Source organism: Urtica dioica, chromosome 10 (genome assembly GCF_054948205.1).
Source record: "Urtica dioica subsp. dioica isolate 48M chromosome 10, U.dioica_male_clone48M_v1_H2, whole genome shotgun sequence".
In the NCBI taxonomy this organism is placed as follows: Eukaryota; Viridiplantae; Streptophyta; class Magnoliopsida; order Rosales; family Urticaceae; genus Urtica; species Urtica dioica.
This window is the reverse complement of record NC_142765.1, coordinates 5405219-5477307: the sequence shown is the minus strand read 5'-3', so window position 1 is coordinate 5477307 and position 72089 is coordinate 5405219. Positions and strand designations below refer to the sequence as shown.

The 72089-nt window shown below is 37.2% G+C and overlaps 4 protein-coding genes and 1 long non-coding RNA gene across 6 annotated transcripts in view; 2 read left to right on the top strand and 3 right to left on the bottom strand.

Moving 5' to 3' along the window:
- Window positions 1-864, bottom strand: part of LOC149383231 (F-box/LRR protein) — a 2764-nt gene extending 1900 nt beyond the window's left edge. For both annotated transcript variants that reach the window (XM_089627633.1, XM_089627634.1), the window contains exons 1-4: window positions 607-864; window positions 343-450; window positions 162-254; window positions 1-60 (exon numbers count right to left, since the gene is read on the bottom strand). The exon at window positions 1-60 is cut by the window's left edge and continues 87 nt beyond it. In XM_089627633.1, the coding sequence (XP_089483759.1) occupies window positions 1-60; window positions 162-254; window positions 343-450; window positions 607-834 (489 nt within the window). In that variant the 5' untranslated portion in view covers window positions 835-864. The remainder of the gene's footprint in view (window positions 61-161; window positions 255-342; window positions 451-606) is intronic.
- Window positions 865-30410: 29546 nt separating this feature from the next.
- Window positions 30411-30815, top strand: LOC149383230 (uncharacterized). Its single transcript, XR_016301804.1, has 3 exons — window positions 30411-30492; window positions 30567-30659; window positions 30732-30815. It is a non-coding gene; the product is annotated as an uncharacterized LOC149383230 (long non-coding RNA).
- Window positions 30816-36942: 6127 nt separating this feature from the next.
- On the bottom strand, window positions 36943-41577 carry LOC149383229 (squamosa promoter-binding-like protein 13A). The gene is made up of 4 exons (XM_089629205.1): window positions 41338-41577; window positions 39642-40153; window positions 37888-38021; window positions 36943-37786 (listed from the first exon to the last, which is right to left on the bottom strand). The coding sequence occupies exons 2-4, from the start codon at window positions 40055-40057 to the stop codon at window positions 37281-37283; spliced, it is 1056 nt and encodes a 351-aa protein (XP_089485331.1). The 5' UTR covers window positions 40058-40153; window positions 41338-41577; the 3' UTR covers window positions 36943-37280.
- A 20575-nt stretch (window positions 41578-62152) lies between these two features.
- Window positions 62153-64618, top strand: LOC149383228 (SUMO-activating enzyme subunit 1B-1-like). Its single transcript, XM_089628133.1, has 11 exons — window positions 62153-62223; window positions 62335-62433; window positions 62516-62567; window positions 62669-62864; window positions 62941-63020; window positions 63108-63224; window positions 63538-63588; window positions 63698-63764; window positions 63858-63961; window positions 64048-64152; window positions 64244-64618. Exons 2-11 carry the CDS (start codon window positions 62351-62353, stop codon window positions 64343-64345), a joined length of 957 nt encoding a protein of 318 aa, XP_089484259.1. The 5' UTR covers window positions 62153-62223; window positions 62335-62350; the 3' UTR covers window positions 64346-64618.
- Window positions 64619-65221: 603 nt separating this feature from the next.
- Window positions 65222-66481, bottom strand: LOC149383227 (putative WRKY transcription factor 75). The gene is made up of 2 exons (XM_089628939.1): window positions 66052-66481; window positions 65222-65693 (listed from the first exon to the last, which is right to left on the bottom strand). The coding sequence occupies exons 1-2, from the start codon at window positions 66381-66383 to the stop codon at window positions 65510-65512; spliced, it is 516 nt and encodes a 171-aa protein (XP_089485065.1). The 5' UTR covers window positions 66384-66481; the 3' UTR covers window positions 65222-65509.
- Between the last annotated feature and the right edge of the window lie 5608 nt (window positions 66482-72089).

The following is a 72089-nucleotide window of genomic DNA, read 5'->3' as shown; positions in this document are numbered from 1 at the left end:
CTCGGCATTCATCGATCCATTGTCGTCGCTCAAATCTCCCCAGAGATTATTCCACATGACCTTTTATTTTGAAAATAAAAGCAATAAAAATAAGTAGTGTTCTTTTTTAGCTTAATTCATCAACTCATTTAAATAATTAAAAAATTTATAAAAAAAATAACCTCAACACGTTCATCAGTAAGAGCGTCTAATCCAATAATTCCTTTCGAAGTCGAAACAATTATCGGAGTCTTCGTCCCTAATTTCCTTAACAACTGCAATTTTTTTCAACACTCAAAAACTCATTCAGAGTTCCAATTAATCAAAACCTAAATTAAAAATCAATGCTTTACAATCACATACAAGCGTCAGAACGGCGTTCGATCGAAATCCACTTCCGACGCTGACGATAGCGAAATCAGGACGAATCGGCTCCGAAAGAACCTTCTCAACGACCTCTCTCACTGCGACCTAATTCGAATTTCCCAATCACTCATATCATATCCCCAAACGAAGTTCTCATTTCCTCTGGAAAGTGGAAACAAACACAGAACAGCTAACGCGCATATATATATATATATATATATATATATATATATATATATATATATATATATATATATATACCTGTGGAGAAGGATCGAGAGAGAGAGCAGAGGCCAGCTTGGGACGAGAAAGGACGTGGTTGCAGAGTCGGTTCCAAGGCCAGCTCACGCACGCCGCCGCGGCGAACGCCGTAGCCGGGAGCCGGGAAAAGATGTTGTGGAGGAGGTCGTCAGTGAGAAGAGAGATTCCTGTCGTTTTTGCATGTTTACTGTCGTTTCTCGAGGAAGACGACGATGAAGCGCCGTCCATTGGTCAGAAACAGGAAATGGTTTACGCCTTTGCTATAGAGAGAGTATTTCAAAGGAGAAATATTGACATAATATAATGAGAAAACTCTAAATCATTAGTCGAATAAAAATATATTATTAATTAATTAATCATTACTACAATATAAACAAATAAAATAAAAACAATAAATAAAAAAAATACTTAAAATAAAACAAGGTCTACTCTTCGAATTTTCAATTGCAAAAATTGAGAAAAAAAAAAAATGGATGTCTCTTTTCTCTCTTGTAAAATAGAATCGAATCAAGAACACACTATTTGAGTCTCCAACATTTATTTCAATAATTACATACATAATTTGATAACTCCTACAACCCACGATCTCTCCATCTCAATCAAAGACTTGAACATCTTTCTGTCATCAAAACCCAAAAATCCAATTAAGTTCAACAGACATGATCCCACAAGATAAAGCCACAAAAACTACAAAGTTGAATCGTGCCACCTTACTTACAAAGATCTCGTATTCGATATCGAATTCTTCTTCTTCGGTAGTTGAAACCACCCTCAAGTAAATAATGATGGCGGTGTGATGCTTAAATAAAACAATGGAGATAAATTTGGTGGAAAGGGGGTTGGTCTTTCGTAGTATGTGGGACAGACAACACAATCGCGATCCAAACTGTTGTTACGTTATGTGTTGGCTCATTTTTTTACTGCAAGTTGGTAAGGAAAGATGTCGGACAACATGCTTCAGGATTTGTAGAGATATCTTTTCTTTTGTGCGCAGACTGTAATTCTGGCGAGTTTCTTGTTTTGCCATATCTTATCGCTGGAGACTTTCCTTGATGATCTTCACGCGTTTATGGGTAAAGAAACCCTAGATTGACTTCCAGAACGTGTATGACTACTATAAAAGCCGAGTGCTACCCTCTTAGCAATTCTTGACGCTTTGGATCAAATAATCGGGGTTCCTAGACGTGATCGACTGGAGGATTAGGAATCTGGTTGTATTGATCTTCAGCGGTGTATATCTCTAAACACATCTTTGGATCTGAGTGTTTGAGAGATTGTGGGTTCTTTTGCATTCGTGATTAAAGGTTTCACGGAAATTGACATTGAAGGCTACCAAGCATTGGAGAGTGTTTGAAGAGTGGAATTGAGAGGGGTTTCATATTCAAGGGGAGTCCATGTTTAGGTAATCACTAGTAGTAATAGACCTAGAGCATTGATATTTGTATTGTTCATATATGTCATTATTTGTACTATTGACTACATTATAGTGAAATCATTTCTACTGGCTGTGTGCCCCCAGATGTAGGTGACGTTGCACCGAACTGGGTAACCGTATTGTGTGTCTTTACTTTACGCAATGTTTTATTGATTATCCATTATCTGTGTTGAAGCAAGCTGTCGAACATATTGTTGCTACATTGTGTTCGACATCTTGCCTTTCATTCTTTACAGAATTTCACAAACCACGGTCTAAATCAGCGTCCTCTGACTACACAACAAAATGTTGATGTTAAGCCGGTTGCATAAGAGTCTCGTCATGAATCTCGTTGGTCTCATGTGCGTGCGCATGTCTGTGTGTTTGTATATGTGGAAGTTTGGATGTCGATGAATTAAGCGTTTATGTAGAGTTTCAACTCATTGATGTCGATCAAAGTAGTTTGTGACGTAGAAATTGGGAAACAAGATGCTTCGGCTCGGTATGATATGAAGTCGGACCAACTCTTCCCCACCGCTTGAAGTTGAGAAGTTGGACGTGTCCTGTGTATGTTATTCTCCATAGTTGTTCTCATAATAATCGTAACAAAGATTTACACTTTCTCGAACGGCATCATAGCTAGAAGTATAATCAAAACGCGTATTATTTTTAAGCATTTAAAACCATAAATTTAGGCCATTGAACATAATGCGTGGATGAATGCATAACTATAAAATCTAGGCATGTGCACAATTTTATTTTTCTATACCTCTTCATTTTAGGAAGACGAGGCCTAAGAGTGCATGGCGAGATGCAATATCGGTATTTCGTAAGTGCAAAGAAAGTTTATAGCGTCGTAAAATTTCTTTAAAAATTCACAAAATGGTCTTGGTCACATCCCGATTGTCGTTTGTGATTATTTGATGCATGGTCAAGTAAGGTGAAAACAATTCCTTATTTGCTTGCAATGACTTCGTCGATTTTCATCAGACAAGCATGTCTTGCGCAATGACGTGGGCTTCGATGTCGCAAGCTTTGCATTACGCCTTCATTGGTCACATCATTAGTTTGGGTTGTTCACCTGTGCTTCGGCTTCTCGAATATGCGTGCAATGTATGGCTCTAGACGAGTGAGACCGGTTAGTGCAAGTCAATGAACCAAAGGTAAAGAGGAGGATTTGGCGCCCCGGAAAATGTAGTGGTTAATGAATCATAATGAGGAGAAGGTTTTTTTTTGTGTCTGGCGAGCGATAAAATTGACGCAGTCTTTATATTTGCCGTGTATGTGGCACTGTAATGTACATACATATATATATATATACATATATATATACATATATATATATACATATATATATATACATATATATATACATATATATATATACATATATATATATACATATATATATATACATATATATATATATATATTACATTATTAGCAAATTAGCCAGTTAAAACTAAAGGAATTTCTAACTAGACAACGTTTTGTAAATTTTAGGTAAATAGAAAAAAATTTGATGACGTGGCATCTTGTGGATGATTTGTGCTTTCCAATATTGCCCTTTTTGTTTTTTCGCATTTCATTGAATTAATTTAGGCAATTTTTATTTTGAATTCTGAATAGGCATTAAAATCCAATATTTTCATCTCTCTCTCTCTCTCTCTCTCTCTCTCTCTCTCTCCTAGCTTCAAGGATGGCGAGGGATCCTTGCAGACCTCGACGCCCAGAGGCCGTCACATCGGATCACCACTGAAAGAAGGCGTCGGCAGCACGGGACCACATGAGGAGGATGACACAAAAGAGGGTATCGTCGAACCAGAGGAGGAGTGCCCATTGTCGCGCGGATATGAAAAACTCAGAAACTCGGTGGTCGTCCGGCGAACGTGGCTTGAAGAATGAATGGGAGCGTGGCGGTCAGACCTGAACATGAAGAACGACCCAGAAGCAGATCTCGTTGGCGGCATAAAATCTGGAAGGAATCGAGCTTCGTGACGCGCGACGCCATCAAAGGAGGACTACACCAGACCCACCATCCACTACTACAAAATTGATTTTCTGATGCGCAAGACTATCAGATGCGACTAGTCGCATCGGGTAGTCAATCAGAAGCCGAAAAAATTCGCTCAAATTGTCTTTTGATTTTGACAACCAGATGCGACTAGTCGCACCTGAAAATATGTTGAAACTTTCAGATGCGACTATGTCGCATCAGATAGTTTTAAATTTTTGAGCGGGCCTCGTCTCCCCCTCTTTTATTTCATTAGTCTGACATGGCGAATGAAATTTTAATTTTTTTTTTAATTACAATCCGGTGCGACTAGTCGCACCTGAAGAGTTATCAGGTGCGACTAAGTCGCACCTGATTGTTAGGGTTTGTTTATAAACCCATGTCGCGAACCTTTCTTCTCCAGCCGCTCAAAACAAATTTTTTCACTCTCTGCAAATCCTTTCCTCTCTGCAAATCCATTCTCCGACCACCCTCTCCTCCGTCCACCCAGCTCTCCTCCGTCCCTCTCTTCTCGGCCTCTTCCTTCGCCGACCACCACGCCACGTACCCGTACCCGGCCACCGGTCCTCCGTGCGTCTCTGGTCCTCCGCCTCGTACCCGGCCACCGGACCTCCGCCTCATCCGGCCACCGGACCTCGCCAGTCACCACTGCCTCTCTCTCTCACTCGGTATTTCTCCCTCTCACTCCCTCTCTGCCTCGCTCCCTCTCTACCTCGCTCTCTCTCACTCTGTTTAAACTCACAGCCGTCGTCCTGCGCTCAGCCCCTGCCCCGCTGTCGAGTTCCTGTCCTCCGACCACAGCTCCGGCTCAGCACCGGTATTTCTCTATCTCTCTCTCTTGGCCTCGAGCCCCTCTGACCACTCTCACTCTCACTCTCACTCTCCAGCTCTCTCTCTGCCTCACTCTCGGTGTCTCCGGCTCACTCTCACACCTCGGCGTCTCCGGCTCACTCTCACTCTCCAGCTCTCTCTCTGCCTCACTCTCACTCTCTCCGTCAGGTCATCGTTAGCTCTTCCGGCCGAGCTTCCGACCGCCGCGCGCTCAGCCTCGACACCTCGGCGTCTCTGCCTCGACAGCGTGCTCAGCCTTGGCGTCGCTGCAATCCCGGTAAGCTCTCTCTCACCGCCTATCTCTCTCTCTCTCTCTATCTCTCTCTCTCTCTCTCTCTCTCTGACTGAACCGAGAACCGAGAGCAGGGCTGCTGTCGTCCCCTGTCCTCGACGAGTCCCTGCCTCGTCCCCTGTCCTCGACGAGTCTCTCTCCCCGCTGCACCGAACCGTTGCTGCCTCGATCCCTCCTCTGCCGTTTCACCGAGCCGTCCCCTGTTGTCCCGAGCTGTCCAAGTAAGTCTAGCTTTTTTTTAAAAAAAAAAAAATTTGTTTGTTATATAAGATGGCTGTTAGTTTAGTTAGTTTAGTTAATTAGATTAGTTGATATAAAATGTTAGTTAGTTAATTAGTATGTAAATGTTAATTAATTAAATAGATATGTTAGTAACTAATTATTTAGAATGTTAAGTGTTAGTATGTAAATGTAAATGTTAGTTAATATAATTGTAGTTAATCATTGTAAATTTTAATTACATAGTTAGTAATATGTTTAGGTTCTTTAATTTAATTTTGATTAGTATGTTAATTGTAATTGTAAAGAAATTGTAATTAATTACAATGTTTAGTAATGTGTTTAGCTAGGTTAGTGTTTAGTTTTAATTAGTTTTGATTTATTGTAATTTATCAATTAGGAATTGTAATTAGTCGAATAATTACATGAATAGGTTGTTTAGTTTAAAATTATTTAATGAAATTAAAAGTTTAATTGTAACATGCTACTTTGAAGTTGATTAGTAATTGTAATTGATAATGTCACATGTTTAGTTTTAATTATAAGTTAATGAATTTGTGATTAGTTTCATTTGATTTAACATGAAATGAAATTGTAAGTTTAAATAAGAAAAATAGTTTGTGACATGTTTTGATAGTTTGTGATATTTTGATTATTTCGATTTTTCATTTATAAATGTTGTGATCGAACCACGGAGGTTCGGTTTAGGGCAGAGATAATTTATAGGATAGTTCTGGATGGTTTGTGTATGTTTTTAAATAATTTTGCAGGTTTTTAGTTTGTCTGTATAATAGGGGAAACTCTGCCGAAATTTCGGTAGAGTTTCGAATTAATTAGTTTAAAAACTCCCAACTTATTCAATCCGAGCTCAAAATAACATAGAATTCATAATCTCTCTTTCATTTTGTTCTCCGTCGTCCTTTATCAATAACTCTTCCAAACTTTCATTTCTCGCTCTCATTCAGTGAAATGTCCAATCCAAGTAGAGATTGGATCACAGAGAATAATCAGGTGACATTGCAGTACAAAACCGGTGTTAACGAGTTTATTCGCGCTGCAAGAAGATTCCCTAACGAAAATGGCAAATATCGGTGTCCTTGCAAACCTTGCAACAACGTGAGATGGCACAACATCGGGGTTGTCAGGAATCATTTGCTGAATAAGGGGTTTACCCCAGGCTACACAAAATGGTATCATCACGGCGAGCTCGAGCGGGTCGTCCTTCCTCATGAAGAAGATTCCATCGGAGGAACAGATCAGAGAGGAATATGAGGATTGCACGGTGCTGTGGAGGATATCAGGGATCACGAGGATTTCGACGATGCTACGGAGCCGACCCAGAGCGAGGTGCGTGCAGAGGAGCAAGTGGAAGACCTCTTCGCCGAGTTGGAAGCAGAATTGTACCCTGGATGCAAAGAGTTTTCTTCTTTGTCGTTCTTGGTTTCGTTGATGCACCTCAAAGTCACGAACCATTGGACGAACAAGTCGTTTACAGAACTCTTGCAGCTCTTGAATAAGTCTCATCCAGCTGGTAATCGAATTCCGGAGAAGCATTACAAGGCAAAGGCGAAGCTGAAGCGTTTTGGCATGGGATACGAGATGATCGATGCGTGTATTAACGATTGTGTCCTATTTCGAAAAGATCTCGCGGAAGTCGACGTGTGCCCAGTATGCAACGAGAGCAGATGGAAGCCAACTGGGAAAATGATACCGCAAAATATTTTGCGATATTTTCCCCTGAAAGATCGATTGAAGCGGTTGTACGCGTCTCGACACACGTCGCTTCTGATGCAGTGGCACGAAAGAGATCGCGTCAGGGAAGTTGGTGTTCTACGACATCCTGCGGATGGTACGACGTGGAAAAACCTGGACGAGAGATACCCAGGCTTTGCTGCAGAGCCTCGAAACGTGCGGCTTGGACTAGCTACGGATGGATTCAATTTTTTGATAAACGCACAAGTGCTAATCAATGCTTTCTTTCGTAATCAGATTTTTTATATGAAAGCTAGTGGTTCTGACGTGTCTGACGAGCTCTATTCGCTTTCTATCAGTTCCCTTCAAGTCGCCTATCAATATCCGAGCTGCTTTGTAAATGGCGTGAAGTTCATCACTCGTCGTCGCGATAATCAATGAGTCACTCAAAATAGCGGTGTATGTGTACTTGTGGATGATTTCACTTACTATGGTCGAATGGAAGACGTCATCATCGTGAACTATAGGCATAACTGTAGTGTTGTATTGTTCAAATGCATTTGGTACGGTGACAAGTATCATGCAAACCGACTAGTGCACACCGATAAGACTACTGGAGAAACGAGTGCTTATACTACGAAACAGTGGTTTAAAGAGGAGCCGTACGTACTCGCGACTCAAGTCAAACAAGTTTTTTACATCGAAGATCTTGTTAAAGGCGGCGACTGGGAAATCGTCCAGGAATGCAATCATCGAGGGATTTGGGACATTCCTGAAGTTGACCCCTCCAACTCAGCCTCGATCCCATTGACTATAGAGTTGTCAAACATCGAGCGTTTGAATCATCGACACGAAATCGATGAAGCTGAGTTAGTGACTGTCGTTGACGATGATGAAGAAGACGATGATGAAAATGAGAGACAAGTCGTTTTTGAGGGAGAAGATGTTGATGTCGATATAGAAGATGATATTAACATTATAGGCATAGATGATGATGAATGAGTAATATCTTTTTTGTATGTTTATTTACTATATAATGTAACCACGGTTTTCCTCCGCCATATGTGAGGTTTGTTAATAATAAAATCCGTGGTGCCGTCCACGTTTTTTTTAAACAGAAAACTAATATTTATTTACTAATATTGTTCACATCTTACAGGATGTCAGATGCAGGTGGAGATGAGTCTCCGCTACACCGTTCAGGAGCAGGTGGAGATGAGTCTTCGCTAGAGACACCGGGTTCCCAAGGTCATAAGAAAACAAGGGGACCAACAACCGGCTCTACTTCGGCAAAAGCAGCGCTTGGGGTACCCGGTGCGAAAGTTGTTAGGTATGACCCAATCAACCAAACTTTCTACCAGGACGTAAGAAAAACAATAAAAAAAAAGGTAGGAGTATTCAACAACCGCGTCGGCGCTTTGGTGAAAGTCCATATCCCGGTCACACTTCGTGATTGGAACGAAGTGACGCCCCAGATGTTGGGCAATATTCTGAGCGCACTTCATTCCGAGTACACTTTCGTGTACAAGGATTATGAGACCGAGGAGCTGCTTCCGACGGATTGCTATCGTCATCAGATTGACCAGACTATCATTCGCGATGCAAAGCGAATGAGGCGCAACCAAAAGTCTAGATTATCAGGGACTTTCTTAGGAAAATGTTGTGGGCAAATGAATGTCGCCAAGAAAGAAATCCCAAAAGGATATCAAAAAGACGATTGGGAGAAGGTGATAGAGGAGTTCGCAACTGACGATTGGAAGGTAATGTATAATTCAAAAAAATTATGTTATCTTCTATGAAATCGAATTATAACGCAATTTAATATGTGCAGAAAAAGTCTACTCGCAACAGAGACAATTCAAAGAACAAGAAAACGAAGTCCACACAAGGGTCGATTTCTTTTTTGGCTCATCGACATTTGAACGTAAGTTTATTCTAATTTTGTAATTTTTTTTTTGCAATAAATACATTACTCATATTTTCATAAGAACTACAGAGTAGGGAAGATGGGACTTTGGCCTCGGCGTTAAACACGTGGGAGAAAAAACATCAAGATGATCAAGGCAATTGGACGACAGCTTGGTCGCAACAAGCATTTGTAAGTTACTTGTGTTAATTACTTAATAATCAAGTTTCGATAATCTTAATAATTTTTTTAACATATGTTTGAAGGCGCGAATTATGACTCAAGTCGAGGATATGCAGCGACAAGCAGCGGAGTCAGGCCAAACGTTTGACATAGACCAGACGGAGCAGTACGCGATGGATACTGTTCTCGAGCAACGTCGAGATTGGTATGTCGGGATAGGTCCCTCGATCCCGAGATCCTCGTATCTCTTGGCTCAGGCACAGGACGACAGCTCGTCCTCAGGTTCTTCATCGACGCGCGTTCCAGATCCAGTTATTAGCGAGCTACAAGCAGCGTTGGCCGCACAACAAGCTCAGATGGAGGCGTTTCAGCGACAGTTCTTTGCCTATACACAGCAGCATCCGTCTCCCATGCAGACATCCCCCGCGATGATGCACCCTGGGACGACGTCGCCATCAGCTTCAATGCCGAATGTTCAGACGACGCCATCCGCTTCAATGCCGAATGTTCAGACGCCGCCATCCGCTTCAATGCCAAATGCTGATCAGACGCCAGGTTCGGTAGAATTTCAGCGACATCGTTCGAGCGGCAGCGCACCAGGCCGCCAAGGCGCACGAGCAAGATCTGGCGGAAGAGGAGGCCGTGCATTCCAGAATTGGCAGACTTCGACTGAAAAAGGAAAACAAAAAGAATAGATTGTAATTTTTTTAATTTATTGAACGTAAATTATCAAATTTTATGAATTTAATATTAGAATTTCTATTAAATTATTTATATAATTATTCTAATTAATATTATTCAAATTATTTATTTAATTTAACAAAAAAATTATTTAATTAATTTTTAAATAATTTTTTAAATTATAATTTTTACATATTTAATTGGTTGATTCTATTAGAATCAGCATTTAAAAAAAAAACTACAGACAATCAGATGCGACTAGTCGCATCTGATACTTTCGCGGGAAGAGTATCAGATGCAACTAGTCGCATCTGATTGTACTAACACCCGCCAAAATATTAGGCAGGGAATTACTATCATATGCGACTAGTCGCATCTGATACTCTTCCCGCGAAAGTATCAGATGCGACTAGTCGCATCTGATACTATAATTCACGCTTTAATATCTTATTTTGGAGGATATTTAGGTGCGACGTTTGGTGCGACTAGTCGAACCTAAAATGTCGCACCTGATAGTGACGACTTTCAGGTGCGACAAGTCGCACCTAAAATCATCAGGTGCGCACTTTCGGATGTGACTTTGTCGCATCTAAAGTCGCACCTGATGATACTTTCAGGTGCGACACTGATGCTTTTAGGTGCGACTTTTGTCGCACCTGATGCTATTAATTGTACTAGTGATCCTTTGGTCCCCATGCGCGGCTCCAAGAAGCGAGGAGCCTCAATTGTCCTTCATGCTGCGAGCTGAGGAAGGTTGATGTCGGGCTGGGAGATAGCTAGTCCTCATCTCACAGATCTAGGAGGCACAAAGGACCAGCCATGGTGTCGACGCACGAAACGCCGAAGGAGAGAGGCTCTGCTGCACCGGCCGCTCGTCGACCCTCGTCGCACATCGCTTGGGGATGAGGGGAGTCGCCAGTCTAGGTAGAGGTCGGTCCTCGAGGCACGCGCTGAAAGATGGAGCCAGTGGGTCTGAGAAAGGTCGGCGTTCAAATCAGTTGTAAATAGTTGTAAAAAAATTTAAGTAGTTGTAAATAATAGTGTAAATATTGTACATTTGCAATAATAATAAAAAAAACAATATTTTGTAAATAGTTAACATATTCAAATATTGACTGCAAAAATGTTCGTAAATACAAATTAATTATTGTAAATAGTTGTTAATAAATACTCAGATTAAAGTTAATAAATTACTCATATTAAAATTAATAAATACTCATATTAAAGTTAATAAAATACTCTGATTAAATTTTATTTAATTTTAAATTTGGAGAATTTTTTTAATGGGAATTTTGATAAGGTGTTTCAGTCAATTTACGCATGTAAATAAGGGGCCATCACTATTTACCAAAACTTACTAAAAATTTGCTAAATAACAAACTAAAACTGTAAATATGATTATATATCTAATGAACCCTTTTTTTATAACTATGACATGTGTGATAAAATTTTATTCTTTCTATTATTTTGTCTTATTGGTTGTGCATGCCGATAAACAATTACAACCAATAGAACATAAAAATAGACGAAATAAAATTTTATCATATGTGTCATAGCTCGTACGTATAAAATATATATATATATATATATATATATATATATATATATATATATATATATTACAATTCCACATGCACAACTAATGGAAAACTTGTACACTAATAGTATTTCCCAGAATCAACATCTTATTAGATTATCAAGGATTAAAAGAATATCTGAATCCATCTTGGTCGATCACCACTTGATGCGGAAAAACTTTGATGATCGGTGGTTGGACAAACACGAGCCGGGTGGTACGTGGTCTTCCTTTACAAAATCACTTTATTCCTCCGACGAGAAATTGAAGGCCTAACTCTCTATAGGAAGATAACAGACAATTTTGATTTACATTGAGGACCATAACAAAGTGTGACCTTTTATATATTTTACTAAGAAAACTCATAACTCCCTTAATTAATAATATTTCGTATCTACTCATTCATTCCATGTCAATTACAAATATTTATTTCCAAATAAAACCACAAATTAATAGCTATCATAATTATAGAAACATAACAGCTCATTAAAGGAAATAATTTCGTAACAGTCTCCCACTTGAACAATATATATTTATGATAATTATGTTACCAAATTCTGAATGGGCGTTTTCGGATGCTATTTTGGTTTTATTTTCCTTAAACAATCTGGTCCATCACATGCATAATTATAGAACCAACGCAGCTTTAATCATATGAATGTTATGACTAAACTCATATGATCACCATACCTACGCATTTAATGACATAGATCAAATATGGATGAGTAGCATGAAAATAACGTGCAATATGACCTTAGCCATGTTCATTTTCAATTGGTCCCGGTGTAGTCTTTAGTGAGGTTATTTCTTTATGCAATATAATATTGCAAGTTTTAGAATTCTATCCAATGATGAAAAAAATCAACTTTATCCTGCAGAAATCATCAATCAAAACATGAATATAGAATACATAGTACACAAAAAAAAACTCCCACTAAACCAAGCTATTATCTAGAATAACGCCCATATGAGCAGTGTGCTTATGAAACACTTTAGGCGTTAAACCTTTAGTCAATTGGTCTGCTAGCATAATATCGGTTCCTATGTGTTCTATAGAAATTTTTTCATCCTGAACTCTCTCCTTCACAACTAGAAACTTGATTTCGATGAACTTTGATTTTGTCGAGCTACTGTTGTTGTTGGATTAAAGAATTGCAAAATTGTTGTCACAATAAATCTTTAATGGCATGTCAATGCCATTTACAACTCGCAATCTAGTGACAAAATTCTGTAGCCAAATTCCGTGGTTGGATGCTCAAAACAAGCTATGAACTCCGCTACCATGGTCGAAGAAGCTACAAGTCTATGTTTAGCATACTTCCATGAGATAGCTCCTCCTGCCAACATGAAAATATAGCCTGATGTGGAGCGCTTGTTGTCTTGACATCCAGCAAAATTGGAATCAGAGAAACCTACGACCTCCAAACTCTCTGATTTTCGATAAGTAAGCATATAGTCTTTTGTTCGTCTAAGATAACGCATTACACGTTTAGCCGCCTTCCAATATTGCAAATCTAGATCACTCAAATATCTACCAGGGACACCCACGATGAATGCAATATTGGGGCGAGTGCAAACTTGAGCGTACATAAGACTCCCAACCATTAAGGCATAAGGAATCTTTTGCATCACATTTCTTTCAAGATCATTACTGGGGCATTGTTTGAGACTGAATTTATATCCTTTGGATATGGGGGGGGGGTATCTCCTTGTTTACAATCTTGCATTCTGAATAAGCTCAAAACTTTATCAAGATAGTTCTTTTGTGATAATCCAAGAATACCTTGAGAACAATCTCTTAGTATCTTGATACCTATTACAAAAAAAGCTTCACCAAGATCTTTCATTTCAAAATTCTTAGTCAAAAATTTCTTGGTCTCATGTAGCAAACTAATGTCACTACTAGCGAGTAAAATCTCGTCGACATATAAAACCAGGAAGATGTATTTACTCTCATTGAACTTTTGGTATACACCATCATAACAATATTTGCCTCGAATCCATGTGAAGCAATAACCTAATGAAACTTGAGATACCATTGTCGGGATCCCTGTTTGAGTTTGTAGATGGATTTTTTTAACTTTCAAACCATAGATTTTGGTCTCCCTGACACAAATTTTTCAGGCTGAGTCATACAAATTGTCTCTTCAATGTCTCAATTGAGACACACAGTCTTTACATCCATCTGATGTAGCTCTAAATCAAAATGAGCTACTAGTGCCATACAAGTCTCTTTATAGTCTATACCTTCCTTTTGCTTAAAGCCTTTGGCGACTAGACGAGCCTTATACCTTTCAACATTACCTTTTGAATCCAACTTAGTTTTAAATATCCATTTACAACCAATTGGCTTCGCACCTTAAAGTAAGTCAATAAGATCCCAAACGTCATTGTCTTTCATTGATCTTTCATTGCATCGATCTACTGTTGAGATTTAAAAGAATGCATGGCTTGATGGAAGTTGATTGGATCATCTTCTATCAGACCAATGTCATCCTTATGCTCTTGGAGAAAAACGATATAATCATCATAAATCGCACTTCTTCTCTCTCTAGTGGATCTCCTTAATGGTTCTTGACGCGATGCTCGTTGCGAGGAACACGATTTCCAGCGGAAGGATCGTTTTCTCCACAAGTTTGGTGACTCCGCGACCCAACGCCTATAGAGACGCGAACCTTGGAATAATGAAGACACCACAAACAATGGTGAAAGATCATTTGATAAGTCGGAGATTGAATGACGCCACAATCGGATGCGAAAGAACGATTGATAAGTCAGTTTGAACGCCACAAGACTCGTCTTGATAAGTTCGATAAAAGTTCATATAGAACTCAAGAGAAGACTCTCATTTTTTTTATCAAAATCTGGATCCTTTCTCATTAAAATTAAGATGAATTTATAGGCATGAAACAACCCTTCATGCTAGGAAAACCAAAAGTATCATTTAAACCCATTAACACAATGAAAAATGAAATTATAACCCCCTAAGTAATCAGACCATATAATGACACCTCTTAAACCCAATAAATACAACATTTTGAATTCAGCCTACTAATAAAACGAAAATAAACAATTACCAATTGTTTCAACCAACTAAAAGATACCAATTTAAGGTGAAACTTCATAAGGATCCCAAAAGTTATGCCCATTTATAATCTGATGAAGAATAAAACGTTTTTGGCTTCTTAACCATCTCTTCAATTGCTTAGATGATGAATTAACCATTTTGCTTCTGGAAGCGTAGATCAGCCCATGCCAAGATTTATACTTTTTCCATTCATCTTGGCTTAAACCATGAAAGTCTTCATTGAAGTCTTGAACTCTTGTATTTGGAATTGGCTCGTTGACATGTCTTGGTTTAGACGCTGCCCTTATCATATCATACTCTCTCTCTTGGAAAAGATTTGTCCTCAAATCTTGCATGTTGTTTGCAGCGATTGGGGATATCTTGAACTCCTTTGATTGAGAGGAAATTACTTCATCCTCCAGGCTCTTGTTCTCTTCAAAATTATTACCTTCAGATTCTGGAACTTCTAAGTTTACTTTAATAGGCTCTTCGTTCACCGGAGTCACATAATCCTTGTCCATGGGCTTTTTCATTTCTTTAACAACTTCAACACGCTTAACAAGTTCTTCCTTGTCTTCTTGTTCAGTCGGTTGTTCCAACATGGTGTAGATGTTTTCCATAAAAAAAAAAATAATAAAATAAAAAAAAATAAAAAATTCACTCTGACCTCATTTTCTTTTGAATCAGACTTCTTGGTTGTAATTTTTCTTCAACTTGATCTAATATCTTCACAAGCTTTCTCGTTTCTTTTGAAACCATATCCTTCATTTCACTCAAAAGCTTATCAAAATCCATTTTATTTTAATAAAACTATCAACAATCACTCATCAAAACCTGGGAGAGTTCTGCGCTCCGATACCAAATGACGCGATGCTCGTTGCGAGGAACACGATTTCCAGCAGAAGGATCGTTTTCTCCACAAGTTTGGTGACTCCGCGACCCAACGCCTATAGAGACGCGAACCTTGGAATAATGAAGACGCCACAAACAATGGTGAAAGATCGTTTGATAAGTCGGGGATTGAATGACGCCACGATCGGATGCGTAAGACCGATTGATAAGTCAGTTTGAACGCCACAAGACTCGTCTTGATAAGTTCGATAAAAGTTCATATAGAACTCAAGAGAAGACTCTCATTTTTTTTTTTATCAAAATCTGGATCCTTTCTCATTAAAATGAAGATGAATTTATAGGCATGAAACAACCCTTCATGCTAGGAAAACCAAATGCCTCATTTAAACCCATTAACACAATGAAAAACGAAATTATAACCCCCTAAGTAATCAGACCACATAATGACACCTCTTAAACCCGATAAATACAACATTTTGAATTCAGCCTACTAATAAAATTAAAATAAACAATTACCAATTGTTTCAGCCAACTAAAAGATACCAATTTAAGGTGAAACTTCATAAGGATCCCAAAAGTTATGCCCATTTATAATCTGATGAAGAATAAAACGTTTTTGGCTTCTTAACCATCTCTTCAATTGCTTAGATGATGAATTAACCATTTTGCTTCTGGAAGCGTAGATCAGCCCATGCCAAGATCTATAACTTTTTCCATTCATCTTGGCTTAAACCATGAAAGTCTTCATTGAAGTCTTGAACCCTTGTATTTGGAATTGGCTCGTTGACATGTCTTGGTTTAGACGCTGCCCTTATCATATTAGTACTTTTTGAGGATATTGAGCTTGTTCTATGGGCGAGTCTTGAGGAAGAATCTCAATGTTGTCCTGATTAGGAACAACGTTAGGAATGGTATCTTCAACTATGTCTTGAATGGTGAAAGGTATAATATCTCGAATACCGAAAGTTGAATATTCTTCTTCAAAGACAACACTCCTAGTATTTTTCTTCTCCCTCAAACTCAATATCCTCATACTACTACAAATATGGGAATACGCGACTAAACAAATGATAACACGTATGAATTTGACAATCATAAAAAGTTATCATGACTGTTAATTTTTTTAATGACTGTTGTGGTTTTTATATGACTGTTAATACATAACAGTCATAATATGTCTCGCTTAAAGTTTTAATGACTATTATTAATTTAGCAGTCGTTAAAGTTCTCAACTAATAAAAATAAGACACGTCATGCTAAATATTTTTACGACTATGAACCTAAATAGAGTCATTAAAAACTAACAATTCATGAGTCCACAAATACAACAGTTGTAGAAAATTTTATATATATATATATATATATATATATAAAAATTAAAAATTGTAAACTTCCCTCGTGTAAAATATGATTTTTCATTTTAAAAATGAAACCCTTTCAGCGTGATATTCATTATGGTCCCACTGCCACCGATTTGTATGTATAAACAATTGAATTTCATTCTCAGAAAACCTTCTGCGCCGCTCCCCAAATAAATTCGCGCCCAAACTCTATTTCCGCCCACGCCCTAACCTTGCCGTCGCGTCCGTCTATTCGAATTCACTGCCGTCGCGGCCGTCTCTTCGAATCCACCGTCGTCTCTTCAAATCCACCGCCGTCGCCGTCGTCTCTTCAAATCCACCGCCGCTCTTTTGTGAATACTGTAAGATTTATTCTTCCCTTATTGTATAACATTTGGAACTTGCTACCCTTTTTCTGAAATTCTACAACACGAAACACAAATTGTCGTTTGATTCTCAGTTGTTTCGTTTCTTATTGTTGGTTTGTGTTTGGTTTATTTGTGTTTTTGGGTTTTCCCTTGTTTGAGAAGATAAAAAAGGGTTATGAGGATTTTAATTTTGATGTTTGTTCATATTTATTTACCAGGTTTTGGAATTGATTTTTGTTAGGGGCTATAATTCCCCTTTTTACAGTGATGTTTGTTCATTATTTTTTTATTTCATTATCATTGATGGTGAAAACAACTTAGTGAATACAACTTAGTCCTGACGGTGATTTTTTTTTCTTTTTCTTGAATAAAGTTTAATTATGGAATTGGGTGTTCAAAGAGTCTGCATAAATGTTGTTGATTCATGAATTAACAAATGAAGTCACTTTTACTGTGTTTGTTATAGATTTTTGCTGTTACCATTTCGGACTGTCATGGCTAACTTGTAGAACCCTCATTCTCTTACTATGGTCTACTATACCTCTATTATGTAATGAAATCAAGTGATGTCTATATATTACATGACATTGTATCAGTTTACACTATTGCCGTATTGCCATATTTAATTTTCCAAACAAAGTATGAGTTTAAATTGATTGAAAAAGTTGTTTAGACTATTCAAGTTTTGACAAAGTTATTGTTTTTCTTCCGCCTCCAATTCACAGGCACGTCTGAGCACTCTCATAATATTCACCATGTCTCCGACCTAACCATAATATTCACGAGAAGCTCCACAGTGTCGCTGACTCAATTTCACAACACCACATCCCCAAAGTTGAGTTTTATTTTTTCAGGTTTCTTTAAAGGTATAATGATTTTTTTTTCTTATAAAATATGATATGATATGTTATTTATTTTCCGTTTCATACAGATTTTTGGACGGACTTTTTTTCTTCTTATAATAATTAACTCGAGTTGATGCTGTACATCTCTCTTAGTACTTTCTTTGGCATGAGTACATCGTTGCTGCTCTTTTGAGTGTTTGTATATTGTCGCTGATATAGGTGATTAGCTTACATATAATCTCATATTCAGCTTGCATTTTATCGTCTCTTTAATTCCATACAAGGAATCTGGCATTCAAAAAAGGATCTGGATGTGGGATTGTAAAACTTGAAACCACGTGAACGTTCGACATAACTAACAAAATAACAGCTAACCATTCTTGAGTCCAACTTTTGCTTCATGTGGCCTATAAGGCCTAGCTTTAGCTAGACAACCCCAAATGTGTAAGTGCCTTATGTTTGGTCTTTTTTAGTCCAAAGCTCATAATGGGTTTGGTACTCGCTTTACCTGGTACCCGATTCAGGACATAAACTGCAGTCTTCAACGCTTCTCCCGATAGAGTCTCTGGCAAGGAAGAATGACTAATCATACTCCTTACCATATCCTTAAGATTTCGGTTTTGTCGTTCGGCAACACCATTCATGCTAGGTTTCCCTGGCATTATGTATTGCGGAACTATTCCACTCATTGAGAAAAAAGGCGAAGGGTGATGGACGTTATTCTCCTGATTCGTCATACATACCATAGTATTCACCACCACAGTCAAATTTAACAGCCTTAATTTTCTTTCCAAGTTAAAGTTCGACTTCGGCCTTGTAAGACTTGAAAACATCCAATGATTGTGATTTTTCGTGTATCAAATATAGGTAACCATATCGAGAATAATCGTCTATGAACGTAATAAAATGTTATTATCCATTCTAAGTAAATGTAGGGAATGGACCACATATCGGTATGTATTAGTTCCAGAACATCCGTAGCTCTATTGACACCCAATTTTCTAGAAGTACTTTGTTTCCCCTTTGACGCACTCAATGCAGACTTGAAAGTCTGTCAAATCTAGAGGTTCAATAATTCCATTCGACATAAGTCTCTGAATTCTCTATTTAGACATATGACATAAACGCTTGTGCCATAAAGTGCAAGAATTCTCATTTAATTTTCGTTTCGTACCATGCGAGCTTGTATTTAATATTTCGTTGGTAGAACTAACAATACCAAGCACGTATAAATTATCAATTAAAGAACCAAAACCTAAGAAATTTGAATTTTGATGGAGATTAACTTTATTATTTCCAAATGAATAAGAGAAACCATATTTTTCCAACGTAGAAACATAATCCGAATTCCGTCTAAAAGTCGGTACAACAAAAGTCTCAAATAAATCCAAATTAAAACCAGTCTTTAAAAGCAATCTAAATGTACCAATAGCCTCCATAACAACTTTATTTCCATCACCCACAAAGATGAATCTTTCATCATTACTTGGCGGTCGGGTCCACAGGTAACTCTGCATGGATACACTTACATGAGTAATAGCACCAGAATCTATCCACCAAGTATCCTTAGGTACGAAAGTCAAATTAATTTCATAACAAACTAAAGTAAAAAACTTACCCTTCTTCACACGCCACGCAGCATACTTGGAACACTCCTTCTTCATGTGTCATGCCTTCTTGCAAAAGAAACAGGTGAATTCATTCTCATGTGTCTTATTTTTTTGGCTGAGATGGTTGTCCCGTTGTTTCCTTGATTCTCTTCTTCTTGTTATTTCGAGAGGAGGTTGCCAGGTGAGCACTTTCAGTCTTGTCCCGCTGGAGCAGCTCCTCTTCTTGCACACAATGAGATGAGCTCATTCAATGACCATTTGTCCTTTTGAGTGTTATAGCTCACTTTGAATTGCCCAAAAAGCGGTGGGAGAGAGAGAAAAACAAAATGCATGAAAAAATCCTCAAACAACTCAAGCTTCAATGACTTCAGCTTTGAAGCAAGATGAGACATCTCCATGATGTACTCCCTGATGTTTCCTTTTTCCCTTATACTTCATGGAGACGAGCTTGCCAAGAGTATAACTTGCTTCCGATTTATTGTTCTTGGAAAAATATTGCACAATCTACTCCAAGAACTTCTTGGAACTTTCTCTCTCATAAATGAAGCCTCGGAATGCTTCTGGGATATAGCGCATCATGATCATCAAGCGCATACGGTTTGAACGATCCCATTTGTCAGTTTTTGCATCTTCATCGGCTCCAGCAGAAGGAATGGGTCAATCTTGTCGTAGGGCCTGATCAAGATCCATACAACCAAGGACAATCTCCACGGTGTGCTTCCATGCTTTGAAATTCGTCCCGTTCAGCATAGGAATGTGGCTCACTTGGCTAGACAAGTTAGAAGTGGTTTCAATCGAAACTGGATCCACTAACAAAATAAAGAAAATATATGCTCACTTTATTACTTAACTAAATCAATAAATCATCTCAAGCTACCTAACACAACATTAATTCCTAGTCTTTGGACAGAGAAATTAATTGTAATTGGTACACTTAATGCATTGATCATATACTGATAATAAGTTCTGTCAAACTATAAAATATCTTTAGACTTTTCATAGTTCACATGAATGACACTTTATAATTATCACACATTTATCATTGCAAGCACATTGTTATTCGACCAAACTATGTCTTCGTTTAGGCCCAGCATAATTCGCATGAATAATTTCGCACAAACATCTATACGTATAATTTTAATTAAATTAATTTTCAATAAACAGAGGCTACTTTGGCAACATATTTTTTGAACTAATTTAATTAAAAATATACTAGATAATCTTAATTGATAGTTAATTTGATTTAAATTTCTGAAGTATAATTTTAAATAATTAAAGATACACCAACCCTTTAATTATATAAAATTATACTATTTAATGAAAACAGATATCTGATATATAAATCCAAAAGGTCGCGTTATCTATTTCAGACATTTAGAGAAATGATGAATTCATTTCCTAATATATCCAAACCGTGTATTCTATTCATGATCGATAACGGTTAGTTATCAGCATTAATTTTCTATTCCAACCATTTGGAAACTTTTCTGATAAAGCCTAACGTTTTAAAAAACAAGTATTCTGATAACAATAATGACAATTAAAGAGTAATAAAGACTCTTTATTGAGTACATATCAGCCTAATAACACAAAACATTTAAAAAAAATATGTTGATAACAAAAAAAAAGAATTAAACAAAACAAATAAAAGGCTCTTAAACAAAAACAAATCAGCGTAAGAACACCACACGCAAAGAGAAAGACGAAATAAGTCCTTTTTTTTGTTGTCAACAAAGACCAAGGTTTTGTTTTGACCAAAAGTTAGAGAAAAAGAAACAAAACTCAAACGCGTATACAAGAGTTGCAAACTGTACCCATAATTTCAGAATGATTAAAAACGTATATAAAAAAAAATTTAATCATTCAATCTGAGACCTAATAGAAGTCATTCTAAAACACATCAACATATTAGAGAAAAAAAAAAAACAATCCTAATAATCCAACGAATGATGTTTGCTCTAATACAACTTGATGGAAAACTTATACACTAATAGTATTTCCCAGAATCAATATGTTATTAGATTGTCAAGGATTAAAAGAATACCTAGATCCATCTTGGTCGATAACCACTTGATGCGAAACAACTTTGATGATCAGTGGTTGGACGAACACGAGCCGGGTGGTACGTGGTCTTCCTTTGCAAAATCATTTTATTCCTCCGACGAGAAACTGAAGGTCTAACTCTCTATGGGAAGAGTATAGACTATTTTGATTTGCATTTAGAACCCATAACTCCATTAATTAATAATATTTAGTATATACTCATTCATTCCATATCAATTACAAATATTTATCAATATTTATTTCCAAATAAAACCACAAATTAATAACTATCATAATTATAGAAATATAGATGCTCATTAAAGGAAATAATTTCCTAACAACAACAAGAATAAAGAGTACGTTAATAATTTTTTTAATTCTCCAGACACAACATATATTACAAATAAAAGGCCAAATCTTCATCGGTTCATTATGTTGAAATGATGTAAAAATTATACTTGAAACACGCAAGTTCCATCTCCATGATTATTGTTCCAAAGTAGTCAATCAACATAGCGTCAATATATTCATCAAATAAAGTTGTCCAAACTAAATTATCAAAATCTCTTTGGTAAACGTCACAACTCATCATGAATTTTAAAATATTATAATTTCTTTCAAGTTGATTTTCTAAATCATGAGTATACATCTTTTGCAAATTGTCGCGACTCGCAAACATATAACATAGCGAAACACATGCCTATCGATGGTATTAAAACAATTTAATTTCTCACTCAATATATATTTTTTTTCATTATTAGACTTCTCTTTTTCTATTGAGATTATTAAAAACCACACACGTTCATAAAATGTTAGACAAAAAAATGGTGTAAGAGGGAAGGCTCATACTGGGATACTTTTAAAAAACCAGGAGATCAGTTTTCCAAAAAATCTACAAAATCGTTTGGGCAATATGCTTCACAAGGAAGCAACTCTACAACAATTTGAGGCAAATTATGGTAATTTATTAGTACTCCGCTCGGTGTCTTATCTACATAATTAAACAATAAGCTTTAGGATTCTCTTCCCGTATTAAAATATTAGAAATATCAAACGAAGCCAAACAAAGGACTTCGTCGTATAAAAAGACCAAAAGATCAACCATTGATCTTACCATCCTTCTATGACTATACTCCCATGGATCCTTGAACTCCGCGAAGAATCACCGGAACCCTTCAAGAGTGTTGATGATTTGAAAAATATTGGTCTGATTGAAAAGAAGCTTAAGGAGTCGATGACAATGAGCTGCCTGATTTTTTATTAAGCTTTGAACACGGATAATGAAAGTTTGTATTTTTTGTTCACCTTTTTCAATGTGTTGTGAAAAACATGATAAAAAGGGGGGAAAATAAAGCGAAAATGATAAACAATCTATATGCCTTGCTTTAATACATATATATATATATAATATATATATATATATATATATATATATATATATTAGTGTACTGTAAAATTAATATACTCTTATATTTTATTTGTCTGGACAACAATTTTTATTTGTAATATTTCTTGAGTTTAGAGGATTGTAAAATCTATCTTTTTATAGTACATTAATTTTTTTAAAGCAGGGAAGATAGATTGTTTATCATTATCTATAAAAAAAAATCCCCTTCTTGTTATCATGTTTTTTACAACACACATTGAAAAGATGATCAAAAAATATAAATTTTCATAACTCGTTTTCAGAGCTTAATCAAAAAGTTGGCCGCCACTGTCATCGACTCCTTAAGCTTCTTTCCAACCACCACAATATTTTTCAAGTAATCGACACTCATCCCGTATTACAAGATTAGAAATATCAAATAAATCCAAACAAAAACCTTTGTCATGTAGAAAGACAATAAGAGCAACCATCGATCTTACCATCCTACTATACTCCCAATTAATATAGTTAACATTAGGCTAAAAAGTGATATAAGGATAAGGGTGATCAAGAATTGAGACTTTTTTTTTATTCATTGCATATTTTTGGATTTGGGGAGTGGGTTACAACTTAACCACTCTTGACATGAGCAGTCGGGCAAATCGTAAGTTAGTTTGTTATTGAGAAGTAAAAAAAATGTGGTTTCAAAAAAGAATGATGTAACCATTCTAGGTACAACCAATCGTAAATCAGAGAATGAGACATCCCTATAGAGCTCTCCATAATCGATGTGAATATTATATGTTTCTGGTAGTCTGATTTAATTTAGGTCTTAATGAATTGAGTATTTAGGTCTTACTTAAATTGATTCATTATTATCCACATTAACAAAATCTTTATCTACTCCATGGTATAGGAAGATCACATTGGAGGTTGTTGATCGCGTTACTAAACCAGCTCTATGCAAAAGAGGGAAAGTGTGGCTTCTGAATTAGTGAAATTTAAATTCACAAGACATATTTTGCTATGAGTAGGCGCCTATGTTAACTCCAAAAAGATTAATATATTTCCTAACTCGAAGCAGTAAAAGAATGTGTCAAAGATCATATTTAATATGCACTTAGTTGACAAGTTTTGACGTTCCCTAATATATGTTTTCGTAGATTATTGCTTGTTGAATAGGTTGACGTAGAATGATGTCAAGTTTAAATCAAGTAAAGAATTGTGAAAGGTGTTTCTTGAACTAAAGGACGATGCACCAATATGTCAATTCTCATTATTTTTTACAATGATATCTTATATATAATGTACTTAAATTCCTATGTGAATGGTTAACAAGGTTGAGTGTGTGACCATCTTTGCATTGAATGTATGAATGAGTTATTTTGTTTTTAAAGCTTGAAATCTTCTTAAATCACAAATGTATGAAGTATTTGTGTACGTATGAAGAACTCGAATATCAAATAAGCGACTATGTTGAGTGTACGGAGGACGACAACTTTTACAAATGGTATAAACCCAAAAAATTGAATGTTGTGGTCGACACTCACTACTACATATATAGTTTTCCGGTGCGGATGACTTTTGGGTGCGACTTTTCGCACCTAAAAGTCGCACCAAAAAAACTTTCACGTGCGAATAGTCGGACCCAAAAATCAAATAAGCGCTGGAAAATTTTCGCGAATTTTTGTGAATTGTCGCACCCAAAAGTGTGTTAATACTTTTGGGTGCGACTAAGTCGCAGCTAAATGACCTAAATTTTTCCGCGGCCAAACTTCCCCCCTTTTTTTTACAAAATATCGCACCCGAAAGCACTGACACAAGTCATTGGGTGCGACTTTGTCGCACCCAATGATACCTTTGGGTGGTGCGACAAAGTCGCACCCAAATTCAAATTTCTTTATTTAAAGCTGCTCGGTTTTCATTCTACCCGAGCCAAACACCCACAAAACTTCTCTCTCCGATTTCTCTCTCCGATTTCTCTCTATATAAAGCAATTTCTCCGACCACCACTACACTTCGAACCCCGTCGCCGCCACCACTCCGACCGCCACCACAACGCTCTCTCTCTCAGCCTCCGACCGCCACCACTACGCTCTCTCTCTCAGCCTTCGACCGCCGCCACTACCTTCTCTCTCTCAGCCTCCGTCCAGTCCTCCGACGACCAGCCCCGGAGACCCCTCGAGTCAGCCTCTTCCTCGCGCGACCTCTCGAGCCAGACTCTGACCGAGACGAACAACCACCGCCGTGAGCCACTGAGACGCCGGACCAAGAGGAGATCGTCGGGAAAAGAAAGCTGAGTCGTGTTCTTCGTCTCCTTCATCAAGGTAAGGATTCAAAATTTCCTAAATCATGAAATCCGAAATTAGGGTTTATGAAGTGGATTTGGGGCTTTGTGATTCAGAGATTAAATTGATGATTTTTTTATTCGTTTTATGCTCGGATTTGTGACCAGCCGCCCCTCCACGACCAGCACCGAGCCGGCCAGCCCCGCTGCAGCCCCTCCGACGACCAGCCCATCCGGCGCCTCCGCTGCAGCCCCTCCGCGCGACCAGCCTCTCCGACGACCGGTATTTTTCATAATTCTATTAGTATTTTGATTATAAGTTTAGTTTATAATTAGTTAGTTAGTTTATAATTAATTTGTAATGAATTAGTTAGTTAGTTGAAATTAGTTTATAATTGATTTGTAATTAATTTATTAATTGAAATTTGTTCTAATTAGTTTTAGGTTTATTAGTTTAATATTTACATGTTTAGGTTATTTAGTTTTGATTAGTTTAGGTTAATTGAAATTGTCAAATTGAAATTGTAATTAGTTTAATAATATGTTTAGGTTGTTTAGTTTTGATTAGTTTAGGTTAATTGAAATTGTAATTAGTTTAATAATATGTTTAGGTTGTTTAGTTTTGATTAGTTTAGGTTAATTGAAATTGTAATTAGTTTAATGATATGTGTTAAATTGTTAATCATGAAATTAAAATTAGTTATGTTATTGTATAATTTAGTTTTATTTCACACATTTTTTTATAAATGAGTTGAGATTATTGTATTTTTGTTGTAAACGAGTCATAGAGGTTCTGTTTAGGGTTTAGTTGATTATTAGGATAGTTTTGGATGATTTGTATATGCTTTTAAATGAGTTTGCAGGTTTTTGGTTTGTTAGTATTATAGGGGAAACTCTGCCGAAATTTAGATTGAGTTTCCAGTCTATTATTCTCAAAACCCTAATTTTTTCAATTCGATTTCAAATAACATAAAATTCATAATCTCATCTTCATTCATTGATCTTCGTCACGTAGCAATAAGTAATCGACTTTATTCGTCTTCGTCACTTAGCAACAACTCTTAATAATTGTTCTTTTTCTCTTTCGTTTAGCAAAATCAATGTCCAATCCAAGTAGAGATTGGATCACCGAGAACAATCGGTTGTCCTTGCAGTATAAAATTGGAGTTAATGAATTTATCCGCGCAGCAAGAAGATTTCCGAACGATAATTACGAATATCGATGTCCTTGCAAGCCTTGCAACAACGTGAGATGGCACGACATTGGGGCTGTAATGCATCATCTGCTAAACAAAGGGTTTACTCCGGGCTACACAGAATGGTATCATCATGGCGAGGTCGTGCATTCCGTCGGTCATCTTGAAGAAGTCCCCATCGGAGAAACAGCCCAGAGAGGAGTAGGAGGAATACATGTTGCTGTGGAGGATATAAGAGATCACGAGGATTTTGATGGTGTTACGGAGCCGGCTCCGAGCGATGTGCGTGCGGAGGAGCAAGTGGAAGACTTGTTCGCTGAGTTGGAAGCGGAATTGTACCCTGGATGCAAGGAGTTTTCGTCGTTGTCATTCTTGGTTCAGTTGATGCACCTTAAAGTCACGAACTATTGGACAAACAAGTCGTTCACAGAACTGCTGCAACTTTTGAGGAAGTCTCATCCAGCCGGTAATCGAATACCGGAGAAGCACTACGAGGCAAAAGCAAAGCTGAAGCGTTTTGGCATGGGATACGAGATGATCAACGCGTGCATTAATGACTGTGTCCTATTTCGAAAACATCTCGCGAACGTCGATGTGTGCCCGATATGTAACGAGAGTAGATGGAAGCCAACTAGTAAGAAGATACCGCAAAAGATATTGCGATATTTTCCCTTGAAAGATTGATTGAAGCGACTGTACGCATCTCGACACACGGCGCTTCATATGCAGTGGCACGAAAGAGATCGCGTCAGGGAAGGTGGCGTTCTACGACATCCTGTGGATGGTACAGCGTGGAAGAATTTGGACGAGAGATACCCAGGTTTTGCTGCAGAGCCTCGGAACGTGCGGCTTGGGCTAGCTGCGGATGGATTCAACCCGTTTTGGGATATGAACCTATCATATAGCATGTGGCCTGTAGTATTTACGGCGTACAACTTGCCGCCTTGGTTGTGCATGAAGAAAGAGTACCTGATGCTCACGCTTCTGATCCCGGGGCCTCATTCACCAGGAAAAGATATGGACGTTTTTTTGCAGCCTGTGGTTGAAGAGCTGAAAGAACTGTGGGAGAATGGAGTCCACGTTCGTGATGGAGCCAGAGATGAAGTGTTTCGGTTGCGTGCCGCGTTACTTTGGACGATAAACGATTTTCCGGCTAGATCGTATTTATCGGGATGGAGCGGCCAGGGGTATCTCGCTTGCCCTACGTGCAACTTTGACACGCCGTCCCTAAAAGTCAGAAACAGGATCGTCTACTACGACCATCGTCGGTTCTTAAAAAGGCGTCACCGATTGAGGAAAAGCAACGATCACTACAAAGATAAGCACGAGAAATGAAATAAACCCGAGAAGTTGACTTCGCAAGACATACTCGCTCAGTTGGCTGGTGTTTCTTGCACGACTACTAGCAAACACGATGCCTCTGTAGGCAAAAAACGAAAGCGAGCTGAGTGCGAACTGAATTGGACCAAGAAAAGCATCTTTTACGAGTTGCCGTACTGGTCTGAGTCGCAGTTGAAACATGGACGTGATGCATGTAGAGAAGAACGTGTGTGAGAATCTTCTCGGGACGATGCTCCGCTTGGAAAAGAAGAACTATGACACCGAGAAGGCGAGGCTTGACTTGATGGACTTGGGCATCAAGACCGCTTTGCACTTGGAACCATATGGGGGTGGGTATTACAAATCGCGAGCGTCGTACATTTTGACCCTTGAGCAGAGACAGCGATTTACAGAGTACTTAAAATCTGTCAAATTTCCCGATGGTCTCGCTGGGAATTTAAAAAAAATGTGACAACTGATGGGAAGCTCACAGGTTTGAAGTCGCATGATTGTCACGTGATCTTGCAAAGATTGTTGGCTGTTGGTATTCGTCCTTTTGTGCCACAACCAATACATGATACGATCACTGAACTTTGCAACTTTTTCAAGTTGATAAGTTCGAGAACATTAAGAGCCGAAGATCTTGAAAGAGCGCAAGAGTCTATCGTCGAGATCTTATGTAAGCTTGGAATGATATTTCCACCTGCTTTTTTCACGATCATGGTTCACGTGGCGATGCATCTACCAGAGGAAGCGTTGCACGGCGGCCCGGTGCATATGCGGTGGATGTACCCTTTTGAGAGATACCTTGGGACGTTAAAACATTTTGTCAAAAATAGAGCTAGACCAGAAGGCTCTATTGCAGAAGCTTATGTTGTAGAAGAAGCTCTAACGTTCATTGCAAGGTATATTGAAGATAAGAAAGTAGTTGATGAAGTTCAAGTGCGAGAGCTCTCCGTTTTTCGATCTGAGATGTGTGTGCCTTATGGGATGATGAACGCGATAGTATTAGACGATGAACAAATAGAAAAAGCGGAGTGGTACATCTATACCAACTGTCCTGAAGTGGATCCGTATTTGGTGTAAGTAATCGATCCACTTGCTTCTCTAAGTTATTTCATTGTTGTATTTTGTTTAAGCAATGTTTTAAACAACAGCGAGCATTTGGATTTCCTGAACGAATCTGGAGTTCGCGATATTGAAGCGGAGCATAGAAAGGGATTCAAAGATTGGTTTGCGAACAAGGTAATAACACAATAACCCGTTTTTTTATAAACACACAAGTGCTAACCAATACTTTGTTTCGTAATAACCAGATTTTTGAAATGAAAGCTAGTGACTCTGACGTGTCTGACGAGATCTACTCGCTTTCTATCGGTTCCCTTCAAGTCGCTTATCAATATCCATGCTGCTTTGTTAACGGCGTGAAGTTCATTACTCATCGTCGCGATAATCAACGAGTCACTCAAAATAGCAGTGTATGTGTGCATGTGGATGATTTCACCTACTACGGTCGGATGGAAGACGTCATGGTGTTGAATTATAGGTACGACTGTCGTGTTGTATTATTCAAAAGTATATGGTACGGTGACAAGCACGATTCTCGGCGACTAGTTCACAATGATAAGACTACTGGAAAAACGAGTGCTTTTACCGCGAAACAGTGGTTTACAGAGGAGCCGTACATACTCGCAATTCAGGCGAAACAAGTCTTTTACATCAAAGATCTTGTTTTAGGTGGTAACTGGGAAATCGTTCAGGAATGCAATCATCGAGGGATTTGGGACGTTCCTGAAGTCGACCCCACCACCTCAGCCTCGATTCCGTTGACAATAGAATTGTCAAACATCGATCGTCTGAATCATCGACATGAAATCGAAGATGCTGAGCTAGTAAATATCGTTGACGATGGTGAGGAAGACGATGATGATCATGAGGAATGCATCGTTTTTGAGGGAGAAGATGTTGATGTTGATGTTGATGTTGATATAGGTAGTGATGACGATGAATGAGAACTATCTATGTAACCACGGTTTTCCTCCGCCATATGTGAGGTTTTATAATAAAATATATCTGTGGTGTCACCCACGTTTTTGTATGATGTTGTTCCCTTTTGTTTTGTGATGTATGTTCACAAATGTTGTTGTATTTTATACGATGTCAATTTACAAATGTTGTTTTCATTTTATGGGATGTCGACCGCTTCAGGTTCTGGTGGAGATTCGCCACAAAGACCGAATTCTCAAGGTCCGCCTTAGGAACCCGATTCCGAAGGTCCTAAGAAATCAAGGGGACCAACAACCGGCTCGACGTCGGCGCGAGCAACACAGGGTGTACCTGGTGCGAAGGTGGTCAAGTGGGACCCAATAAACCAAACATTCTATCAAGAGATAAGGAAAGAAAATAAAAAAGGTTGGACTATTTAACAACCGCCTCGGTGCTTTGGTGAAAGCACATATCCCGCCTACGACTCGTGATTGGAGTGAAGTGACGCCCCAGACGTTGGCTGCTATTTTGAGCGCACTTCATCCCGAGTTCAGATTTGTGTACACGGATCCTGACACCGGCGAGGATCTGCCTGCGGATTGCTATCAGAATACGATTGATCAGGCTATCATTCGGAATGCCAAGATCAGGCGACGCAACCAGAAGTCCAAGCTATCAGAGAAGTTCAGGTTAGAGTTTCGTGGGAGCAAAGAAAACGCTAAGGCGGAAACACCACCGGGATATAAGAAAGAGGATTGGGAGGCGGTGGTAGACGAGTTCGCAACTGACGATTGGAAGGTACGTAATGTATGATTGTAATAAATCACAATATCTTTATCAGATTGAATAATGACAAAATTAATTATTTGCAGAAAAAGTCTAATCGCAACAAGGAGAATTCGAAGAAGAAGAAGACGAGGTCGACTCAAGGATCTCTTTCTTTCTTGGCTCATCGTCATTTGAACGTAAGTTATTCTAATTTTGAAATACTTAATTTGAAATAAATTCAATACTTATATTTTTCATAACAATTGCAGAGTAAGGATGATGGGACTTTGGGCTCCGCGTTAACGACGTGGGAGCAAAAACACCATAATAGAAAAGGTGAATGGACGACAGATTAGGCGAGACGAGCACATGTAAGTCATATGTGATAATTACGATTACGTTACTTACATAATAATTAATTTTTAATAATTTTTCTTATGTGTAAAGGCGCGGATAGTTACTCTACTGGCGGATCTTCAGCGACAAGCAGAAGAGCAAGGCGTAGTCTTTAACCAGGACGACGCAGAGGAGCACGTGATGCTAGAAATTCTCGGGAACCGTCAAGATTGGTACGTTGGAATAGGTCCAGCGGTCCCGAGATCATCTTGGGCTATTGCTTAGGCTCAGGACGAAAGCTCGTCATCAGGCTCAGGCTCAGGCTCGTCGCGGCACCGCGTTCCAGATCCAGTGGTTGGCGAGCTCCAAGCTCAGGTGGCGGCACAACAACTCGCTATGGATGAGATGAGGCGAGCCCAACAACAGCAGATGGAGGAGATGCAGCGACAACTGTTCGCGTTCACGCAGCAGTTTTCGCCCTTGCCTCAGATGTCGTCCGGCACGATGCCACAGATGCCTCAGATGTCGCCCGGCATGTTGCCACGGATGCCTCAGACGACGCTGTCGCCTCAAATGCACCCGTCGCCTCAGACAACGCCGCCATCAGTTTCAATGGCAGATGCTCAGACGACGACGCCAGCTTCAGCAGAATTCCAGCAAGAGCGTACGAGCGGCAGTGCACGAGGAGGTAGCAGCAGTTCCGGAGGAAGATTTGGAGGAAGAGGGAGTAAAACATTCAAGGAGTGATTTACAAACCGAGGAAAAGGAAATGGAAAAGAATGAACATTTTTTTTAATTATTTGTCGTACATTATAATAATTATTGTAATCGAACAACAAATGTTTAGTTTTTATTATTATTATGAATATTAATTAATAAATTTTCTAATTAATAAACTATTTAGTAAGTATTATTCGATTATAATCATAGAATTTATAAGTATAATAAACCAAAAAAAAATTCAAAAAAAACTATCGGGTGCGACTATCCGCACCCGAAAATTGAGCGGGTAGACCTTTGGGTGTGAATAGTCGCACCCAAAGGTCAACATTCCTCGCCACATAATGGCGGGCAGGCTATTGGGTGCGACTTGTCGCACCCAATAGTTTCGCGGGAAAGCCATTGGGTGCGACTTGTCGCACCCAAAAATTTGGCGGGTAGGCCAATGGGTGCGACCAGTCGCACCCAAAGGTTTGGCGGGTAGGCCTTTAGGTGCGAAAAGTCGAACCCAATGGCCTTCCCGCGGACTTTTTCGCACATCTTTTCTGACTTATGGGTGCGAATTTGGGTGCAGAAAACCGCACCTAAAAGTCATGACCATCGGGTGCGACTTTTCGCACCCATCACCTTTAGGTGCGAACTTTCGGGTGCGAGAAAGGTATCATTGGGTGCGACTTTTGACTTTTAGGTGCGAAAAAAGTCGCACCCAATGATGTTTTTTGTACTAGTGACAATCGAGAAGATCTATAATAAAGGACTGTCTGACAATTGAAGGTTGGAACTGTAAAACACATAACCCTTGGGCTAGAATTAATACAAGAAACCACCAAAAAAGTTCAAATCAATTACAATCTCCTCAAAGTAACTCAATGAAAATAGAATTATTATGTTGATTGAAGGAAGCGAGACCATTAGGATTCATAGCGGGGGATTGTGTATCTTGAATGTTTTACCTATGTGAGAGTTTTTCACTTTTGTGTTTGTGGCAAACTTGAATAGAGAACCTTTTGAGATTCTAGATCGAGTTTGGTCGCTTGTTTACGCTTGTCGAATTTTTTTAAATCACAGCTCTCAAAACGAGATCTCAATCCATTCCATATCATTGTAATCCACTTCTTGATATGCTACATGAATAAGATATGACTTTCATTTCATAACATGGATCTAAGTGTCAATGAAAGAGAGTAAGACTATTGAGAAGCTCACATCTGAATGATAAAAAAGTCAAGTCTAAGTGTCATGGAGTATTTTGAGCTCAATCTTAGTCCGTGGAGCTATTGTCGTTCTCCAAAAAGCCATGGTCGAAGTAAAAAAAAAATTGGGTTTGAAACATCGTCGGTTAATATCTCCACCATCCGAGCTCTAATTGACTCGATTCTATTTGCATCAAGGTCTGGCTTTCCGGGGGTTCCGGTCGGGTTCCGGCCGGGTTCCTCCGAACCGGAGGAGACCGGGACGGGACATGCAAAAACCGTTCCCATGAACTAAACCTGGTCGAATCCCGGTCGAACCGGACCGGAACCCTCTGGACCGGGTCCCGTTTTGTCTTTAAATATTTTGCTCCTCATTTCGCAAAACCCTACTGTCTCAAGGAAGAAATCAGCGAATCCCGTCCCGACCGAATTCCGTTTCTTCGCTTCTTCATTTGCTCAAATCCCGGCCAGATCCCGCGAACCGGTGTTTCTGGTGTGCGTCCCACCGGATCCTTCTCAGCGGAAGCCATTTTTGTCCAGATCCTGGGGAACCCGAGAGGTATCATCCGAGTTTTTCATTTTTTAGGATTTTTTCAATTTTGTCTTATGAATTGATGATTATTGTGATGATATTGTTGAATTTAAATTAATTTTGAGATTATTTGATTATTGTCACGATAAAGTTGAATTAAAATGTTGATTACAATTAATTTGATGATTGTTGTGATGGTTATGTTGATTTTTGTCATATGAATTGATGATAATTGTGATGATATTGTAGAATTTTAATTAATTTCGAGATTATTTGATTATTGTCATGATAATGGTCTTGAAATGTTGAATTAATCTTCATTAGATTATGAATTGATGATTATTGTTATGATTAAGTTAAATTACTTGAAATGTTGATTAAAATGAATATGATAATTATTATGATGGTTATATTGAATTGAAATTAATTTAATGATTGTTATGGTGATTTGTGAATATGTTGAATTGAAATGATTATGATTATGAAGTATGGCGTCCGACTCGGCATACAAGTATTGCGAGCCCGTCGAAGGACGACCGAATGTAAGAAAATGCAAATTTTGCGGTTACATCATTGGCGGTTGTGGAATCAGTCGTGTGAAAAATCACTTGGCGAACATAGAGAAGACAAAAAGTGTGAAGATGTGCGACAAGGTTCCTCATGAAGTACAGGAGGAAATGCGGGAGTTACTCTACGTACGCTCTCAAAAGAAGAAGGAACGTGAGAGTTTGTGTGAGTCAATGCAAGCTGACCTCCGAAAAAGTCTAGGGGACTCTGACGAAGAAATAGACGAAGGTCCCGGTGGATCTTCGGGATCCTCTGATCCAAGAAGATCGCACTCCGGGGTCAAGAGGTTGGCCAAAGCCGTCGACCGATTCTTCATTCACGAGTGACGAGACACTCAAAACACTCCACGTATAATTAATTACTAATTAGTGTGATTTATATTTTGTCGTACGTATTGTAATCAAGATTTGACTTTATGGTACTTTATGTTGAATTTTATCTTGGTTTGAACTTTATGTTTTATATTTTTTCGTACGTGTTGTAATCAAAGTAATTTAGTTTTGCAAAATATGAAAAATTTGAAAAAATATGTTTAGTTTTGCAAAATATTTGTCTGAATACCCCTCGGGTTCCTACATTTTTTTCCGGTTTCCTCTACGGTAAACGGTTTCCTACCGGTACCGATTTCCTTTTTTTTGTCCGAATACCCCTCGGTTTGCTCTCCGGTACGCGATTTCCCCCCAAAATTTGGGTCCCGATACGGTTACGGTTACGGTAAAGCGATCCTTGATTTGCATTGGATTTATTTTAAAGATACCTTCAAGAGCATATCCACTTTGCCTCTCGACATTGAGTTTTTTTTATCACCAGTGAAATATCGTCTTCTTTGCCGGCCTAAAAATGATGTATGGGTATTAAAAGCTCTCATCTATCTAATTGTCCATGGAGGTTCTAAGGAGTCTGTGAGGTGAGTTATAGGGATTGAAAAGCTAATTTGATGTGGTTGTTGTTTGACGTTGATGAATTTGATCTTGTCATTTTGTTTAAAATATTGAAATAATTATGGGAAAGTTATTGTATTATTTTTCGACTATTAGAAAGCTCTGTCACCGCCACCGCTCGGAGTTCCAACATCAAAATTTCAAGTTAAGAACGCTAACCCACATTAGGACAAAAGAGGCTTTTAGATGCTCCAAATGTTGCATCTAAAACTCATTTATATGCGATATTAGATGTGATAAAAGTTGCATCTAATACCCCGCATCTAAAGGTGTTGGATGCGACTTTTCGCTTCTAAAAGTCATCGACTTTTAAATGTGACATTTAAATGTGACATGTCACATCAAAAATCGCATCTAAACCAATTTCGGATGGCGGCAATTGGTGAATTTAGATGGCACATGTCGCATACAAAACTCGGTCAAACTAAAAATGGGGAAATATTTGCCACATCATCAAATGAATGAAATAAAAGGGAAAAATAAATCTCGCTAAATTTTTTGAATTTTAGATGCGACAATTATCGCATCTAATTTTAATATTATAAATCCAACTTAAAATCTTTGATTTTTATGAAGTTTGGTGATACCTTTAGATGCGACATCTAAAACCTATCTGCATCTAAAAAAATCTCATTTGTAGTGTGTGTGTGTGTGTGTGTGTGTGTGTGTGTGTGTGTGTGTGTGTGTGTGTGTGTGTGTGTGTGTGTGTGTGTGTGTGTGTGTGTGTGTGTGTGTGTGTGTGTGTGTGTGTGTGTGTGAGAGAGAGAGAGAGAGAGAGAGAGAGAGATGCTATTTTATAAACTTTCATACAATGTTGGTTATTTTCGTTTGAGTTGGTTTAATTCGTCTAATATATATTGTAATAATTGAAAATGGGATGGGTTGTATTTATTATAGTTTTCAAATAAATTTGTTTTTATTTCTAATTTAGTGATTAGTGTCATTGTAGTTAGTTAATTTTATAATATATTAATATTGGTTACTCTAGTAAAGTAGGTAAATTGAAAGTCGGAGTTTTTCAAAATAGCCAATATTTAATACATATTGTAGTGTGGTACCTGGGATAGCCTAGTGGTAATTTCACACCACCTTCTGTGTGGAGGTCATGGGTTCAATCCCCACTGCAGCAAAGCTGCCTTAAAAAAAATACATATTGTAGTTATTAACTAAAATGAACAGGATAAATTTGCAGAATTACCCATATTAATGACCAATTAAAACTAAAATGAAAAAGAAAAACTGTGGTAGCTAGCTTGGTCTAGCGGTAATCTCACACTCACCTCGACGGAGAGGTCATGGGTTCAAGCCTCCATGGGATGCAGAAATGTATGCCCCCTAGGATTTATTCTAATAAGTATGTAATCTTGGCCAATAATGCCACCTACTATGTAATCTTGGCCGATAGTGCCACGTGCACTTTGCACTGCTAATATATCATGTAATCTTGGCCGATAGTGCCCCTACTCAAAAAAAAAAATGAAAAAGAAAAACAGCTAAAATATGCCACCAATTTGACTTCAGAAATTTCGAAATTCTATAAAATTCGAGAAAATCACTCTTACTCATAAACAAATCAAACCAAATAACAAAAAATACATTCAAAACCTAAATTCGAAAGTTAATAGCAATTTATATATTAAAAAAAAATAGAATACAGGATTCAAATTAATTATCACACCATCACATATGACCTAGCATCCTTTGGATGTCGGTGAAAGTTGTTGGGCTTCCAATATCAATTCATAACCACTCACAAATTTGAAAATAGCACAATAGCACAAAAGAAAAGACTAGGAACAAAGCATGTGGTTCGATAAAAAATAAATAAAAAAGAGAACAAAACATGTGCATAAATTTTATTTTTTAATATTAACGAAGTATGTGCAATTAATTATTACAAGAAAGTGACATTTTCTGAAGAGTGGAATGGTCACGGCAACTAGATCTATTAATATTATAGGAGATCACTCTAATAGAATATGTTTGCATGCATGTCAACCAATATTAAATTGGTAGGTATACAGTATACTATACATATACGTACGTGATCATGATATACATATCTTTGCTATTATTTACGTAGATATAGCGGTAGAGTTGTAGGATATCATAGAAGTTTCACACCGAGAGTGGGAGCGAGGATATGAGAGTTAAGAAATGAGAAGAAAAAAAAAAATCACACCCCAAAACATGCTTTGAAATTCCATATATATATATATATATATTATATATATATATGCTTTTATTTATTTTTCATCACAAAAGAAAAAACCACTCCCAAAAGATTTTAAAAAACTTAGTTGGAAGGTGTCTTTGTCATCTTAAATAATAGATGAAACAAAAACATGACTTTTCAACCAAAGTAAGTAACATCACAATGAGAAGGAAACAAATCTGATGATTAATAGTGTACTATTACAAAAGGTACCAAACAGAAAGAACATTAACTAGGGTTGGGCGAAGAAAATTAATCGTCATCATCACCAAAAAAACAAAAAAAACTTGATAATCGCTTTGTTGGTGTCTCACTTACACGTGTCCCCAATGAGAAGGAAGCGAAGAGTTCTGATGCGACTCGGCGTTTCCGGTTCCAACGTCGGAGCCCAAGTGATGATGATGATGATAGCGATGATGGTGATGAAAAGTCCTGGACGACGAAGAACTACTCATCGACTCCAAAGAAAACGACATGTCGTTTCTTCTGTTGGTGTCGTCGTCGTTTTGATTCCCTCCCAAGCACATCTCGGATATTGGCGTCGGAGATGACAGAAGAGAGAAAGCACCCTCCGAACTTAGCGTGGCTGACTTGTCGTACAAGGCGGCGAATCGGGGGCGATCGGCCTCGGGAGAGAGAGGGAAAGTCCTCGAGAAGTGAGGGACTACTTCGGGCGGGCTTGCTTGGTGGAAGAGAGGGAACGAGATTTGGTTTTGGATCCTCAAATCGGGCTCGGTTTTGACTATCGTGTTGTTGGGCCAACCCGGGCCCGACGAGGAGGGGTACACCAACGAACTCGAAAACGGAACCATTTGATTGCCTTTTTACAAAAAAAAAAAAAAAAAAAAAATTCAAATATGTTGGATGTATTTTTTTTTAATTGTGAATATATCTTGGCAATTGGTTTGAGAACAAGCAAACCTTGATAATTCGATAAAAGAGATCCGTAGCGCGAGAGCGGTTCGGGTTGTGGCTTTCTTCTCCTTCGGTTGTGTCCGTCGAGTCGTTTCCGACAACTTCTCTTTCCTTCATCAAACTCCTCAAGCCCATGGAACCTAAAAAAAAAAAAAAAAAAATTACTAAGCTTTGGTTCACATCTTATCTTATGAACTACATAACTAGGTTTGGTAAAATTATGGCATTGTGGTGAGTAACTAGGGCTAGTCATTAAAAACATAAGGTCAAAGCCCATAATTGTTAGAAATTTACACACATTTAGGCACAATTTTTTTTTTGTTGCATTCAAACTTGTAACCTGAGAATTGCTGTGATGTTAGGTTTGTTAAAATTATTCTATCGTAGAAAGTAACTAACATATTATGCAATTTTTGAATTCTGTTTTCTTTACTTGTAAATTGCTGTGAGAAAAAAAATCTTGTGTTTTTTTTAACGCTTTCGGAACCTGAGAAAATTCCCACATATACATAACATTTCTCTATCGTGTTGAAGAAATTTAGGAGAAGCAAAAAAAAAAAAAAAAAAAAAAAAAAAAAAAAAAAAAAAAAGCATGGATCAAAGCTCACAATTGTTAGAAAATTACACAAATTTAGGCCAAGTTTTTTTTTTTTTTTTTTAATGCGTTCAAACTTGTAACCTGAGAAATTCCGTGATGTTTGGTTTTGGTAAAATTATGGCATCGTAGTAACTAATCAACATATTATGCACTTTTTTAATGCTGTTTTCTTTACTTGTAAAATGCTGTGAAAAAAAAATACAAAACTTGTTTTTTCTAAACCTTTGGAACCTGAGAAAATGCCACAGATAAACATATCATTTCTCTTGCCTATATTGAAGAAATTTAGAAGTAAAAGAAATTTAAAAAAAAAAATAGCATGGATCAAAGCTCACAATTGTTAGAAAATTACACAAATTTAAGCTAAGTTTTTTTTTTTTTTTTTATGCGTTCAAACTTGTAAACTGAGAAATGATCTGATGTTAGGTTTGGTAAAATTATGGCATCGGAGTAACTAACTAACATATTAAGCACTTTTTAAATGCTGTTTTCTTTACTTGTAAAATGCTGTGAAAAAAAAATACAAAACTTGTTTTTTCTAAACCTTTGGAACCTGAGAAAATGCTCAGATAAACATATCATTTCTCTCGCCAATATTGAATAAATTTAGGAGAAGCAAAAAAAAAAAAAAAAAAAAAAAAAACGTGGATCAATTATCTATTTTGTAAAAGCCAAAAATAATTTTAAGCTGAATAATTGTGAACGTAGCTTTATATATTTTCCTTGAAATCTAAACAAAGGCTTCACCGACCAGCTTTGACTTAAACATATATAGATCCAGTGAAGTGAAACATATATATGAATATATATTGTTAGAAATTAACAAAAATTTAGCCTAATTTTTTTTTTTCCATGCATTCAAACTTACAATAAAAATTTAATCCTGTGAAAAAAAAAAAAAAAAATCTTTTGTTTTTTCTATACCTTTTGGGACCTGATAAAATGCTCACATAAGCATAACATTTCTCTTGCCTATATTGACGAAATTTAAGAGAGGCAAAAAAAAAATTAATAAATAAATAAAAATAAAAATAAAAATTCCAGAACATGTTCTCTTTTTAAGCTCAATAATTGTGTACGTATCTAGACAGAGGTAAACATATGTATAGATCCAGTGAAGTGAAACATATATATATACATATATACGAGTATATATCGTTACCTACTACATTGCTGGCAAAATCGTTGAGTAAGACCTGCAATGGAGACCTTTGGAGTCTTTGAGTGAACCTCACAGACTTTGTGTCGCCGGTGATAGTCTCTACAGCCGCTCAGATCCGCCGTGCAACCGTCGACGAGACACGACGCCGACGACGACTGACCTCCGCCGTTGGATGAGCCTCTAGACCTTTTCGAAGCCTTCGCCGCCGCCGTCCGATTCCCCAGCTTCAGGTCCACCGAGAACTCCCCGTCGTCCGATCTCGCACCGCCGAACAAAGCCATCGCGCTTCTGCCTCCGTTGACCGTAGAGTTGACCGCGCTCGAGAAAGTTTCTTCTTCTTGTTGATGTTGTTGTTGTTCCATCTCCTCCGATAAATCCCAAGGACTTGTGGCTGGTGCTTTTAGATTCCACTCCATTGTTGATTTTTTTTTATTTTTTTAGGTTGGAGATATTTTCTCTCTCTCTCTCTCTCTCCTCTCTCTCTCTCTCTCTCTCTCTCTCTCTCAATCACGCTGTGAGAAGAAAAGTATACAGCTTTAGTACTAAGTACTAACTAGTAGTATCTCTACTTCTGCTACCTATACACATATATATAATAAAAACCATGTAAAATGAAAATAAAACAAATGAACTAATGATAATAGAGTAATAGACAAATAGAGATAAGAAAAAAAAAAAAAAAGAACTAATGAAAAAAAAAAGTATATAGTTTCATTCCAGTCCTAGTAGTATCTCTAATTCTACTACTGTCTATAGAGTATAAACACATGTAAAATGGAATATAAAAGAGAATTGAAGATATGCCATTTTTTTCATTGAAATTTTTTCTTCTTCTTCAAGCTTGAGATATTATTTTCAATCGCATGGAAATGCCCAAGATCCCAAGTACACTAGAGTGACAAGTTTTAATGACACACACAGCGCGCGCACACAAAACGATATTATTATTATTATAAATATGCAGTTTCTTTCGAATACAGTACTACTAGGCTACTAGCAGGTTCAACAACAGTGTAAAAAAAAGGAGCTATATTATTATCAATTTACCATACAAACTGCTATAGGACATTCATTGTACTACTGTCTACTAGCAGGTTCAACAAGAATGTCAAATTTTAAGGAGACAAAAAAAAAACTAAATATATATATATATATATATATATATATATATATATATATTATACAGTTTGAGAACGGCTGAAGGAAGGACATTCATAGTACTTGTTCTATACGTATAAAATAACATCATGTAAAATAAGATATAAAGAACTCATGAGTCATGAACTCATGATATAGAAAGATATGCTCTTTTTTTTTCTTTCTTTCTTCTGTTATTATTTTAAGCAACCAACTGATTTGTTCCAAGAAATTGGGAAGCTTAATATAGAAAGGTCAGAATGAAAGATCATAGTATTAATTTATAAATAGATAAAATAAAATTTTATAAGAAAAAAAATGGAGAGAGATAACATAAAAAGGAAAAAAAAACCTACAAATAGTTATCTTTCCAGCCATTTAATCATGTTGAGATAAGATTCCATTAAACAAACAAAGATGTATGTGGGTCTTAAGTTATATTAATATATACATGAATGAACAAACTTGAAAGAAAAATAAAACAAAAACAAAAAAGAACTCGGTTAATAGTTTTTGGATTAGAAGAAGTATGAGAAAGAAGAACAATATTTTTTTGTACCTGTCAGAAAAATGCTGGTTGGTTGGTTCTTCTGGCAGAGAAGTGAAAGAAATGTAATGGATAGAGATTTTATTGTATTAAAGATTGGCCAAAAAAATAAAGATTATTAGTACTGCGTGAGTGAGTAGTTCGGATCTTGAAGGCCAAAAAGGTGAGGAAGATGTTGTATGTGGTAAGATTTTGGGTTTTAAAAGCTCTCTGAGGCCTGAGCTTTTACTATTTTGAGGGTTTGCTTGAAAGACATGCCTTTACTATAGAGAAATCTTTTTTATTTATTTTTAATTATATAAATAATAATAATAGCAATTAATAACAGGGACAGGCTGTTTGTTGCTTTCAACTTTTGTGAGCCAAGAAGAGAGAGATAGAGAAGAAAGTACAAGAATGGATGCTTGAGAGTTGAGACAAAGCATGTGGCATTGTGTTTCACATTCCATGGTATGTCTTTCTTTTGTGCTTACTTTCATTTCTAATTTCATTTCCGTTTTATGTATGTTATAAATAATAATACACATTTATATTTCACAGCCACTTTGACCGTTCTCAACTTTGTTTTTGTTGATTAAATAATTCGATAATCGAGGGTGAAAAACGTAGAATGTAAATTGGAACAAAATTTATGACGACTAAAGCAGCGCTAACTGTGGGTTTAATAAGGCTAACTCCTAACTACGGTAGTTAAGGGTAGCCTTGACCTTTTGGGGGGTTTTTTCTTTTCTTTTCTCGGCGGCTATTGTAATAAGGGAATTTTTTGATGTATTTTGGTGAAAGAAAATCTATGTTTAATTATGTTTGTCGGTTTTAAGGGAATGGTGTTAGTCATTTTGTGGCATGTTTTATTTGGTTGGCAATACTATTATTAAAGAAGTTGTGCAACATGATGTTTAATTATGTGTTTTAAGTTAAATCGAAACTAAATTTATAGAATTTAATTTGGTTAATTTATTAACCTTCCGGAAAAAAATTAGGGTTAACAAAAAACTTGGATGGCTAATAAGTCAACCACATCTTCTTCACGTTTATTGGTCGTTTTTTTTTAGCCTACTTTGATTAGTTCATTTCATTAATGTGTAAAGGAATAATCAAAGCCTATATATATATATATATATATATATATATATATATATATATATATATATATAGGCTTGATTAACGGATTAACCCTGAATGCGACACCAACACTCAATTTTGGTGGGGTTTTTCTCTGAAAATATTTGATTGTTAAGAGTGAAAAGTCCAATATCAGGCGCTGGATCAAATATATCACAACCTTAGCTTAAATATGTGTCACACATGGAGGGGAATAGCGGTGGTGGTCCTTGATATTTTTATTATCACTGTATTTTATTTATTTTATTTCGTTGGCTCTTCAATAATTGTAGTAGTACTCTTTATTATTGTCACCAAATAGCTGTTTCAAAGCAGGTAACAGGACCTAATGATATCTTTCAGCAATTCAGCACAATAAAAACTGGTCATTATTATACATAAAATGTGATTTATACAAATTATCAATAAAGATAGCGACATCACATACCAGTGTCCAGTAGTGTGTGTGGTGTTATTATGTCGTGGTAATTTATATATATATAATATATATATATATATATATGGGTGAGAAAATGATATCTTGCTTTGGCTTTAGCATTTCACATCACTTTTAAGTATTTTTTATCACTCAAAACGACATCGCTTTCAATATTTTGAAGTTTGGAGCTCATATTTATCACGTTGAGTCTTCATACTGGTCAGTTTTTGTTTGCTTTATCCATTGATCAATGACTTGTTTTAGACACACTTTACACTAATAAACGCCATTTTTTCAATGTTATTTATATTTTTTGATCGATTTTCAATGTTATTTATAGGCATGCAATGTTAATAGTTATTTTTAGGCATGCAATGTTAATAGTTATGGCTTTGAGTTGAAAATTCTATCAGCCCTGACCCCAAATGCCTCTATTTTTGGAAATCTTTCTCTCGGGTCAACTTGTCAAAGACAGTCATTTTATTTTCTTTTTTACCCCCCTTGTTAAAGACGGTCATTTTTCTTTCAAGAAAAAAAAAAAACAATTATATATATATATATATATATATATATATATATATATCATTTTATTTCTTTCTTACCTTGTTAAAGACAGTCATTTTCTTTCGGACAAAAAAAACAAACAAACAAACAAACTTATCATACAGTCATTTTATTTTCTTTCTTATCCCCCTTATTGTAATTTACATAAATTTTTACAATATTCAAAAAAATTCCATCAAAATCGTCCATCCAATTTTTATATACAAAAAAAATTAAACCTCTTAGCTTTGATCATCGACAAACACGCAAATTATATTTATATATATATATATATATATATATATATATATATACGTTAATCGCATTTTTTAATTAGCACTAATAATCGTTCGTGATTCGATCTAAGACCGGACCGTAGGACCGCACGTATCGAAATGCTACTAAAAATTATTGTGTTTTTAGTGACGATCAAATTTAGATGGCGGTTCATATAAAACCGCCTTTAAAAAATTACATTTAAAAAATTGAAATTTTGATTTATTTAAATGTTAATTAATAATTTGTACTTTATTTGTTAAATTTATTTATTTTTCAATTAATTATTAAATATTTTTTGTCCAATAGAAATTATTATTGAATATTATCATTTAATAGGCAAACATTAGTTATAATCCACAGACTTACATTAGATAAACCAAGAACATAACATGAAAATCTTTTAGCAATCTGAATGAAAAAAAAAAATGAAAAAAAAATGAAAAAAACACTATGAAGAATTGCTCCTAAATACAATTAAAAATAGTTCTCTACGCTGAAAAAATAAACAATAAAATATCTTCATTGTCACAACATCATCATGGAAGCTCTTATGATTCATAAAATTTCTCCTAGTATCACCTAGGACTGTATCTCCATCCAAAAAGGCGCACTCTTCCTCAAGGAAGCACCATATCCCAGGAACTGAAAAATTGAACAAATGTTTTTCAACCACACTATGAGAAATTTCATTCCTATGATTTAGACAAACATCACCAATTGAAAACTTGACAAACACGCTTGGTTGTCTCTGGAGACGCGTTGGGATATTTCATCGAACATATCTTGTGTAACAGAAAATAAGTCGGACCTCTTCATCTTCTCCGACTCTTGAACCCTTCTTGCAACAAAACATTTCAATCCTCTCATTCTTCATCCCCATCTCCGAGAACCTCGACTATCAGTCTTCTTTATGTTCACGTATTTCGTTGAAATAAAAATCCTCGATAGAACTTCTTCGTCACCTCTTTCTTTGCCAAGAATACGTTATTGACAATAAAAAAAAATAAATAAATAAACCAGATGCATCTATCATTTTTTTAGAAGAAAAAAAGTGTAACAAGCATTTTCACAAACGGCTGATGTGTAACTTAGTTCTCAGAAAACTATACATAAGGTTACTTTCAAATAGCCGTCGAAAGTTGCTGAGATTCGCCGAATGTCGCCAAATTTTTTTGGCTTTAGCTCTCCAAGCACTCAAAACAAAAGGACAGTCGCCGATTTTTTTCGTGTCCAACCTCGCGCCCGCCGCTGGGATTGAACGCCCTTTTTTTCGTTTCTTTCGGCAAACTGAGAAACCCCAAGGTAATTCATAGTTTTTATAAAAGGGAAGGAGCCAAAATTGGTCGGTCATTTTTAGCACAAATGGGATGTCGTTTTGTCAACAACTGAACGACATTCTGTGGAAAAATGACTTAACAGACGTCGTCGACCGTTTGTGGTCCGAAAACGTTGCTGCCCCCGATTTTTGGTAATTTTCTTCGGGTCTGAAACATTGGCCTCACCTACCAGATAATTTTCACAACTGTGCAAACTTCATGGCGTTAAATGCACGGCCAAAAACGATCATCGCTCTAAGACGCGAAAAATTCTGCGACCATGCGCCTCTAAGAGCCGGCGTGCCCCGCGATTTGACCAAGTATTGTGTGTTCCATTAATACCACGGTCACTTGACACCGGAATGCAAACATGTTGAGATCCGCAGAGATAAAAATCAATTTTCCGTTTCACATATAAATGTTGAAACGATCCCATGTGTTCGCTTGTATGCCTTGCGCTATTCTATCCTGCGATGACGCTTCTTGTCCCAACGGGACTAAGAGATTGCGCTTATTGGCCCGAGTATCCAAGCGATCAAGTGTGTTAGCTTGTACGCCTTGCGCTACTCTATCCCGCGATGTCGCTTCTTGTCCCTAGTGTCTAAGAAATCTCGTGTGTTAGCTTGTACGTCTTACGCTACTCTATCTCGCGATGACACATCTTGCCCGAGTGACTAAGCGATTGCGCTTCTTGGTCCCAAGCGCCTAAGTGATCCCATGCGTTAGCTTGTACGTCTAACGCTATTATATTCCGTGATGATCAAAGATGCCTCACCTATGCGCACCCAAGACGCCTCGAGTGGTGCACTAAAGACGCTCTGAGTAATACACCAAAGACGAGAGGCGCACCAAAGTCGTCCCTCACGACGCACCAAAACCGCCCACAAGGTGCACAAAAGTCATCCATCGACACATAATCAAATCAACGGCTGTTGAACAAGCCAAAACACGACTTACTGAAGAAGCAAGAAGGTGCATCAAAGACATCCAAGCGGTGCAATAAAGACGTCCACGAGCGCAAAAAAGCCGTCCACCTCGATGAGACACAACGTAACATGTTTGCTTAGAGACGAAGACTCAAAAGAGAAAAATCCCCTCAAACAGCCAGGGAGATTCTTAAAGTCTGCCGCTCGGAGTCCTCTAAACATCAAACTTAGAGAGCTAATGTAGTCGGTCGTTTTCAAAAATTATTACATTTCTTGTGACTTACAAGGAATTTCACGTCAAAGCACAAGTGAGGCCCACAAAGAAGCCTGATATAGGCACACAATGCCCATCCGAGACAAGCTCATCAAAGGCTCACAGAGGCCAAGACCCACTCAAAAGAGGCCTATCATGCTCATCCACGAGGCGAAGCTCACCCGCATACCGCGCAGTGAGGAACTCGGCGCGCGAAGGGCTTGGCGCGCTGCGCCTGTGAGCAAATGATTTCTCCTCACATGCGCTCACAAATTCACCCCGCACACACAACATCCTGAGTGAAGAGCCAGTGCATATCTAGGCGCGCGGATTTATTCGCGCCCATGCTCTCCAAATCACGCCGCAAGCTCTATGCCATGCATCCAGAGGCCCGCTTCAGCCTCCACATCCACTATAAATACCACTCCTCATAGAGGGTCAAGTACACACTTTTTTCTCTAGTGAACACAATTCTCTCTCTCTCTCTCTCTCTCTCTCTCTCTCTCTCTCTCTCTCTCAAAATCACTCGATTCCAGAGTTCTGAACGCTGCCGAGGACCCTCAACACATACTTTCACTCTGATGAGCATGATTCTCTCAAATATTCTCAAAGAATAACAGCACCTCCACCTCATACACATAGCAATCAAATTAATGTTCATCGTTCTTCTTGTTTCTCATATCTCCACGACGAGCGAAGAAAGTTGTTAACCTAGGAGATATAACTCGAGAGTTCCGAGTTTCTACAACCCGGCTACTCGGTCTGACCTTGCGTCGAACCGGCCGCAGTCTTTCACGTTGTCCGATTTTCGTCGACATCAATATGTATTTGTCACCCTTCTTTGTGTTTGTCCACATTATAATTTTCGTTATGTATCGATCGGTTTACTCCTTTATTGGAGATGGTTAAGCTATCTTTTAATATCCTGTTATCGGTATATTGTTAAGGTTTTGTCAATACAGGTTGAAAAATTATATTATTAAAGGTTATTATAATGTGATTGTTTGGTATCTCAATAAATCATTATGGTCATATAGAAGGGCCTTGTTCGTGCTTGAGTTTTAATGTGCTCTATATCTTTCTTTTTATTATATATAAAATATGAGATTAAGATCTAAATAATTAATGAAATTAAAAATCACACCGATCAAATATCGGGTGGTTCAAATATCAAATCTATTAGAGACTCGATCGGTGGATGCTAATTTGTACATCGGAAAGAGACTTACAGTGGTGGAATGGTGGCAACTCTTTTATTGGTGATGGACTTGGTAGCAACCGACGAAAGCTCTTTGCTGACCTAAACAAAATATCATAGTTTCACTTGTCTAAACGAAGCGATGACGACGGAGGCAGAGGTTTAAAATTCGGTTTTATTTTTATTAGCAGAAAGCACATCTCCCACAATAAAATGATCAATCATCAAATCAAATAGTAAGACTATAAGGATTATTTTTCTCTTTTAAAATTTATTTCACATGGAAATAAGAAGAAAAGAAGAGGTTTGATGGTACCATGAAGCTTTTTCTTTGTCCACTAAATTATTATTATTATTAAACGGTTCATATATAAAGTTTGAATTTTAAGTCAGAAAAAGTTGTTAGTTAATACAAATATTAACTGTCCCAAATCTAATTTAGGTCTAAAATGATATCATTAATAGTATTAAAATCATTGTAGGTTTAAGAAAAATAAATTTAAATAACAAGTGCATCCATTCATCATGTTTTACAATAAGACACCATATAAATTTTGTTTATAAAATTATAATGATGCGAGTAAATGAATTATTATTTCTTAACATTTGAGGGTTACAGTTTCTTTATAATTCATTCCATTTCCATTTAACAATATAGATTTATTATTTTAAAATTTTACAGGAAAATAATAGGCTGTTTGACTTTCGCCAAATATATTTGGAAGAATAATCATAATATAAAATTTTGATTATCAATTACTGAACATAATATTCTTTTTGCAGCTTTTGTCTATAAACGTTATTTTATCTTATTAAAACTATTTTTCTTCCTTAAACCCAATTTTTTTTTATCAGTCGCTCAAATGATTAAATTATGTGGCACTTCAAACCATTTTCTGTTAGTGACAATGGTGTACCAGTAATATTATAACTCATTAGGGGTAGAATTGTCTTGCTGGATTGAAAAGGGACACGAGCTACACTGTGCCTTAAAATCTGAAACCAAACCTGAAAAGTCGTCAGTCGAAAGATTTTCAACATCTCGGCCTCGGGTGTGTTAATCAGCTGCCACGCGTATACTTCCTTACCTCTCAAATCTCATTCCTACTGTACTGCATTGGCTTAATGTAATTTACTTCTATATCACATAGCTACTTAAAAAAAAAAAATCATTAATGACATAGGTGTCGGTCATCAAACAAATGATGTATATATGCAAATATTTTGGGAAACTTGATAAAGCAAGCTTAGTGTAGCATGTGATTTGAAAACCAAATCATATTTTGGTTCCCTTAGACCATCCCCACCCGTACGCTAAATAGTGGGGATAACGTCCAAAGATGCTCCAACCGAGCGGCATATCTCACGCCATTATGGCGTGGGATATTAAATAGGGGTGGTGTCACGCCAAATATGGTGTGACACTATTCCCTACACCAAAATATTTTTTTAGTCCCTATAAAATTTATAATTTATATATTTGTATTGATTTATAAAATTATATCATATTTATCCTTAAATTATTCATTAAATTTATTTTCAAATACAACATTAACATTAACATTCAAATACAACGACATCGAAATGTAAAAAAAAAACCATTAAAAAAAAAACAAAATGCAACAAAATAAAATTAAAATAAATTTACAATACATAAACTACTATTAAGTTTACTTTGTGTTAATTTGTATTTTGAATAATTTTATGGAGTAATACTTGATTATTAAATAATAAATAAGTGGTATAATTGAAAGATATTAAATAAATATAAGGGTATATAAATAAATAAGAGAAAGTTGAATATAAAATTAATATTTCAATTTGGTGTAAAAAATAGAGTTCGGTTGGAGATGAGATAGTGTTTGATGTGACATGTACTGTAAAATAGAGTAGAAAATGGTGTTATCGGGTGGAGTTGGTCTTAGGAAAACCAAGCATCTCACCATGTAAAATGTCCAAATTACCCTTAAATGAATTTTTTTTTCAAAATCAATCATTCACTTCCCTTCCCTCACGCGTGTTTTTTCAATTCAGAAACCAAAAAAAAAGAAAAAAAAAACGCACAGCCCATACCTTTCCCCTTTCCCTTTCAAAAACATAAAAAAAAAAAAAAAAAAAGAAACCCCCGCTCAATTCTCCAGTTCTCCCCGACAGTTCTCCCCGACCCGACAGTTCTCCCTCGTCAGTTCTCCGTCGTCAGTTCTTCGTCGTCAGTTCTCCCCGTCGTTGCCACTCGTCATTTCGGTCCTTCGTCGCCAGTCCAGCATCCTCGCGAACCAACAGAGCCCTCCAGCCGAGTCGCGAACCAACCGAGTCGCGAACCAACCGAGCCCTCTCTCGCGAACCAACCGAGCCCTCCTCGCCAGTCCAGCTGAGTCGCGAACCAGACGAAAATGGTGAGTTCGTTTTGAGTCCCATTGTTTTAGGGTTTGTTAATGGTTTCATAATTATTTAGAGGTTTCTTCGGTTATGACTTTTTAGGGTTGTTTAGAATATGTTTCGAAGATTTTGGGTTTGATGGTTTGAAGTTTTTGATGAATTTTTGGTGATCTTAATTGTTTTGATATGAAATATTGAGTATTATCGGTGTGAAAGTTTGGGATGTAGTTTTTTTTAGACATTTCGGATTTTTTGGCTATGAAGTTCATAGCGGTTTGAAGGGATTTTTGAAGATTTAAGTTTGCGTTGTTTATGTAATGGATTTATTTTTTGTAAACGATTTCAGAGTTTTCATTTAGTTTATGTGTTTGATTTCAGACGTTTCAGTTATTTTTTGTAATGGATTTTCAGAGTTTTCAGTTATTTTATGGAATGGATTTCAGAGTTTTTAGTTATTTTATGGAATGGATTTCAGAGTTTGTAGTTAGTTTTTGTAAATGATTTCAGAGTTTTCAGTTATTTTAAGGAATGGATTTCAGAGTTTTCAGTTAGGTTATGTAAAGGATTTCAGAGTTTTCAGGTATTTTTTGTAAATGATTTCAGAGTTTTCTGTTATTTTATGGAATGGATTTCAGAGTTTTCAGTTAGGTTATGTAAAGGATTTCAGAGTTTTCAGTTATTTTTTGTAAATGATTTCATAGTTTTCAGTTATTTTATGGAATGGATTTCAGAGTTTTCAGTTAAGTTATGTAAAGGATTTCAGAGTTTTCAATTATTTTTTGTAAATGATTTCAGAGTTTTCAGTTATCTTTTTTTATGGATTTCAAAGTTTTCAGTTATTTTCTATAATGGATTTGAGTTAGTTTATAGTTATTTTTTGTAATGGATTTCATAGTTTTCAGTTAGTTTATGTAAAGGATTTCAGAGTTTTCAGTAAGTTTTCAGTGATTGAATCTTTATTTCGAACTTTTCTCACTTGTATGACAACTTATCATTTTTTTGTAGGCACCGAAATATGAGTTGTTAGTCCCCATCTGTAAGGAGTACAGTGGGCAAATAAGTTTCAGAGGCAGCGGGTACTTGAAGGAAACAAGCGCACGATTTATAGCATTCGGATTACAGGCTAGGTTGAAGGACACACAATTTAGTTGGATCGATTCCCCTTCCGTTACGGGGTTCAACTTTAATGGTGTGATTATAGACCAACTTCTCCAATGACGCATCCATCAAAGATATCCGGATGCAATTTACTTTGGTACCGGTAAGAATCGTATCCGTTTCGGAAGAACCGAGTTTGCTTTGACGACGGGACTAAAGTTTAGTGCGCTTCCGTCAACGGAAGGATTCAAGAAGCACCTTTCAAGTAACCGTCTGTTGAAGACGTATTTTCCTGACCCCGAACACGTTGATGACAACGACAAAAACCTTCACAAGGCACCGTCTGTTGCTGATTTAGAGGCAGCTTTTCTGACGTGCACGAACAAAGAAGACTTGTACAAGCTCGGACTTTGTTTGATTGTGGAAGGCGTGATACGAGGGAAGGATAGTTGGCAAGGTATTTGGGAGGAGTTGTTGAGTATGGTTAATGAGCTCCCATACTTTATGGCGTTTCCGTGGGGCCACATTAGTTGGGCTGCCACTCTCGAGGGGTTGCTAGCGACGGACCCGAAACACCTTCGTAGCTTATACGAGAATCGAGGTAAGAAGCAGAAGAAGGTTCAAGACGCAAAGTATGTGGTCCAAGGGTTTCTTCATGCGGTTCAATTTTGGGCGTACGAGGCCATAGAGTTTGTCGGTGTAGAGTATGGCAAGAAATTGAGCGAGAATAGCATTCCGAGAATGCTCAAATGGGTGAGCATGAAACAAGCAAGACAGAAGGGGTTCACAAAAAAGTTAATCCGACAAAGCGTATGTTTTCTCACTTTTTTTCTTCGAAGATTTTATGTACATTTTCAGGTTCATTTCGACGTTTTTCAACTATTATGTATGATTAATTTCGAAGTTTTGTTTTATAGGTGGAGGCAACACCAGCTCTTGAGCCTACCGATGGTGAGAAGAAGTATCTCTCCATACTCGAGAGACACTCATCTAGTATACCAGAATATCCGGGTTACAGTTCTGTTGTAGCGCACAAGAAGTCTGCGTACGTGAACGAAGAGGGCGTTGGCCCACCACCTGGAGATGAGAAGTTTTCAATGCTAGAACGGCGTTTGACCGATGTGGAGCATAATGTTAAGAAAATGTGTAGGGACCAGAAGCTCATGAGGAAGCAAATCATGAGGTGGCAAAAAGACACGACTGAGAAACTCAATTATTTGGTAAGTGTCGTCCCGGGAAGCGCTACACAAGAAGAGAGGTATCCACCGGAGCAGTATCCACGGCGGAGGTCACCATCTCCACATGGTAATTTGTCTCAACTGTGTATTTCGTCGTTTTTAATTGTATATTGTTACTGGTTTCGGAGTTTTATGGCTTTTGTTATATACTGTTTCGAAGATTAGTTATTAATTCTTGGTGTTTTGTGACATAATTTTGGGCAGTGGTGAATGATGAAGGGTTATTTTTTGACCCTGACGAAGCTGTCAATATTCATGACGAAACTTTGGACCCTCCGGATGATGATGATATCGGTAATGAAGATGGTGAGGAAGACACCGATGAAGATGATGACAACGATGGAGATGATGATGGAGATGATGACGAGGAAGACGATGATGCTGAGGACGATGAAGATGAACACGATGACAACGATGAAGATGATGACAAGGAAGACGATGATGGTGAGGACGATGAAGATGAAGACGATGATGACGAAGGGATGGAAAGCACCGTGGCAGCTCCCGAGACGGCAAGCACCGTGACAGCCCCCGAGACGGCAACCACCGTGGCAGCCCCCGAGACGGCAACCACCGTGGCAGCCCCCGAGACGGCAACCACCGTGAAAGCCCCCGTGATGGCAACCACCGTGGCAGCCCCCGGTGACGACGACGACGACTTCGGCAACCCTCCGGCGAAAGAGACGGCAAGAACTGTGGCAGCCCCCGAGACGGCAACCACCGTGGCAGCCCCCGAGACGGCAACCACCGTGACAGCCCCCGTGACGGCAACCACCGTGGCAGCCCCCGGTGACGACGATGATGACTTCGTCAACCCTCCGGCGAAAGAGACGGCAAGAACTGTGGCAGCCCCCAAGATGGCAACCTCTGTGGCAGCCCCCGATGACGACGACGACGACGACTTCGTCAACCCTCCGGCGAAAGAATCTGTCTGCGTCTATGGTAAGTTCTCAATTTTCAAACTGTTTTGCCTATATTTCATGGTTTATGTGCTTTTTAATTATTTTATGTTGGATTGTGTAGTTTCGAAGAGAAAGAGCAAGCGGCCCAGAAAGCATGATGATTGCACTCCCTTGAACACAGCCAAACTGAAAAGCCTGAAAAAAGGGTGATGAAAATTGCTTTGATAGTGTTGGAGACTAGTTTTTTGGATGAAAATTGGGTTTGTAATGTTTATTGATAATTACTTTGGTAGTTTTGGAGACTAGTTTTTTTGATGATATTTTTGGTTTGTAATGTATACATGAATAACCCGAAATGTCTGAAATCCTTGACAAAAATTAACTGAAATGTCTGAAATCCATTACAAAAATTAACTAAAATGTCTGAAATCCATTACAAAAATTAACTGAAATGTCTGAAATCAAGCACATAAACTAACTGAAAACTCTGAAATCAAACACATAAAATAACTGAAAACTCTGAAAACTTTGGCCGAGGCTATCGGGCCGATGGCCGAGGAAAGCCGAGCTCGGCCTTTGGCCGAGGCTATCGGGCCGATGGCTGAGGATAGCCGAGCTCGGCCTTTGGCCGAGGCTATTGACCCGATGGCCGAGCTAGCCAAGCTCGGCCTTTGGACGAGGCTATAGGGCCGATGGCCGAGGAAAGCCGAGCTCGTCCTTTGGCCGAGGCTATCGGGCCGATGGCCGAGGAAAGCCGAGCTCGGCCTTTGGCCGAGGCTATTGAGCCGATGGTCGAGCTAGTCGAGCTCGGCCTTTGGCCGAGGATATCGGGCCGATGGCCGAGGAAAGCCGAGCTCGTCCTTTGGCCGAGGCTATCGGGCCGATGGCCGAGGAAAGCCGAGCTCGGCCTTTGGCCGAGGCTATTGACCCGATGGCCGAACTAGCCAAGCTCGGCCTTTGGCCGAGGCTATAGGGCCGATGGCCGAGGAAAGCCGAGCTCGTCCTTTGGCCGAGGCTATCGGCCCGATGGCCGAGGAAAGTCGAGCTCGGCCTTTGGCCGAGGCTATTGAGCCGATGGTCGAGCTAGCCGAGCTCGGCCTTTGGCCGAGGATATCGGGCCGTTGGCCGAGGAAAGCCGAGCTCGTCCTTTGGCCGAGGCTATCGGGCCAATAGCCGAGGATATTGGGCCGATGGCCGAGGAAAGCTGAGATCGGCCTTTGGCCGAGGCCATCGGGCCGATGGCCGAGGATAGCCGAGCTCGGCCTTTGGCCGAGGCTATTGAGCCGATGGTCGAGCTAGCCAAGCTCGGCCTTTGGCCGAGGATATTGGGCCGATGTCTGAAATCAAGCACATAAACTAACTGAAAACTCTGAAATCAAACACATAAAATAACTGAAATGTCTGAAATCCATCACATAAACTAACTGAAAACTCTGAAATCAAACACATAAAATAACTGAAATGTCCATCACATAAACTAACTGAAAACTCTGAAATCAAACACATAAAATAACTGAAATGTCTGAAATCCAATACTACTGACGAAAAGTACACGACTTCCTATTATGTCCTCTACGTCCACAAATACTACATTTGCGCTGAACAACAATTACTTCACCTTGAGACGGCAAACGTTTGATCTTGCGCCGTCCTCCTTTGCTCTTCTTCTTCGGCCGACCGGCGGGGTTTTTCGCAACAGGTACCTTGACCTCCATATTCAACAGCTCTTCTGGAGCATTCCACTCGTGTTCAGGACCACAAGGGTACACCGCATCCATGTAGGCCACTCTCCAACTTTCTACTCGATAGAAAGGGTGACACAATGAATACACATCGATGTTACGCTTTGTTGCGACACACGTCGCATGCATGCAAGGGAGACCAAGAAGTTGAAACAACCCGCATGTGCATTCTTTTGTCAACATGTTTACCGTGCCATCCTCGTCTCCATCAAGTACTAAGAACTCATGTTGCGTAACGCCCGAATATTGCAAATGGCGACCCTTTTGAACTTGAAGTCGTAAGTCCTCATCGAATTTTGGACTCAGTTTGGTCTTCGCATTTCCAGATTTTTCTCTTCGCTTGAAGAACCATTCTTGAAGAGTAAATCGAATGCATTCCACCATGCTACAAATTGGGAATGTTCTAGCGTCCTTTATCCTCTTGTTGAAGCTTTCCGCGTAGTTGCTCGTCAATAAATTGTACCTGTTGTTAAAATATTCGAAATCGCTTTGTAAATCTAAGAAACAAACCAAAATCTTCGAAATAAAGTACTACCTGCTTGTGAACTTACCTTTTTCCAGGAAAGTACGACCGAGCAAACCTTTCAATTCCAATGTCTTCCAGATATTTAGCAAGGTTTGGATCTTTACGCCTTAGCTTCTCGAATTGAGCATGAAAAACAGATTTTCTCCAAGCATAACATGCGCCATACATCTCTGGGCCACAAACATCGGTTTTGAACACATGAGCAACATTCATACTTAGATGCTGGTAGCAGATCCCGTGATAACACTCTGGATACACACCGGTATAGCATGAAGGATACTCGCGTGGCTAAAACAAAGCGTTTGAAACATAAATATTAGATCAACTAAAATATTCGAAATGTACTTCTCAGAAAACCTAAGGTCTTGTTTGGTTCTCAACTCAAAAACAGTTTTTCACTTTTTGAGTTAAGAAAATTGGAAACAAAAAATGAAAATGTGTTTGTTTTAATTTTCCGGAAAATATTTTCAAAAAATTTTGAAGTTGTTTTGTAAAAGAGTAAAGAAAACTGAAAACAAATAAAAGGTGTTTTTGGAAAAAAATTTCTTCTCTTCTCTCCTCATTCTCCTCATCTTCTCTTATCATTTTTTCAAAAACAAAAATGAAAACTGTACCAAACACTTTTTTCAGTTTTATCAATTTCTCAAAAACAAAAATGAAAACTGTACCAAACAGCTTTTTGAAAACAACTGCAAAATAATTTTTCAGTACAACTACAAAAATTAGAAAACAGAAAACAAACTTTTTGAGTTAACTACCAAACAACCCGTAAAATCTCTGAAATAACATTCCAAAATTGTAGAAACAAAACTAAAATCTTCGAAATTAAGTACCTGTCTGATATGAAACAAAGATCTGGCGGGGAACCGATGGTCTCTCTCAGTTTCCGAAGGAAGTAGGTCCAAGAGTGATTATTTTCGGTGTCTACAACAGCAAATGCAAGTGGAAACAATTGGTAATTTGCATCTAATGCAATCACTGATAATATATGCCCTCCGTACTTTGTCTTCAAGAAACTACCATCGATACATATCACAGGTCGACATGATGCAAATCCCCGTATACAAGCTCCAAGGGCCCAAAAACAGTACCGAAATCGACTGCCGAAGTCAAGAACAAGGTCAGTAACCGAACCTGGATTTTTTTGTTCTAATGCGTAGAAATAAGCAGGTAACCGCTTGTATGACTCGCCAAGTGTACCCCTTATGTACCCAATTGCCGTCTCCTTGCATCTCCAAGCCTTCTCGTAACTCAAATTTATCCCATACTCATTTCGTACATCTTCTATGATGTTCCTTGGTGTATATGATGTCGATTGAAGACTATACTTATGCTTGATAACATGTCCTACAATCCATGGTGCAGCTTGAAGTTCGCCACTAGAAGGGGCATCAATCGAACAAGTATGTGTAGAAACATACACACTCACTTCGAACATATCACTGTTTGGTAGTTTATTCCCTCTCAATTTCCAAGTACAATCACCAGCTTTGCACTTGACTACCCACCGACTCCTGCTTGTTTCGAAGACCCTATATTGAAAGCTCTTTCTCATTGCAAGCATGGCAACTTTAGTTTTCAAATCAAACTTATTATCAAAAATTTGCCAAACACATATGTCCGAAGAACTGCCAGTGGATGAAGGCGTACTTACATTTTCCTCCAAATCGGGAATTGAAACATGTGCATCCCATAATTTCGACTTCTTATGAGGCGTCGCCGGTACTGGCTCTGACATGGGAATATCATTATCATTCATAACCGGATCATCCTCACAATAGAATCCGCTTGCATCAAAATCTTCCTCATCATCGCCATCCTCATCTTCCTCATCATCACCATCCTTACCTTCCTCATCACCCTCTTCATCGCATGGCGCCTGAAAATCATTCACCTCGACGCTAATACCTAAGCATGCTACCTGAGAATTTGGGGTTGGTGAAACTGCCTTGCTTGGAGTTGTACCGAGAGCTGCATCAACAACGTTTCTTTTCACGGGGGTTAGGCACAAGGAAATCCTCAGCTTGGAGTGACCAGAATTCTCTAACATAAATGCCGTCACACTAGCGTCCGATGCCAAAATGAGAGGAGGCATTGGTCTTCCAGCCCAAACATACGCAGCTTCAAGTTTCAAATCTAACGACTCATCGACACAAAAAGCTTCGTACATAGCGATTAATAGCTCCGCCCGAGATATGTCTTTCGCGAGTGCACGGAGTTCGAATCGCGATTCATTAGTATATTTCCATTTTGTACCTTTGTTCTGTTGTCAATGGTGCCCACAAGAAGAGTTGTAATCTTTATTTTGTACATTTGATGTAATAAAGTCTCATGAAGACTCTTGCTTGTAATTGTCTATTCATTCATTAATAAAGTTGAAACGTTCATTCATTCTTTCTTTGTTTGAAGCTTTATGATAAAACCTTAGTCTTTTAGTCCATAAACAAACTTAACAACTTACGAAGAGACAAATGTAGATTTGCATGAACAAACTCTTCGTAGTTTGCTTAAAACAATATATTCGCAATCTTAGGGTCAAAGGACTATTGACCTCAGTACGATTGTTAGAAGAATCTATGATGTCTGGTTATGAGGCATTGAGAGTTGGAGACTCTATAGTTCTTCTAGGTATCTTCCGAAGGTACTGAATTGACCAGTGCACTTCTAGAGACAAGATAAGAACAAACCATTTAACCTCTTATGTCTCGAAGTCACTATGTATGAATTGCATCATGCTTACCTTAATCCTGAAATGAGACATGCCATTTCACACCTTAGTATTCTCATTTGAGAAAGTCAGAGTTCGGACTCACTATGTGATTCCGAACAGGGCCTATTGGTGAAGTACTAAGTTGTGAGTATGTCATGAGTAACTTTGTGAAGTTCTCATAGATATGGAATTCATGTACAAGATTGCTGAAATGCAATGTATGTCACCTCATGCTTTGTTCATTGGAGTGTGAATAAATGAACTGGGCAGTGTCCAAATTGAGTCCCGACTCTTTGGGATGAAACAATGTGACTTGTTAGCTCCTCGTCAATACATTGTTTCTAACTTATTCACAAGCGACAAAGGAGTTGAGGAAATAACAGCTAGAAGGGTAAAATGGTAATTTAGTAAATCCCGACTGGCTGATGACATTCATGAAGGGTAGCATAGATAATATTCAGTGGATCCGCTCATTATAATTAGGTCGAATTCTTGAGTAGAAAACAAATTCATTTGAACCGAGAGATTTTCAGTGTCAGCTCTTTAGTGGAGTCAGTTGGCATTAAGCTAAACTTGGAAAAGGTTTGTGAACTTTTGAGTCCAAGTGTTTAGCTCAAGCTTTGTTCATTTGGGTCCATGAGGTCACTGTCACGAATCACATCGATAGGAATAGTTAAACTGGAAGTTAAGTCAAAACAAGAACGAAAATAGTTAAAAGGGTATTTTTGTCTTTTGAGACAAAGGATGAAATGAATGTCAATAAATTTTTTGACAAGTTCATTTGATGACTTAATGTCACTCGGCCATGACTTGATCATTGGGCCTTGTGGATTAATTTCATTTCATTAAGAATTTTATTGAAAATTCTTAATGGGCCTTTTTCATGTTGTCATGAATAAATGGAAAAGCTTCTAGAAGCCTTTTCTAGACAATATGGGCGCCTACCCTATAGAGAAATAGGAGAGATTATTTTGTGCATAAATGTATCAAGATACTTGCCGAAAGAAAAAGAGGAAACAAATTTCCTCTAGAAGGAAAGCATAACTTCGGCGAAGAGAGAGTCAAAGCAAGGCTTGGAACAAAATAGGAAACAAATCCAAGGCTTATTGAAGCCTATGTTGGCCGAGCATCTCAAGTGGGAAAAGAGGTAATTGGCTTATGAATATGTGATATTATATAGAAGAGGAAACTACCTTATTGAAGGTGAGACCTCTCCTATAAATAGGAGCCTCATTTCCTCACATTTCATTCATCCAAGTTTAAGAGATTTGAGAGACTCTCTCTCTAGAACTTGTGGCCGAAATCCTCTCTCTCTCTCTAGTTTATTTTCGATTTTTTGCTTTGGCACCTAGGTCCTCACTTGACCTAGAGTTTAGCTCTGCGACTTCGAGACTCGTTCTTAAGTCGTGGTGTTTAAAAGTGCCCACTCACTGATTCCTTTTATTTCGAGTGATTTAGTGATAGAAACTATCGTGGTTGCTCGAGGTGCCGAGGAAAGAAAGAGAGACGTGCTGCGAGGAGACGAGCGTTGCAAACTTTCCAAAAGCTTCTACAAAGTTCAAGCTTCAAGAAAGGTTAGTAAACTTCTATACTCATAATAGTTTTTAATTACATGTACTTGCTCTTTGTCTAGGTTAGTAAAAACTGTTTTTACTTGAAAAGAAATTTTTTAAAATTCCGCCGCTTCCCGAAGCGTTTAATCTTTTTCTTAAACCCTAGATCTAATACTTTTTCTTAAACTCTATATTTTTTTTAATTAAAACTCATTAAAAATAGTCAATATTTATAAATTGTTATTATCTAATACTCACCATTTATTCTATTAAATGCAATTACTTCTCATTTATCCCATGTAGAGTTGATGGTATTTAGTTTGTTCTAAAGATAAATAATACGTAATCTAGTTTGAAAGAGAAAACTTTTTCTTCCACTTTTTGTTTTTTGTTTTTGTTTTGGCTTTTTTTTTTTTTTTACTTTTATCATTTATTTCTCATGACGGAGAAACATAAAGTTTGGTAAGGCTAATAAATGAAGAAGAGCACCCTCTCTCTTTTCAACTTCATCTCTACAATCTTTATATATAAATTATCTCGACTTCTAAGTCGATGCAAATAGAGGATTCGACCTAGAAAAATATTTTACAAGATTTGGGCTTTAGGGTTAAAAATATTCTCCATCATCCGTGTAAATTATCTCGCTATTCAACTCTGAATGTACGAACACTATCTCAATTGCGGAGGAGCAAAATCTAATGCAAATGATTGGCAAAAATGAGCTTTAGGGTTGAAAATATCATATGAATTAGAGTTGGATATCAAACAACTTCAACGCTCTTAAAATTTATTTGATAAAAACTCATATTAGTTAAATTATTTATATTCATAATTTAATTATATAAATTTAATTAATCTTACTTAAATAAATTTATATAAAATTTATTTATCTTACCAAATTTTTTATATGGTTTGCAACAACAATTTTTGTACGACTGATAGTTAGCGTCCAATTTATATGACAATTATCGATTGAATTCTATTTGTTAATTTTTTTTTTTTGTAAATCTTTCTCGACGGCCCAAAATCATCATATACTTGGGGAATAATTATTTTCAATGTTGGACCTAATGAAAGATGCAACACAACATATACTCTCGGAGAGTCTCTTAAAAATGTTTTAATTTGGTTTTAACCAAAATAAATAATTTTAGACTACATTAGAAAAAAAAAGGTTCATTAGGTAAGTAACCATATTTACAGTTTGACATTGCTAAATAGCTAATGTTTTAAAAATATTAGGTAAATAACCACTTTCATATATTTAAATACGTAAATCTTAAGTAAATAGTTACTTCTATTTATTAGATCACGTCATTTTTATGATTATTTATCTAAAATTTACGAAATGTTGGCTATATAGCAATCCCAAACATTTTAATCAGGTGTCTATCTAATTTTTTAGGGAAAAAAAATAGTTTTTAATATTATCCAAGACTTGCCTTCACTCACTTCTTACCGTTTTTATTAACTTTATTATGATGGAAATTTTGCAGGGTCACAAAAAAGGGAAAAAAGAAAGAAAGGGAGCACTCCACAATTTTGTTTTGTTTACAACTATATAACGCTTCTCACACAACCAATCACGTTCATTATTAAATTATTATTTATCGATATACAAGTGAACTCTTCGATTGGCAAATGACTCTTAGAATTCCACAATTAATACGTCTGAACCAAGTATCCACAATCCAAGTGTTGTCTCGTTCCATAGATTACGATAAAATCATAAAATCCACTATATATAAGCCAAATATGTTTCTCCTCGATATTGAGACACTGAGCCAAAACTAGATCAAGTTACAAGGTTTTCGTTTTTATATGAAGTCAATGGTCTCTCTTGTGGAAGCGTAGAGAGTAGAGACTTCCAAAAATGGTAAAGAATCCAAAGCGATACCACGAAATCGATACAGGTAAAATATACATTATACATACATATATAATATATTTATGGGTTTTTACTTTTTACTACTTTAAAAACTCAATGGTACACAGATAACATGTTGAGAAATAAACATATTTTATTGAATGCGATTTCATATGTTCTTGCTTCACCATATTATTTTCTTGTATGTAGGTACAGGACTACAAGAATTACTCTACGTGACCGAGAAAGCAAAAATTAGACATATCTTTTCAAGGAATGAATTACAATTGATCCCAATATTTTCAAGGTGGGCTAAGCATTAACTTTCACGCTAATATATTTATATATTTTTAAATTTTTTTCTCATTAACACATATTCTAACATGGTGTTCTCAATCAGCAAGTTTCGCTCCCATTGTTCTCCAGTAAGTTCTTCAGATACATACGATTTCACTTAAAATTATCAAGGGATAGAAGATAAATAAAACATAAAGATAAATTCATACTCTCAGTTATTTATGAAACTAATCTATCATCCTAAGAATTCTGATTATATACATGGCTATATGAAGATGAACAAATCCTAAAAGAAAGAAAAAAATAGTTATTTAAAAATAATTATTTACGTACATGTGGGCCTATTAAGCAAGCATGAGCCCAGAATGGGTAAAACCAGAAATCAATTCAAGGCCCATGTAGCTAATTTAGATAGAATACTTTCGTCAAAAACCCGGGAATTTATTTCATATTCCATTTCTGTCCCATAAACACTTCGAATTTTCAAATTAGACCACTCTTCTTTCGTCGCTCTCTCACTGAACAAACGCTGTAAGTTTCTTTCTCGATCTATTCTCTGGTGTTCGTTTCTTCTTTCTAGGGCGTTCATGTCTGTTCCGATAACTCTATGTTCTCAGTCGGAGCCTTGAATTTTTGATGCAGACTAGAGCTTAACAAAATGGACGGCGAGGAATTGACTGAGCAAGAGACTGCGCTTTACGATCGCCAAATTAGGGTTTGGGGAGCTGATGCGCAGAGAAGGTGATTCAGCTTAGTGATTTTCCCATACCGATTCATGAGTCTGGTGTCTGATTAGGGTTTCGTGATTCGCTTTGCTTTATAGGTTAAGCAAAGCTCATATTTTGGTCTACGGAATGAAAGGCACTGTTTCTGAGGTAGATTATGAATTCACTTTAGAATTTTGATGTGCTTCTTATAGTTTGTGATGTTTTCGAGGTTTTATTTTTTAATTTTTTTTTGGAAATTGGTTGAGTAGTTTTGCAAGAACATTGTACTGGCTGGTGTTGGTAGTGTGACATTGATGGACGATCGCTCGGTGACCGAAGATTCTCTGTCGGCTAACTTTCTGATACATCCCAATGAGAATTCGTATGATGGGAAAACCCTAGCAGAGCTTTGTTGTGATTCTCTCAAGGATTTCAATCCGATGGTTCGCGTTTCAGTTGAGAAAGGTATTTAATATCCTTTGTTTTCCCTCGGTATGATAATATGTTAAGCGATCTGAATTCGCGATTTGATATTACACAGGTGATTTGTCGAGCTTCGGTGTTGAATTTTTCAGTAAGTTTGATGTCGTTGTTGTGAGTTGTTGCTCTGCCGCAACTAAAGTAATACTCTTTCTCAGTCTCAAATTACTTATAAATAAAAAAATTATTGCCTTCCCGATTTGTTAATTTGTGGTGTTTCAACTGTAGAAATCGATCAATGAGAAGTGCCGAAAGACTGCAAAGCGTGTAGCGTTTTATACAGTTGATTGTAAGGACTCTTGTGGAGAAATCTTCGTTGATCTTCAACTCCATAGATACTCAAAGGTGACTATCCTATTCGCATAAGATTCTGTGTTTTTACTCTGTCATTTGAATTTAGAACTTATCATTAATCAGGGGGACAATTAAGTAGCTTAGTGTTTTCATGGCATTTAAGTTTCTTTTCTTTTTCCTATCATTCATTTATTTGGAAGGCAATGCTTGCAATACAAGTAAATATCCTAATGCGAATTGTCGTATTTTATTGCTTACATTTCCCTGGTTCTAATTGATAAGGTGACAAAAGTACACATGTAACACTATTTTACCAGGGAAGCATTTTACTGATTCTTGCGCATTTAATTATCATTATTTACAGAAAAACCTCGAGGAAACTGTCGATTGCGAGCTTCAATATTCAAGTTTTGAGGTATGCTTAGTTGCTAAAAACTCCTTATACACGATTTTTATCCGTGTTAGAAAAATATTATCTATGTGGTGATTAAGTGTACTTAGGTAGTTTCGTCTTTTTTTTGTAGGAAGCAATTTCAGTACCTTGGAGATCACTTCCAAAGAAAATGTCGAAGGTGTACTTTGCCATGAGAGGTGTGACTAATGCGCAGTAATTCCTCTTAAAAAAAATTCTTCGAGTCGTTTTAAGAAAAAAGCTTGCAAAACTCATTTTCAATCGTGTCACAGTGTTGGAGAGATTTGAAGAAGCTGAGGGACGTAATCCAGGGCAAGTCTCTGCCGAGGATCTTCCAGCGGTTCTCAAGCTCAAAACGGAGCTCTGCGTGGCACAAGTATGCAACTTCGTAAAAAAAATTTGCTCGGTGTTTCTTTCCTTTATCACCTTCTTCTAATCTGTGACGTTGATAATTAATCTCAGGCACTAAACGCGTTTTTTATTCCCGATGCCCTTTTGGAAAGACTGGTGACAAATGCTAACGAATTCCCTCCGGTTTGTGCCATCATAGGCGGGATTCTCGGCCAGGTCTTTTAAGTCTCTCCTCTCATTTCTATGTTCTTGAAAATGCAGAACTATTTGTTAATATTGGCATAAACCCGATTCTTGAATTTCTCAGGAGGTCATCAAGGCGATATCGGGAAAAGGAGACCCTCTGAAGAACTTCTTCTTCTTCGACGTCATGGATGGTAAGGGCATAATCGAGGACATATCAAAGTGAAAAGCTGGAAGGTTTTTTTTTTTTTTTTTTTTTTTTTTTTTTTTTGAGCTGAAATATTCACTGCTGACATTTAGAGAATTGAGAATCTTTAGTTGATTAAATTTGTTTGAAACGGATTCCTTATATAATCTAGCTACACCATCTAAGCAGATTTATTAATTTGTCAAGATGGTGATGATGATGATCTATTCATTAAGAAATGGTATCCTGTCATTCTTATTGGATATTGTTCCTCAAAAAGAAATATTATCAAAGACCATAAGAACTTCTTAACGTGTAAGAAAAGTTATATATAATATGTTATCATTGTCCTCTTTTTCAAGTTCAACATCCAATATATATATATATATGTTGTATCATTGTCCTACTAGAAAAAGAAATAAAGCCAAATTTTGACTGCTTTCAGAATCCAAACCAACCCACCAAATCCTCGGCTCTTCCGAAAAAAGGAAAAAGAGAAAGGGTCGCATGATTTTAAAAAGCATAAAATGAAGATTTTCTTGGGTGGGAAAGAAAGATTACAACAAAAGGAATATAAGAAAATTAATTATCTGATTACTCCCACTACGCAAAGCTCCAAAGCAAGCAGATCCGATTCAATAATCTAGGAAAACTAATGAAAATGTTTTTAACATTTTAACTCTGTGTGCCTAGAATTGCCCTGAAAGGTCATAGACCCTATCAAAGCTCTTCAAGAAAAATGGTGACTTGGCTCAAGATGTTCTTTGTTACTTTTGCAATTTGTGTTCATTGGAGTTTTTCGGTCTGTTTAATATTTTTTATAAAATGAATGTTCTTTCTATACTCGTGCGCACAATTTGAAACAATAAAGAGATTGAGGAAGCAGAAACATTAATGAAATCTGAAAGAAAAGCATAAAATCTATATTTTGTTTTTATTTATACTCTAGAAAGGAAAAGGCACATAATTATGTCCGCTCAAAATAACAGTCGCCATTCTCTATAGTATCGTATATTATATTATATATAGTCCAACTATGATGTGAATAGACATGGTATCAAACTAGTACACGCAATGTGCATTCATTAGGGCACCAATATTGAACTTAATATTGCCATGCATGAACACACATACATTTATTGCATACATATATTATATATATAATATATGTATATAAAATTGGAACACCTTCTAAAACTATATCTAGAAAGCAGAACCATATGAGGTTTGAATATGCTTCAATATGTGATTGAAATTCCCAGTAGATTGCTCAATGGAATGTGTGTGAATTCCTTCATATGTTGTCACCACAATTCCTTCGTCGCTGCAAAGCCTTTGGATTTGTTTCTTCACATTACATCCTTGGAAAGTACACTTGTAATAGCTTCTGCTTTCACACAAAATGCAAATCATATATATGTTCTTCTTAAAATTAACTTCATGATACACCATGGGATATCCTCTTTCGAATTTCACAGCTATATTTTTACTTTATTTTATTTTATCAAGGAGAAAATATGTAGTGAATCTTGTGAGAAAATCAAGCAAAATGCAATTTTTTTAAGTGGCGACACACATGAAAGAAATAAAACGAACCAAAAATAAGTAACGAATAAAAAAAATTGGAAGCTAGATTAATCATACATGATATGTAATTTGTTGCAACACAACGGCAATCATTAGAACTAACATGTCATGAATAAAAAATTGTATATATAATTAACACAAAAATATTTATTACGTACCTAGGGAATTTGCTGTTCTTGACAGTCTTTTGGCCGTATTTTCTCCACCGATATCCATCATCCAGAACATCGACTTGGCTCCGAGTTTGGAACGCATATCTTTGCCTTTTCAACTTATCTTTGTCGCTTTTCTTTGTTTCCGATTTTGCCTTATAATTACACCGAAAACCGTTGCTGAAACTGGCTTCAACACGTCCTTCAAACCCCACTAAAGCTTCTTGTTTCTCTTGATCTTGGTCATCTCTAATACTAATATCGTCATCATGAAAACGATCAAAAAAGCTAAGGGAATCGGATATGTCACAAAACGAGGGGTTTTTGTGATTTTCCATCCAAAGAGTGCTGATAAATATTTTGGACTTGAGTTTATAGAGAAGTCAGAGATAAGGAAGAAGAAGATTAGGGTTTTTTTTTTTTTTTTTTTTTTAAAGAACCTAACCTATCATGATGATATATAGTGTGTAAGGTGTGTTATTATATGATAAGAAATATATTATGCAACAAAAATGCGTTGAAAAACGTGCGCTTAATTGGACAACGTATTTATTCACTAGCTACAGCATTTAAAAAAAAAACGAATTTAGAGATAAGAGTATACTTTGATGTTACTTTTGTTGACACTGACAGAACCTTATTGATAGAAAATAATTAGTTATTTATGATAATCAAAATACAAAATAAAGGTCCATGAGAAAAACGATTGAGAAATTTAAGTTGGACGGCTATAAAGATTGGATTTCTGTGAAATGACGGCTCAGAAAATATGAACATAATACAATGAATGAAAATCTTTTTAGAATATATTTTTAGGCTGGTCCAATGCGTTATCTTAAATCTCTAAGAAGAATGTGTGAAGGATTTTTTTTTTTGTTTGAAACGGTGAAGGATTTTTTTTTTTTTTTTGAAACGATGAAGGATTTTTTAATGATGGAGTTGAGTGATATAAAATCTCCCTTTCCAGTACTCTTTGCTTGAATTGAAAAGTTTATTTCATAGGTTTTTTTTTTTAAGGAAATTAGTTGATATCCATGCCATAAATATACATAATAATAATGTCACTTTTCCAATGTCATTTCTTGAGAGTGAGACATTGTGTAGTTATGGGATATATTCCGTAGTTGGTGAGATTGTCCGTGGGATGTTTAGACATAAATAATGGGATTTTACAAAAATTTCATCCGATTTAAACTCCACAAACTTTAAATTTAACTATGCAAGGCATTCGACACATTCACTTTACTTAAGATTAGGTTAACAACTTAAAGATTTGTTATATTTTGAATATATTTTTCATTTTTTTTTACACTTTAAATGTTTTTTGTACTGCGTAGACGGATAGTAAATATGTCCACATTGCTTTCTTCTTGAGAAATTTCATTAAGTTGGTTTAATAAGCCTTTAAATATCAAGATTAGACCCTAATGTTTAAAAATATCTAAATATGGACTTTTAACCCAAAATTGGACAAAAATACCCCTCTGAACCCTATACATTTCTCACACTTCATTTTTATCATTTCAATCACACTCAAATCCACTCAAATCCTCTCTACTTAAGTGGGTTTCAAAAGAATCATGGGTAAGATTACTAACTTAATCGTTTTTGCAAAGTTTATGATTGTATATGATAGAATGTAGCAAAAAAAATCGATCAGATCTGAAAACAAAGTCCAAAATCTGGGTTTAACTTGTTTGTACGATGGTATATGATGTGGTAGGATGAGATTTAACTTTTTGTACGATGAAATTTAGAAAAAAAATTTGCGTTCTTTACGATGCTGTACGATGCAGTACCATGATGTACGATGTTGTAGGATGCCTGTCTGTACGATGCCGTACGATTCTGTACGATGCCGTACGATGCTGTACGATGTTGTACGATGATGTACGATGCTATACGATTCTGTACGATATAGAAGCTAATTTTGCATCGTTTGACTGTTTTTTGCAGTTTTTGTCATGATTAACGGCACTTGGGAGAAGGAAGGACACCAATGGGTTTTCATCAATGCAGAATTTCGTGCATTCGTAGTTCCGAAAGAGGTAACGTACATGGAGTTAGTAGATTTGTTATACGAGAAGTTCGAGTTAGACAGATTCGCGTTCGACTTAAAACTCGAAGTCCCATACACAGTCGGTACAATTCTGCTGGGTCCTGCCGTATTGAAGGACAATGGTGATGTTTCGCATTTTATGAAGCACAAATATCGTAATATATTTCCACTTTGTGTAAGTTTGGTACCGAAACAGATCATTGCACCTATTGCGTATCGAGGAGTATGTAAAGGGAAAGATGTGGAAGATGGAATGGTGTCTCGCAATGAACCGAAGAAGAGACGGGATACTCTTGTTATCGAGGATCGACAAAATGATCCTATAATTGAAAACAAAGACGGTGGCTGTGACGATACTTGTTTAACGAGTACAAGGGTGCCGAAAACGGTGACGAAGTATACATGCGTGATAGAGATTGTAATCACAACAGTGACGAATATGATGGACACAATGGTGATGAATACGAAGATGGCGAAGGTGATGAAAACGAAGGTGGCGAAGGTGATGAAAACGAAGGTAGCGATGGTGATGAAGAGAATAGTGATGGATATGACGGAGATAACAATGGTAGAGGTGAAGAATTTGAAGAATTCGCCAATCCCGAAGAATATGAAGAATTTGTGGAAACGTTTACGGTACCAACGGGTCATTGTGAACCATCGGGTCAATGTGAGCGTGAGCCTCCGATGATCGGATCACCTATCGTTCCTTATTCATGGAAAGCACCCGAGTTCAACTCCGATGATGTTGTGAAGGAAAACCCGAGTCATTATCCAAGTCATTATTCTACATGTAATTTAAGTGGATTCAAATGAGATTCAAGTATCATATGAAACCACCTATTGTTTAACTAACCTTTGAAACTAACAGGTAGCTCAGAAGAAATATATATTGGGCAGCAATTTGAAAACAAGCATGAACCGAAGAAACATATCCATTTGTACGCGTTGAAACATAATTTCGAATTTAGAGTGAAATCTTCTTCGAAAAAGAGATGGTATGTTCTATGCAAAAACGAGAGATGCACATGGAGGTTGAAGGGTGTCGTGCAGTGGTCTGAGATGTGGGAGATTACGTCGTACGAGGGTAAACACTCATGTGGGCGTGTTGTTCGAACATAGAGACATCGAGGAGCGGCACCATGGGTCATCGGTCACGTATTTAAAGACAAGTACTCAATTAACTCTATGGCGGAGTATTCGGCGCATAACGTCAGGGAAGAAGTGAAGACAAGATGGGGTGTGAACATATCGTATTTGAAAGCTTGGAGATCCAGGGAGAAAGCTATTGGGTACGTGCGGGGTACGCCGGAACAATCGTACCAGAAGTTACCGTCCTGGCTGTACATGTTGAAGCAAAAGAATCCTGGGACGTTAACAGACTTTGTGCAAGATGGTGACAAATTCAAGTATGCTTTCTTTTCCATTGGGGCGTGTCGTAGAGGCTTCAAAGCATGTCGGCCGGTCATAGCATTGGACGGTGCATTTCTGAAGACAAAATACGGGGGACAGTTGCTTTGCGCAATTGCAATGGATGCGAATTCACAATTATATCCACTTGCATTTGGAGTTGTAGATAGCGAGTGTCATGCTTCTTGGATTTGGTTTTTGAGAAGATTGCGAGAAGCTATCGGTGAAGACGTACCTAATTTGGCGTTCATATCCAATCGCCACGTTAGCATCATACATGGTGTCGAGGTTGTGTTGATAGGTATCCCTCACGGAGCATGTTACCATCATTTACAACTGAATGTCCAACACAAGTTCAAGACAGACCATTGTCGCTTTAAACTTTACGATGCGGCTTACGCCTTCAGTAAAACAGCATTCGAAGCTAATTTTAGACAGTTGAGACGTAAGGATGTCGAGATGGCGAAGTATCTCGAAGAAGTTGGTGTCGATCGGTGGGCCAGAGCTTTCTTTCCTGGAAAACGGTAAGAGTCTAGAACTTCTTTTGTACTGAATTTTTTATGTCGTCGATTATATAAATAAAGTATGTTTTATATAGGTACAACCTAATGACGAGCAACAACGCATAAAGCTTCAACAACAAAACAAGGAATGCTAGGACGTTTCCCATTACGACGTTGCTCGAGTTTATTCGATTCACACTCCAAACTTGGTTTTTTGAACGAGGAGAGATAGCGAACAAGTTGAACACAAAATTGACACCAACGTGGTAAAATGATCTCGCACAGCTAAATAATAAGGCACAGTTCGTCAATGCGTACGGGCTTGGTCTATATGAATGTCATGTCAAAGACGCAAGAGGTGATTTCGATGTAGACCTTATGGCGAAGACATGCACTTGTGGACTACCACAACAATTGAATATCCCGTGCGAGCATTCTATCGCAGCAGCCCAACATTGAAGCGTGGACGTCTACTCGTTATGTAGTGATTTTTATTTGAAGGAGACGTGGATTGAGATGTACAAGGAAGCCATATATCCGGTTGGCAATGAAGATCAATGAGATGTCCCGGATGAGATAAAAAACTTGAAAGTTTCGGAACCCGTTGAAAAGAAGCAAGCCGGTCGACCGAAGAAAAGTAAACAAGGAAGAAGAAGAATTAATCGATACCCATCTCAAGGCGAAAAGATTGTTGTCCAGCGAAAATGCGGGAAATGTGGTGGTAGAGGACATAACAGAAAAACATGCACTTGGAGGGATTAAAACTTTAGACTTTATGTTATTTTTATTTTTAAGTTTAAAACTTTAACGTTTATTTAAGTTACCTGTTTATTTTCGTTAATTTATTACGAAAAATATTGCCTAGTAATTAAATTATAACTAGGCAAAAAAGAATGCTCGATACGGTTTCCCAATATAAAAGTAATATCAAGAGTCGTCTATAACTCTACTCTACAGTATGTGTTCCTCGGGCAAAGTGGAAAAACAAAGTAATTAAAAATAGATATATGATAATAACTCGATAATATGTTTATAAGGTACTCTTACAAAACCAAAAAGATAAAAAAAAAGCATCCGAAAATACAAAATCACGGGATAAGGTGGTTGTAGAATAAGTCCACGCACCATTTCTTCCTGAACGTTCTCATATTGACACTTTGAAGACTGTCAAATGATTTGTTCAGTACTATGTGCTCGACATACTTCACTGCGAACATCCCGCAATCACCGCTACAACAAAAAAATAAACAAACATGTAAAATAACTTGTCAATAAAAACATAATTATTTAAAACTTGTCAAAAAAAGTTCAATTAACTAGTCAAAAAAACTTTTTTAAAAGAACTTGTAAAAAATCTTGTCAAAAAATAAACAAACTTGTAAAATAACTTTTCAAAAAAAGTTGAATATCATAACTTGTAAAAAAAAAAACAAACTTCTAAAATAACTTGTCAATAAAAACATAATTATTTAAAACTTGTCAAAAAAAAGTTCAATTAACTAGTGAAAAAAACTTTATCAAAAGAACTTGTAAAAAATCTTGTCCAAAAATAAACAAACTTGTAAAATAACTTTTCAAGAAAAGTTGAATATCATAACTTGTAAAAAAAAAACAAACTTCTAAAATAACTTGTCAATAAAAACATAATTATTTAAAACTTGTCAAAAAAAGTTCAATTAACTAGTCAAAAAAACTTTTTTAAAAGAACTTGTAAAAAATCTTGTCAAAAAATAAACAAACTTGTAAAATAACTTTTGAATCCCATAACTTGTAAAAAAACAAATTTAAAACTTGTCAAAAAAAGTTCAATAAACTTGTCAAAAAACTTGTAACAAAAAATGTCAACATGTTTACCTGTATGCACATTGTGGGACATTTTCATCGACGAGCCACGTCGGGTAAGTGAACTTAATTTCACTCTGCTCACTCTCCCGGTAAGAGCTAGCATGGTTCTTGAAGAAACCACCTATGGCCACAACCCTAGCAAATGCTCGACTCCAAGTCTGAATAATAAACATTTTAACAATGTTAAGTAACCCTTATAATTTAATTAACCACAAATAAAGGTAATA

What these genes read in the sequence shown, in the direction of transcription:
- LOC149383229 (XM_089629205.1), bottom strand. Translation starts at nt 40,057, where the DNA reads ATGGAGTGGAATCTAAAAGCACCAGCCACAAGTCCTTGGGATTTATCG. An exon ending in TTTTGCCAGCAATGTAGTAG is followed by an intron (nt 38,022 to 39,641) that starts GTAACGATATAT and finishes TTTTTTTTTTAG; the next exon opens with GTTCCATGGGCTTGAGGAGT. An exon ending in TCTTTTATCGAATTATCAAG is followed by an intron (nt 37,787 to 37,887) that starts GTTTGCTTGTTC and finishes TTTTGTAAAAAG; the next exon opens with GCAATCAAATGGTTCCGTTT.
- LOC149383228 (XM_089628133.1), top strand. Translation starts at nt 62,351, where the DNA reads ATGGACGGCGAGGAATTGACTGAGCAAGAGACTGCGCTTTACGATCGC. An exon ending in TCGCGTTTCAGTTGAGAAAG is followed by an intron (nt 62,865 to 62,940) that starts GTATTTAATATC and finishes GATATTACACAG; the next exon opens with GTGATTTGTCGAGCTTCGGT. An exon ending in CGGAGCTCTGCGTGGCACAA is followed by an intron (nt 63,962 to 64,047) that starts GTATGCAACTTC and finishes AATTAATCTCAG; the next exon opens with GCACTAAACGCGTTTTTTAT.
- LOC149383227 (XM_089628939.1), bottom strand. Translation starts at nt 66,383, where the DNA reads ATGGAAAATCACAAAAACCCCTCGTTTTGTGACATATCCGATTCCCTT. An exon ending in AAGAACAGCAAATTCCCTAG is followed by an intron (nt 65,694 to 66,051) that starts GTACGTAATAAA and finishes GTGTGAAAGCAG; the next exon opens with AAGCTATTACAAGTGTACTT.